Source organism: Pteronotus mesoamericanus, unplaced genomic scaffold (assembly GCF_021234165.1).
Source record: "Pteronotus mesoamericanus isolate MK-2021 breed Mesoamerican mustached bat unplaced genomic scaffold, CSHL_Meso_final scaffold_118, whole genome shotgun sequence".
Lineage (NCBI taxonomy): Eukaryota > Metazoa > Chordata > Mammalia > Chiroptera > Mormoopidae > Pteronotus > Pteronotus mesoamericanus.
In genome coordinates, this window is record NW_026555301.1 from 13,687,003 (window position 1) to 13,756,803 (window position 69,801).

At 39.6% G+C, this 69,801-nt stretch overlaps 1 protein-coding gene and 1 pseudogene across 1 annotated transcript; one reads left to right on the forward strand and one right to left on the reverse strand.

Annotated features, from left to right (window-relative positions):
* Positions 1–28,639: 28,639 nt before the first annotated feature.
* LRRC30 (leucine rich repeat containing 30) lies at positions 28,640–30,418 on the reverse strand. The gene has a single exon (XM_054587438.1). It carries the CDS (start codon positions 30,178–30,180, stop codon positions 29,275–29,277), a length of 906 nt encoding a protein of 301 aa, XP_054443413.1. The 5' UTR covers positions 30,181–30,418; the 3' UTR covers positions 28,640–29,274.
* Positions 30,419–38,486: 8,068 nt separating this feature from the next.
* On the forward strand, positions 38,487–39,361 carry LOC129081769 (ribosome production factor 1-like; annotated as a pseudogene).
* Positions 39,362–69,801: the final 30,440 nt, after the last annotated feature.

Genomic DNA, 69,801 nt, shown 5'->3' on the forward strand with positions numbered 1-69,801 from the left:
TGAATGACATAGAGATGAAAAGAACAATTGAAAGGATCAACCAATCCAGGAGCGGGTTCTTTGAAAAGATAAATAAAATTGACAAGCCTTTAAGCAGACTCATTAAGAAAAAAAGGGAGGGGACCCAAATAAATAATATCAGAAATGAAAGAGGAGAAATAAACTGATACCACAGAAATACAAAGGATTGCCAGAAACTACTATGAACAATTATATGCCAAGAAATTTCAAAACCTCAATGAAATGGACAAATTTCTATAAAAGTATAATCTTCCAACACTGAATGAAGAACCAGAAAATCTGAACAGACCAAAAACAGCCAGTGATATTGAAGCCATCATTAAGGAACTCCCGGCACACAAAAGCCCTGGGCCAGACGGTTTCACAGGAGAATTTTACAAAACATTTAAGGAAGGGCTAACCCCTGTCCTTCTCAGACTATTCCAAAAAATCCAAGAGGAAGGAAGACTCCCAGACTTTTTATGAGACCAGCATCACCCTAATCCCAAAACCAGATAAAGACCCTACAAAGAAGGAAAACTACAGGCCAATATCACTGATGAACATAGACGTTAAAATCCTCAACAAAATATTGGCAAACCGCATGTAACAATACATTAAAAAGATCATCCACCATGATCAAGTGGTATTCATCCAAGGGATGCAGGGATGGTTCAATGTTTGCAAATCAATGAATGTAATACATCACATAAACAAAAGGAAAGACAAATACCACATGATCATCTCAATAGATGCCAAAAAAAAAAAGCATTTGATAAGGTACAACATCCATTTGTGATAAAAACATTCAGAAAAGTAGAAATAAAGGGGACATACCTCAACATAATAAAGGCCATACATGAAAAACCTACAGCCAACATCATACTCAATGGGCAAAAACTAAAATCTTTCCCACTAAGATCAGGAACAAGACAAGGATGTCTACTTTCACCACTTCTATTCAACATAGTATTGGAAGTCCTAGCCACAGCGATGACTCAAGAAAAAGAAATAAAAGGCATCCAAATTGGAAAGGAGAAAGTAAAACTGTCATTGTTTGCAGATGACATGGTAGTGTACATAGAAAACCCTATAGACTCCATCAAACAACTACTTGACCTAATAAGTGAGTTTGGCAAAACAGCAGGATACAAAGCCAATATTCTAAAATTGAAGACATTTTTGTATACCAACAATGAAATAGAAGAAGAAGAAATCAGAAAAAAAATACAATTCAATATAGCAACAAGAAAAATAAAGTACCTAGGAATATATTTAACCAAGGAGTTAAAAGACCTTTCTGCAGAAAACTATACAACACTGAAGAAAGAAACTAATGAAGACACAAATAAATGGAACCATATACTGTGTTCATGGATTGGAATAATTAACATCATCGAAATGCCCATACTACCCAAAGCAATTTATAGATTCAATACAATTCCTATTAAAATACCAGTGACGTATTTCACAGAAATAGAATGGACATTTCAAAAATTTATATGGAACAATAAATGACCCCGAACAGCCGCAGCAATTTTGAGAAAGAAACACAAAGTAGGAGGGATCACAATATCGGACATCAAACTATACTGAAAGCCACTATACTCAAAACAATCTGGTATTGGCACAAGAACAGACCGATAGACCAGTGGAACAGAATAGAAAGCCCAGAAATAAGCCCAGGTCTATATGGGCAACTAATATTTGACAAAGGGGGCAGAAGCGTAAAGTGGAGTAAAAATAGCCTCTTCAACAAATGGTGTTGGGAGAGCTGGACAGCTACATACAAAAAATTGAAATTTAATCATCAGCTGACCCATGCACAAAAATAAACTCAAGATGGATAGAAGACTTAAATATAAGTCGCAACACCATAAACGTCCTAGAGGAGACTTTTGGAGAGCATTGGCAGGGAACTCTCAGATATCCCATGAAGCAATATTTTCACCAATATGTCTTCTAAAGCAAGTGACATAAAGGAAAGAAGAAACAAGTTCAGCTTCATCAAAATAAGAAGCTTCTGCACGGCTAAAGAAAACATCAGCAAAATGAAAAGGGAGCCAACCCTATGGGAAAATATATTCGCTAATGATACATCAGATAGAGGTTTGATCTCCAAAATACATAAAGAACTCACACAAGTCCACTCCAAGAAGACAAATGATCCAATCAAAAAATGGGCAAAGGACCTGGGCAGACACTTTTCCAAGGAGGAGATACAGAGGGTCCAGAGGAATTTGAAAGGATGCTCAGTATCACTAGCCATAAGAGAAATGCCAATTAAAACCACAATGAGATACCACATCACACCAGTCAGAATGGCCATCATAAACAGATCAACAAACAACAGGTGCTGGCGAGGCTCTCGAGAAAAGGGAACACTAGTACACTGTTGGTGGGCATACAGACTGGTGTAGCCATTGTGGAAAGCAGTGTGGAATTTCCTCAGAAAGCTGAAAATGGAACTGCCTTTTGATCCAGTGATTCCCCTGCTGGGACTATACCCTAAGAATACCAAAATGCCAGTTCAAAAGAACCTATGCACCCCAATGTTCATAGCAGCACAATTTACAATAGCCAAGTGTTGGAAGCAGCCTAAATGCCCATCAATAGATGATTGGATCAAAAAATTATGGTATATTGACACAGTGGAATACTATGCAGCAGAAAGAAAAAAAGAACTGCTAAACTTCGCGACAGCATGGATGGAACTCGAGAGCATTATGCTAAGCGAAATAAGCCAGGAGGCGAAAGACTAATACCATATGATCTCACCTATAAGTGGAACCTAACCAACAATACAAAGATGCAAGGAAAATAAGACCAGCAACACTGAAAGAAAAAAGAAACCAACAGAGTCAAGAGGGAAGGAGGGAGAGGTGGGCGGGGGAAAGGAGGGGAAGGGGCAAGCCAAGGAACATATAGCAAGGACTCATGGACACAGCCCAAGTGGGGAAGGACTGAGAGTGGGAGATGGGGGAGGGGGAGGGGGAAGTGGTGGGGAGAAGGCAGAGACAAATATATTTGAACAAAAAAATAAATTTAAGAAAATAAATAAATAAATAAATAAAAGGTGATTTAAAAAATAGTATTAAAAGAGGTTAAGATCTATGGTAGAGTGAGAAAGATATAACAAACACTGAATTGACATTTGAGCAAGTATGGCTACAATTGAAAGAAAAAATCATATAACTGCTGAGAATTTGACAGAACTGAGGAAAAGTATCAACATACAAATTTAAGAAGCTAGTGAATACTAATCAAGTTTGATAAATATGATACACCATAATGGAACTGAAGAACAACAGAAGCAAAGAGGGAAAAAATCATGAAATCAGCCACAGATGAAATATGAGTTGCCTAAAAAGATAACAATTAGACTGACAGCTGATTTTTCAAAAACAGCAATGGAAGACATCACATAGTGGATAAAAGACTTCAAAGTGCTAAAGGAAAATGTCAGCCTAGAGTTGTGTGCCTGGAAAATATTATCAATCGATAAGGTGAGAACAAAACAAAAATATGTTTAGATAGATAAAAACTGATAGCATTTTTCAATAGTATAGTTTAACCAAAAGAAAATGGAACAGATGTACACTGGCTAAAGAAGAAATGTGATTCCCAGGTGGGATGTCTAAGCTAGAAGATAGAATGATAAGATAAAAATGGACTAAATATGTAACAGTGACTGATGTAAAAATAATATACTAATCAGGTGGTAATTATAGAATAAGCTATACTAACAAAATTATAGAAGATTCATGTATTTAAGTTTCCTTGTAAGTACTTTATAAATATCAGCAGTTGCAGCTCCTGATTAACCAAGGAATGACACAGAACACAAGAAATTGGGCAAGCACCAACAACTTGTATCCAAACCAGCAGAAATGCTGCTTGCATGTCCTGTTCCCAGGTATCATCAGTGAAACTGCAGATGGAGCAATGAAAGTACATGATGACACTCACAGGAGATAATATTGAAACACCTAAGAGCAGAGCTGAGAAACTGCACATCACCAGAAATTCCTTAGTTTCCCTTTCCCACTGTTCCCCTATATTAATCAGCCAGGATGCCTGAGATGCTGAGAGGGTCTTTGAGACAAGGGTCCCCCATCTTCCAGGTTGCCTGCACCTGAATAAAACCACTTTCCTTTACATTATCACCAGCCTCTCGAGTATTGGATTTCAAAGCAGCAAGCAGCAGGAACTGTGTTTGGTTACAAATATGTGGGCAAAACTAAACAAACATAAATTGCAGTAAATGATAATAATAATGTCTGTTGTAATTTATTTTTAAAAGAGAACACAGTCACAAAATATAAAATGCATATATGTATTAAATGTGAAAAAAAGTGTCATAACTCTTACCGAAAGAGGTAATTATAATTATTTTAAAGACCTTATATAGGACTGTTGAGACATAGATTAACTTTAGGCTGTGACAAGTATGCAATAGAAAAATATATTGCATAAGTTCCGAACTAGTAGGGGGAAAGGGAAATAAGGAAAATAATAAATCCAAAAGAGACCAAGAAAGGAAAAAATAAACTTAGAGATGGCAGGAAAAATGGGACCAAATAGCACAAAAAAACCCCTCAATTCCATATAGAATTTAGAGCACCAGTTCTGGAACACTATGATTATTAACCTTGGATATGTAGGTAAAAGGAAAAATCAGAAGTTGATTAGCTTCTCTTCTTAAACCACTGCTATGGTAGTTAAAATATCTATCTCTTTGGTACAAACCACTCTTCTTCATGATCACACTATCAACTAAACTCTACTGAAAGAAAGATAACATGCTCTGAATACATTCACAAACACTGAGGAAGCCCTGTGTTCACAAAGGAACAAACCTCAGAATCAATGACACAGTCCAAGGGTCTGTATTCTAAGAAATTTTTTTTTTACACAAACAAGCAGTAAGGCAGATTTGGTGTGCAGACAGTAATTTGCTGATTCTGATTTAGTTTAAAAGAAACAATAAATAGGAGGACATGCTTTACTTCATCTAAAAGTATCATTTCCAGCTTTTAAACAGATTTGGAAAATCCCTCCTGTAATATGGTCTCTGTGACAACTGACCCTGCTGACCACATGTAAGGAACTATTTTGGGCAATAGTGGGGCTGAGCCAGGAGATTCACACATTGCCATATGGCACCCATGATGCCACAAAGCTACTATCACCAACAGAAGGCATGAAAAAGCATGAGATGGTCACTCAATTACTTGCCATCTTTTGACAAGTGTCCCTCATGGGCACATACCTACAATTGCACTTGAGTGATGCTGTGATGTCAGCCCCAGAAATTAGGGATACCCCAGTATAGTAGAGGGATTAGCCTCATCTAAATATATTGATAAACGTAATGGAGGACAGGTGGTCCTATCCTATGACTCTTGAAATGAGAGGCACAGCAAGAGGATAAGAGGCAAGTGACACCAGTCCCCTTCGATCAGTTAACAAGAATGTCAGAACAGCATTTCAAACTTGCAACTTGTGGGGATATATTATCCCAGAACCACATCTCCAGAAGGGGACAAGAGAATCTTATGTGGAGTCCTGATATCAGAGCAGGGCAGTGGCTAACCCGGATCTCAACAATAAAGGTTTCACACAGCAGAATGAAATAACTCCAGAGGAATCTGAATAAAAACCAGAGCCAGAAAGAGAACTAGGAAACACTGCAGTGGGGAAGTGAAACCCTAGAGAAGGAGACTTTTAGGGAACATGAACGCAAGGACTGGCAGAAAAGGGTCCTGAGCTTAAGAAAACTCTGCTGGTGAATGAGACTATTAGGAAACAACAGTAAGGGATAGAGTCAGTCTCTGAGAACGGGGTTGATGCTTGAGGAGTCTGCAGTGGGCCACCCCTGGGCACCCTGGTAGAGCTGTTGACCTCTTCCTTCTTCATTGTTGCTCTCACCCAGTGTGGGACAAACTGCAGAATGGCATGTCTGGACTTGCACCTCTTACCAAGATATCCCAGGGCATGGAGGTCCCCATGGGATGAGACTTAACCTTTGCCATATGTTTAAATTTTTTTCTTTTACTTAAAATACATAGCGCAAAAAGCATGTTCTATGTCACCAGCCAAAGCAACTCATCTGGGATGTGCAAGTATCATCCATCACAGTTGGCATTTTGATCCAGTGTTCCGTCTGAGGCTTGAAATGACAGAACTGCCTCCATATGTGAAATCTGCCTTCGCTCTGCTTACGGTTTCATTTCATCCTTGATTTACCATCACTTTTAGAAGTATTGAACACATTATTGAAGGGCTGAGTTGATGTCTACAACACTTCTTAAACTGTCTTCGATTTTCACAGCTAAATATTTTAACAGAGTTCCTGCAAGTGAAACCAGAGTGTAAAAAACATTTGTATTTGTTTATTGGAAAAGATAATCAGTAAAATATTACTACAAGTCTTGAAGACCTGTTTGAGTCAGAAATCATAGGCTTTAAATCAGAAGACGCTGGCGTGTCTGAAACTCTGGAGCCTGGAATGCAATGGGCTTAATAGGATTAACCACACTGTAGACCAATCTGTTCAACCTGCAGAGATGGGCTTCCAGCCTCAGCCCAAAGAGTCAGAGGAAAGATGCCTGTAGGAGACAGAGAGACATGGAGAGGAATAGTCTGCCTGGTTGGAGGCATCTCAAATGCAAAGTCTGCTCTTCCTGGAGGATTTAACTGCACGTCATCATGACTCTCCTCAAAGGGCCCCTGCCTTAGACAGCACGTCCTGTTCAAGTGGGTTGTGACATTTCCTTATGGCAGTGCCACAGTGCGGTGCCCAGAGATGTGCACACTGCTACCCCTGGCAGACTAGGAGAGGCATCACTCCCTCCTGGCTTGCTGCTCCTGACATGTAACTGTGGGCACCCTTTGTGTTTCACTCTCCGTGATTATGGAAAATAACCAAATAACAGCTCTTGCAGAGATTGATCAGGACATATAAATCACTATACAATTATTCAGTGTAGATCAATTCCTATATGAGGATTCACCAATGCCCATTTTGGGGAAATTGGTAGAAATACCAAAATTTACCATGATCATGATTGAATATTAATGATATTTTTTCTTAAATATACAACTCAGGTGCACAAACTGAATTTAATCATCAATAAACTACATAGCTCTCTTTATTTCAACCTTTTTAAAAATCTTTTTATTTTTATTTATTTATTTAAATTTTATTCTTATTTTTTAATTGTTCAAATACATTAGTCTCCATTTTCCCACCACCACTTTCCCCTGTCCCACCCACCCACACCTCCCACCCTCAATCCTTCCCCACTTTGGCTTTGTCCATGGGTCCTTCATACATGTTCCTTGACTTGACCCTTCCTCTTCTTTTCCTCGTTACCCCCTTCCCTCCTCCCCTCTCATTACTGTCAGTTTGTTTTTTCTTTCAATGTTGCGGGTTATATTTTTCTTGCTTGTTTGTTTTGTTGATTAGGTTCCACTTACAGGTGAGATCATACGGTATTTGCCTTTCACCCCCTGGCTTATTTTGCTTTGCATAATGCTCTCCAGAGTTCTGAGTTAACTCTTTTGTGTGTTATTATGGGGAGATATCTAAGCAAAATGAGGGGGTCCCCTGTAGTCACAATCCCAATGCCCTCACTGGGTAAATCAGGGAAACGCACCTGAGAGACCCCACAGAACAGTGGAATCAGACAGACGTATGGTCAATGCCAAGCTCCTTCCATTACTAAATTGACAAGAACTTTAAGCTCTCCAAGGTTCAGTTTTCCAACCTATAAAATAGAGTAATAATGATATCTCGTAAGAGTGAAATACATCTAACTCAATGTAAGTACTCAATAAATGGTATCTGTATTTGCATTGTTATCATATTTAATCATTATTTTTATTGATTCCACATACCACTAATTAGAAAACATAGTAACTAAATTGCAGCAGCAAGATAATGTCCTCTGCCAAACAATAAATTAGATGATACCGCCAATGGTGAACATTTTGTCCTCAAGCTAATCATTCATTTATTTGACTCATGAACGTGAGTTTAGTTATGTATGCACTGCTAACATGAAAGTTCAGCTAAATAAGCATAATTGCTTTGATATTTTGAGTCTTTATTTCTCAAGTACAGTATAGTTTAATGGAGACAACTTTGTCTTATACTAAAAGGTACTTCGTAATCAGGATTCACATGTATCAGTTGACTGATAGAACAAATTTCAACCATGGCACAACTTCCAAATTAATGATTTTTGAAATTCTTTTTCATTTATTTTTTATTGTTCTATTACAGTTGTCCCAATTTTCCCCCATTGCTCCCCCCTGCCCCACGCACACCTCAGGTCCCACAGTCAGTTCCCATCCTGTTGTCCATGTCCATGGGTCACTTATACCTGTTCCTGGGTTAAGCCTTTCCCCTTCTTTCTCCTCTTTATCTCCTGACCCACCCCCCTCTGGTTACTGTCAGTCTGTTCCTTGTTTCCATGCCTCTGGTTTTGTTTTGCTTATTTGTTTGTTTTGTTCATTAGGTTGCTCTTATAGGTGAGATCATATGGTATTTGTTCTTTACTGCCTGGCCCATTTCACGCAGCACAATACTCTGCAGTTCCATCCATGCCGTCACGAAGAGTAAGAGTTCTTTCTTTCTGCTGTATGGTATTCCATTGTGTAAATGTACTATGGTTTTTTGATCCACTCACTCACCAATGGGCACATAGGCTGCTTTCAGCACTTGGCCATTGTAAATAATGCTGCTGTGAACATAGAGGTGCATAGGATCTTTTGAATTGGTGTTTAATGATTTCTAATAATTAGAAATGAATGCATCTTGTACAATGTATTAAATATTTAATGTGAATCAGAAAAAAAAGTTATATGCAGGGTAATGCAGCACTGAAATAAAGCAGCTGTGCTGTTTACTGTCATGGGTTGGAGAATAGATACTATACAAGTTATTCATCTATATGACTATATGTGTAATTCCATATACACTAATTGTATGTGTACATGAACATATGCACATACGTATAATTTAATTGGTGGAAAGTACTATGAAGGGAAAGTGAAAGGACAGAGAACGTTTTTCTGAGTAAGCATATTTGAACTAAACCTAAAAGGGAGAGTAGGCTCTAAACATGCAAGATCACTCCAGAGAATGGGAGCAGTGTGTTTGAAAGTGCTGAGATAGGACAGTGTTCAGAAAATCTTCAAGAATTAAAGAAGATTGTTATGGGTGCACATTCATGAGAGAACAGAGTGGTGGGCAATGGGTCTGAAGACAGAGAGCTCGAGTTGGCAAAGCCATGTAGAGCACGTTAAGGAGTTTGGATTTTATTGCAAGTATATATTGAGGGACATCAAGCATGGGTCTAACATGATCCAATTTACATTTTTTAAAATCCCACTTTGTGCCTGTATGGAGAATGGATGAAAAGGGCTAGAGGAGGAATTGGGGAGACATAACAGTGGCTTAGACAGGCTGACAGAAGAGATGGAAAGAAGGAGGTAGAGTGTCAGAATTGGGTGACAGATAAGATGAAAGGATTAAGAGAGGGAGGTGGCCAGAATGAGTCCCAGGCTTCTGGCTGGATAGAGGTATCATTTTGAGATGGAAAACAAAGAAGAAATATAATATTTAAGAGAAGATTCTCAAGGATTTAATGGACTGGGATGTTTTTACATTGGTGAACCTCTGTTACAGAAAGCGTTTGAGCATATATATATATATATATATATATATATATATATGGAAATTTAGAATTTTAGATTAGATGAATTTTAAGGTTGCTGCATTCTAATTCTAAAGTTTGCAACCATTGCATGGATGTTAGCCTGATAATATTAAGAAGAAAAATAAGACAAATATTTAGCCATCATTTGACCTATGGAACTGGGTACAGCACATAATTTTTTATTACCTTCAATATTAAATCAATTGTCACTTATCTGCATATATTGTTACATATATGAAAATGTATGTAACAATTTGAAAAGATGTGCTTTGAAAAGATGTGAAATAATGTGGTGACATTATCATAAAACCTCAGTCTTGTACAAAATTCAAAATAATGCCAATCCCTTAAATTAAAAAAAATTAAAAATTGTGACTTCAAAGCTGATAAATCCATGAATTTTGAATTGTGTTTATGTTACTTTGCTACAACTGTATTTCATTTTAGCTGGTAAACAGAAATACTGATCACTCTTTTCTCAAATTAGTTATGAACTATGATAGTTTTGAGTTCAGAAATGCATAGAGGACAGCTAAGGGGGAAGGCTAGGAGGTGGAGGTTTTGAGCAAAAAGGAAAAAGGACTCATGGACATGGACAACAGTGTGGTAGACTATGTGGTAATAGGAAAAATACAATTAAAAAATAGAAAAGAATTTAAAATGTATAGAGGAAAATATACTCACTTGGATTAAGTCTTCCTCCATATAGCAGAGTTATAGGAGTTTAACTTAGAAATTATTCTGTCCAGCCTCCCCAGATGTAGCTTTATACAATGCTACATATCCAGTAGAAATAGTGAATGATCTTTTTCTCCAAGTATTTCACATATATTCTCAAATGTATTATTTTAAGAGGCTCGCTCTTCTCTTTTTCTTTGACTCTCATTTTCCCAAAGTATAGATTTAAAGTTGTTAGCAAGTTTGTAGACAGTTTATAAACTGCAGTGATACGTGGATAGAACAGCAAGTATCAAACTAGATATTATTCCTTACATTTCTATTCCCTCAAGGAGGAAGAACTGCAAGATGGAAAAAAAAGCCTGTCATTATCAAAACACATGTGGAGAAAATAATTTCCCAGTGAGAAGATAAAATTTTTTGAGCTGTCTCTGCATTTTAAGGTAGGAGTATAGAATCTATTCAAAAGCTCTGTATTAGCAAGATATAAATGACAATTGGATTATTTGACCAATATGGGGGACCAATACATACATGTACATGCCAGTAGAACTTTTATTTTGTTTTTCAAAACTATTCAGCATTATGTAACCACTTTCTTTCAGATATTCTGTAGGGGGGAAAAGGAAAAGAAAAAAAAAAGAAGAGAAAAGAAAGAAACAATGGAACACATCCTTCACTGATCCCTAGAAGGGAGACACTTTCCCTGTGACTTGTGTAAAAACACATCATCATGCATAATGTATGGGGCAGTTTCTGGCCCACATGTAAGAATCAGGATGTGAAGCACCACAATTCCTCCTTGTGAATGAGTATATGGGGTTTCCATGCCTGTGGAAAGAATATGAAATGAAGCTGATAATATTTCATTAGAGTTTTGGAAGAGAGCTGTTTGCTTCTTCTTAAACAAGAGAGACATTAGTTATTCAGGCTAAGAAAAAGCGGTAGAATAAATTCATGTACAACAGAGAGAAACAAAGAAGCCTCTGGTCTCCTTGTCTTGTGGATTCATCCAGATGTCACAGGGTGAAGCAGGTATCTATAGTGCATAGTTTGGAGAAACTGCAAAACCAGCTGTTAAACTAATATGTCAAATTTTGTGTTCTCAAATGTATTTATTAGAATATGTTTGAGCCCTGGCTCGTGTAGCTCAGTGAATTGAGTGCCGGCCTGTGAAACAAAGGGTTCACAGTTTGATTCCCAGTCAGGGCACATGCCTGGCTTGCTGGCCAGGTCCCCAGTAGGGGGCACCTGAGGGGCAACCACACGTTGATGTTTCTCTCCCTCTCTTTCTTCTCCCTTCCCCTCTGTCTAAAAATAAATAAATAAAAATCTTTACAAAAATAAAATAAAATAGAATGTTAGGTCTGAGGAAAATTTTCCTTTCCAAAGTTCCAAGAGGAAAACTAATGGAAATATTGATTTTGCTATCCCTCATTCTCATTTGAAATGTAATTTGTGAATGCAATGCTGTTCCTTAAGATCCAAACAAATTAAACCATATAGAAAATAAAATAAAAAGGGAGATGAATGAAGATTTTCTAACTATTTCAGTGTATCTTGATCAATACCAACATATATCTCTGCTGGATGACTGATTAACATCACTTGTCAGTTAGGATAGTGGGGAGGGGTAATTGAACAGACAAAGGCAGGTGAGATATACATGTTCACTTGGAACACTTGCTCTTCTATGTTCTACTTTCTAACTTCTGTGTGACTAGAGGCTGCCTCTCTCCCTATCAACCAATAATTCTGAGGGTTTTCACAAACATAGGTCTGAGACCTAGATAGAGTAATATTCCATCCATCCAGCATCTGGAAAAAGTAAGCATTGTCATATACTGGAATTTTCCAGCCAACTGAGCATAGCACTTTGAATACTAAAATTTAAAGAAAAAAATCACCATTTTTGATTGAGGCCTTTCGCAGTGGAGACATGTCTTCATGACTTCTTCCTATTTTGTTGGTGATTTCCAAATTTATGACTCCAATCAACACCACTCCCCTGAACCCTAGATTCTTTATCCAAATGCCTGTTCAGCTGACCCATTTGAAAATCTATTTATCATCTCAAAGTTAGAGTGGTGATATTTTTTCCTAAACTCTTCCTCTTGCAATATGTGACATCTTTATCCTTCCACTTGCTCTGGTTAAAAGTACTGAAATTATCCTGGATCTCCTCCACTCCAACCAATCTGTCAGCAATTTCTTTTGGAGCTAACATCAAAATATATCTCCGTAATTGGATCACACCCACCATTTCGACCTTGATTGAAGCTACTATCATTCATCACTTGAAATATTGTAGAAAATTCCTAACAAGTCTCATGCTTTTATTTTTACTCCTATTCTCAATCCAGTAATCAAAGTAACTCCTCTAAAATGCAAGTTAGTATGTATTTCTTCTCTAGTGAAAAATTTCCAATGGCTTCTCACCTCACCTAGTGCAAAAGCCAAAATCCTTCCAATGACCTGAAGCCTTGCAATAGGCACCCCAAACAGAAATATGACCTCAGTGCTGTCCCCTGCACCCACTCCATGCCATGGACATGCTGGACACATTTCTGTCTTTCCATATGCTTTCTCTTATGTTCGGAATATTTTCTCCTAAGATACTTTCAGGGCTAGCTCCTTCACTTTCTATAGGTCTCTGTTCCAAAGTTGATTTTCTGGGCAACTTTCCTAACCACCTACAACAAATACCTCTCCAGCCCTATTGCCCCTCACTGCCATATTATTCTCCATGTATTTATCATTGTCTAATATATATGTATATATACATTCATTCATTTATTATCTTTTGAATTAAAGGTCTTACCTATGAATACATGAATAGAACTTAATGACAGTAACTCTGGGATCTCAGCTATATTCTGAGTAACTGAGATTGACATATAAATGACCTTGTAACAGAGTAGCATTATCACACTTAGAAGGAAATTGTGAAATGACTAATATCTTGTCAAAGAGTTGTTTGAGCAGCAAGAACGTCCAAAAGAGACATATGGACTCCCTCTACATTCCTGAACAATGAGTTCATAGGACCAGGGTTTTACCTTTTTTCCAGAGAAGGAAATGGCACAGTAGGCAGTCTCCTCTGGGACTGGTGATGGTCATTCCCATGGCAGATCCATGAATCCAAGGTTTTCTGGTGCTCTGAAGCTGGCTTTCTTAGACAAATCTTAGAATCAAAATAAGACATGCAGGCACCAAAGGAGAATGTTTATTGTGCTCAAGATTTCCCTATACAAAGAGAGAACCATCAAGGAGGTGAGTTCTCTTCCAGAAAGTCACGCTTGCCACATGTGATAAGCATGGAGATGGAATCTGAGGATCTGCAGCTTCTCTTCTCTTGCTTTGTCAATAAACTCTACTTTTTAATCAATGCTTTTGGGAGATCTCCAAGACCACTCTCACGTTCATCGATTTTCTAGACAAAATCACAGAATTCAGAAAATCTATTATACTTGCGGTTACAGTTCATTACAACAAAAGTACACAAGTTAAAATCAGCAAAGGTAAAAGGACTGTACTGAAGAATCCAGGAGAGCCCAGGCACATGTTTTCCATTGTTTTATCTTAATAGAGTTGTTTGATGGTGCTTAATTCTCCCGGCAATGATATGTGACATTGATGAAGTATTGCCAACTAGGGAAGCTCACCTGAGCCTTGGGGGGCAAGGTTTCTATTGGAAGCTGGTCAGATAGGTTCAGAGCGCCCATGTGACCCACCTTAGCTCCTCAGTCTCCAGCCTTTGCAGAAGTCGGACTGACACTGTGCTGCCAAGGCCCCCCTCCGTAAATCACACTGTGAACATAGACAATCTGGTGTGACACAGGTAGACAAAAACACTTATCAGGCAAGACATTGCAAGGGATTAGAGGTCATTTCCCAGGTGAAAAGTGAAATGTGCAGAGTTTGAACACCCCAGGCCTGCTGAGTCAACCTTTTACTGCATACATGCCACGTGATTGTTTTCAAATTCATTCTTGGTTATTGCACAATAGATGAGGACTATGAAGGAACTGACCTTACATAACATAAAAAAGTAACCTGTTCATTCTGATCTATCAGAAACAGAGGTACTTTCCTCCTTCAGCTATAGAAGAGAGTCACCTAAAGTGCTATTTGTGGTAGCAGATTAATAATGAGTCTGGAAATTTCATTTGCAAACTAAGTGAGTAAATTCAATTTTATATAACCAGCATATTGCATAGTCAGATGAACAATTAGATTTTTCTATAGTAAACATACATTTCTGGGAGATTAAACAGAGTTCTAGATTATTTATGAGAGAAGTTTAATCATAACAATTAGAAAGTATAAAAGATTAAGCACAAAGAAGATTTTTCTCCTTCTTGGCTAGATTCTTTATTTCTACTATCCTGTAATTTCCAGAATGAAAATATCCCTTAACCTTCTCTTATACAAGGTCTGTCCAGAAGGTATCAGCCATGTAATATGAAAAATAGAACTATTTATTGAAGAAGATACAAGACTCATTGTACATAGGACAATCACATCTCAGTCCCCTTCAAAGTAGGCACCTTGGGACCTCACATGTTTCTTCCAGCATCTCTTCCACTGTTCAAAATGCTCTGCAAAATCCTCTGCTGGAATCACCATCAGCTGCCCCATCGTATTTTCCTGAATCTCATCCACAGTTTGGAATCTCTTCCCTTTCCAAGATGATTTTAGTTTTTGGAAAAGCCAGAAGTCACAGGGTGCAAAATATGTGATGTAGGGTGGCTGAGTCACCTGGGTGACTTGATGTTTTGCCAAAAAACTCTGCATGAGACATGATGAATGAATGGGCGCATTGATGCATATTGGTTCACTCAGTCATTTTGGTTTTTTAAAATTTTTTTTTATATTTTTAAATTTATTTAAATTTATTTTTTCAAATACATTTGTCTCTGCCTACCCCTCACCACTTTCCCTTGCCCCCTTCCTCCTTCCCTCCCTCAGCTCTTCCCCTTTGGTTTTGTCCATGAGTCCTTGCTATATGTTCCTTGACTTTCCCCTTCCCTTCCTTTTCCCCACCCCCTCTCCCTCCTTTCCTCTTGTCTCTGTTGCTTTCTTTTCCTTTCAGTGTTGCTGGTCTTATTTTCCTTGCATCTTTGTATTGTTGGTTAGGTTCCACTTATAGGTGAGATCATATGGTATTTGTCTTTCGCCTCCTGGCTTATTTCGTTTAGCATAATGCTCTCCAGTTCCATCCATGCTGTCGCGAAGTTTAGCAGTTCTTTTTTTCTTTCTGCTGCACAGTATTCCATTGTGTATATGTACCATTACTTTTTGATCCAATCATCTACTGATGGGCATTTAGGTTGCTTCCAACACTTGGCTATTGTAAATTGTGCTGCGATGAACATTGGGGTGCATAGGTTCTTTTGTATTGACGTTTTGGTATTCTTAGGGTATAGTCCCAGCAGGGGAATCACTGGATCAAAAGGCAGTTCCATTTTCAGCTTTTTGAGGAAATTCCACACTGCTTTCCACAGTGGCTGCACCCGTCTGCATTCCCACCAACACTGTACTAGGTTCTCTTTTCTCCACAGCCTCGCCAGCACCTGTTTGTGGATCTGTTTATGATGGCCATTCTGACTGGTGTGAGGTGGTACCTCATGGTGGTTTTGATCTGCATTTCTCTGATGGCTAGTGATGCAGAGCATCCTGTCAAATGCCTCTGGGTCCTCTGTACCTCCTCCTTGGAAAAGTCTCTGCCCAGGGCCTTTGCCCATTTTTGGATTGGATCATTTGTCTTCTTGGAATAGAGTCGAGTGAGTTCTTTGTATATCTTGGAGATCAAACCTCTATCTGATGTATCATTAGCAAATATATTTTCCCATAGGGTTGGCTCCCTTTTCATTTTGCTGATGTTTTCTTTTGCTGTGCAGAAGCTTCTTATTTTGATGAGGTCCCACTTGTTTCTTCTTTCCTTTATGTCCCTTGCTTTAGGAGACATATCAGTGAAAAAATTGCTGCGTGGGATAAATGAGAGTTTCCTGCCAATGTGCTCCTCTAGGACTTTGATGGTGTTGCGACTTATATTTAAGTCTTTGATCCATCTTGAGTTTATTTTTCTGTATGGTGTCAGCTGATGATCCAATTTCAATTTTTTCCATGTAGCCGTCCAGCTCTCCCAACACCATTTGTTGAAGAGGCTATTATTGCTCCATTTTATGCTTCTGCCCCCTTTGTCAAATATTAGATGCCCATGTAGACCTGGGCTTACTTCTGGGCTTTCTATTCTGTTCCACTGGTCTATGGGTCTGTTCTTGTGCCAGTACCAGATTGTTTAGAGTATAGTGGCTTTGTAGTAGAGTTTGATGTCCGGTATTGTGATCCCTCCTACTTTGTGTTTCTTTCTCAAAATTGCTGAGGCTATTCGGGGTAGTTTATGGTTCCATATAAATTTTTGAAAGGTCTGTTCTATTTCTGTGAAATATGTCATTGGTACCTTAATAGGGATTGCGTTGAATCTATAAATTGCTTTGGGTAGTATGGACATTTTGAGGATATTAATTCTTCCAATCCATGAGCACGGTATATGCTTCCATTTACTTGTGTCTTCCTTAATTTCTTTTTTCAATGTTGTATAGTTTTCTGCATACAGGTCTTTTACGTCTTTCCTTAAATTTATTCCTAGGTACTTTATTTTTCCTCTTGCTATATCGAATGGTTTTTTTTTTTCTGATTTTTTTTCTTCTATTTCATTGCTGGTGTACAAAAATGCCTTTGATTTCTGAATATTGACTTTGTATCCTGCTGTTTTGCCAAATTCACTTTAGGTTGAGGAGTTTTTTGGTAGAGTCTAATGGGTTCTCTATGTACCCTATCATGTCATATGCGAACAATGATAGCTTTACCTCCTCCTTTCCTATTTGGATACCTTTTATCTCTTTCTCTTGTCTGACGGCTGTGGCTAGGACTTCCAATATGGTGTTGAAAAGAAGCAGTGAAAGCAGATATCCTTGTCGTGTTCCCGATCTTAGTGGGAAAGCTTCTGGTTTTGCCCGTTGAGTATGATGTTGGCTGTAGGTTTTTCATATATGGCCTTTATTACGTTGAGGAATGCCCCATTTATTCCCATTTTGCTGAGTGTTTTGATCATAAATGGGTGCTCAACCTTATCGAATGCTTTTTCTGCGTCTATTGAGATGATCATGTGGCTTTTGTCTTTTCTTTTATTTATGTGATGTTTCACGTTTACTGATTTGCGTATATTGAACATTCCCTGCATGCCTGGGATGCATCCCACTTGATCGTGGTGGATAATCTTTTTAACGTATTTCTGGATTGGGTTTGCCAATATTTTGTTGAGGATTTTAGCATCTATGTTCATCAGCGAAATTGGCCTGTAGTTTTCTTTCTTTGTAGGGTCTTTATCTGGTTTTGGGATCAGGGTGATGCTGGCCTCATAGAAGGAGTCTGGGAGGCTTCCCTCTTCTTGGATTTTTTGGAATAGTCTGAGAAGGACAAGGGTTAGCTCTTCCTTAAATGTTTTGTAAAATTCTCCTGTGAAACCGTCCGGCCCAGGGCTTTTGTGTGCCGGGAGTTTCTTGATTACTGCTTTAATTTCCCCAGCTGTTATTGGTCTATTCAAGCTTTCTGTTTCTTCCTCCTTCAGTGTTGGAAGATTATACTTTTCTAAAAATTTGTCCATTTCATCAAGGTTTTCAAATTTCTTGGCATATAATTGTTGATAGTAGTTTCTGATGATCATTTGTATTTGTGTGGTATCAGTTGTTATTTCTCCTCTATTGTTTCTGATATTATTAATTTGGGTCCTCTCCCTTTTTGTCGTGATGAATCTGCTTAAAGGCTTGTCAATTTTATTTATCTTTTCAAAGAACCAGCTTCTGGATTGGTTGATCCTCTGAATTGTTCTTTTCGTCTCTATGTCATTCAGTTCTGCTCTAATCTTGAATATTTCCTTCCTTCTCCTTGCTCTGGGATTTATTTGTTGTTTCTCCAGTTCTTGAAGTTGTAGTGTTAGGTCTTTTATTTGAAATGTTTCTATCTTTTTTAGGTAAGCCTGTATTGCTATGAACTTCCCTCTCAGGACCACCTTTGCTGTGTCCCATAGGTTTTGGACTGTTTTCTGTTCATTTTCATTTGTTTCCAGAAATGTTTTGATTTCTTCTCTTATCTCATTATTGACCCATTCATTGTTTAATAGTCTAGTGTTCAGTCTCCATGAGTTTGCAAGTTTTTGAACTTTCTCTTTGAGGTTGATTTCCAGTTTCAAGCCTTTGTGGTCTGAGAAAAAGTTTGGTATTATTTCAATTTCCCTGAATTTGCTGAGGTTTGCTTTGTGTCCTATCATGTGGTCTATCTTTGAAAAACTGCCATGAGCATTTGAAAAGAATGTGTATTTTTCTTCTTTGGGATGTAAGGTTCTATACATGTCAGTTAAGTCTATTTGATCCAGTGTGTCATTCAGGTGCACGATATCTTTATTAATGTTTTGTTTGGAAGATCTGTCCATTTTTGACAGTGGGGTGTTGAAATCCCCTACTATCAATGTGTTGCTGTCTATATCTTTTTTGAAATCATCCAACAATTTCCTTATAAACTTGGGGGCTCCTATATATTGGGAGCATATAAGTTTGCAATGTTTATGTCTTCTTAATAGATTCTTCATTTAAGTATTATAAAGTGCCCCTCTGGGTCTCTCTTTATGGCCTTTGTTTTGAAATCTACTTTGTCTGATACAACTATGGCAACCCCAGCCTTTTCCTCATAACCATTTGCTTGGAATATTTTTTTCCATCCCTTTACTTTCAATCTGTGTAGGTCTCTTGCTCTGCGGTGCGTCTCTTGTAGGCAGCATATATGTGGGTCATGTTTTCTTATCCATTCAGCTACCCTGTGTCTTTTGATTGGGGTATGTAGTCCATTCACAATGAGAGATATTACTGATAGAAACTTACTCATCTTTTCTTTTTGTACCTGTGTTCCTCTCTCTCTCATTCTTTTCCTTCATCTTCTTAAACCAGTCCCCTTAGCATATCTTGGAGGGCTGGTTTGGTAGAAATGTATTCTTTTAGCTTTCTCTTGTCTGGGAAACTCTGTATTTCCCCTTCTATTTTAATGGAGAGCCTAGCTGGGTAGAGCAGCCTTGGCTGTAGGCCCTTGCTTTTCATGGCTTGGAATATTTGTTGCTATTCCCTTCTGGCTTGTAGTGTTTCTTTTGAGAAATCAGCTCCTAGGCGTATCGGGGCCCCCTTGTATGTTACTTTCTCCTTCTCCCTTGCTGCCTTGAGGATTCTCTCTTTGTCTTTGACATTTGCCATTTTAATGATGATGTGTCTTGGAGTGGACCTCTTTGAGTCCCTCTTGAGTGGGGTCCTCTGTGCCTCCTGGATCCATGAGAGCCTTTCTCTCCTCAAATTAGGGAAATTTTCCATCATTACTTTTTTGAGGAGGTTCTCTATCCCTTGCTCCTCTTCTTCTCCTTCTGGTATCCCTATTATACGGATATTATTGTGTTTCAGGTTGTCCTGCATTTCCCTAAATGCCTCTTCATTCTTTTTGAGTCATTTTTCCATTTCTTGTTCTTTCTGGAAGCTTTTTCTACCTTATCCTCCATCTCACTGATTCGAACCTCGGCTTCATCCAGCCTGCTTTGGATTCCTTCTACTGTGTTCTTCAGTTCAGAAATGGTATTCTTCATATCCTCTTGTGTCTTCTTGATAGTTTCTATGTCCTTTTTCAGGTTGATATAGTTTGTTGTAAGATCCTGATAGTTTCTCTGCAGTTTCTCATAGTTATCTTTGAGCTGGCTGAGCTCATTGAGCTTCCTTAGAACCATTGTTTTGAATTCCATATCTGATAGTTCCCTTGCCTCTAGTTCATTTAGCTCTCTGGGGATTCCCCTTTTCCACTCACTTGGGGGGAACTTCTTTTTCTTCCCATTTTTGTGAGAGTCTGTTAAGTAATTTACTTATTTTTTTAATTTATTTTTGTTTCTGCTTCAATTGGGCTGTCTAGATTTCCTGACTTTGTGGATTAAACTTCTATGGTAGTAGGCAGGTCTTTTTTATTTATTTATTTACTTACTTATTTACTTTTGTCCTTTACTTTTCTTTCTTGGCCTGCCTCTGATGATGTCAGTTGTTGACCCTATATGACCTTGGGTTGTTTGTTTGAGCCTTCCAGGAGTTTACTGTCTGTGTCTGACTCCTGCTTGGGGCAGCTCTGTGACCCCTTCGGTCAGGGCTGTGTTATTTTTTGGGATCACTCTGCGCTCTCACGCGGGCTCCTTGAGTGCAGTCCCCAGCGCGGCAGGATGCCCCACCTTTCTGGGCTCGCATGTGTTTGCCCCAGAACAGGGGGCTTATTCGCGACCTCGCGTACTCATCTGGTCTCCCTGGCACGCGAGCTTCGTGGCACTGGTCAGTTTAGGGTCTTCTATTGTGTGTTTTCCCCGCTTTTGGCTCTTTGTGTGCGTTGCTTGCCCTCCCCAAATGGGGACTACGGAAATGGGAGGAAGTCAGCTCCAGGACTCTCCGGTTAATCCTGTCTCCGGTCTCTCCTCCAGGGACTCTGGCAGCTCTGTGACCCCTTCGGCCGGGGATCTACTAATTTTGTGGGCCGCTCCGCAATCGCCAGGCCGGGAGGGTCAATTTACGCCTTCCCTTGCCCCTCTGTGTACTCCCTCGCAGGCCATATTGGTGCCACTCTTTGGGAGGCCTTGCTGGCCAGTGCAAGCGTTCTCCAGCCCGGGTGGGTCACACACATGCTCACCAACCCTCGCCGGTCACTGGGTGCAAGTGTGCACACCTGCACTGGGTGTTTTTGGAGTGTCTATGTGTGCTTTTTGGCTTTTGGCTCTTTGGGGGTGTGGACTCTTTCCGCGCAATGGAGACTACTGCAAGGAGAAGGAGTCGGGACTCCCCAGTTCCTCCTCCCATTCTTTCCCCAATGCCTCTGTTTCTAGTCTCTCCTCAGGGGTCTCTGGGCAGTTCTGTGACCCCTTCGGCCAAGGATCCACCACCTGTGCTGCCTGCGTTTCAATTGCAGGCAGTCCGGTTCCTGTGCGCCCCTCTTCTGCCTCTTTGGGGGCGCGCCTTCCCAGCCCACAATGGAGACTATGGAGCGGGGAGGGAGTCAGGTCTCCCTGGTTCCTCCTCACGTTCTTTCCCCAATGCCTCTGTCTCCAGTCTCTCCTCAAGGCTCTCCCAGCCAGTCTGCACTCAGCCCCGCAGCTCACAGGCGTACAAGCTGTGTGCGGAGCGCACAAAAGGCAAGTTAATTGATTTCCTTATGCCTGAGCGAGATGGTAGCTGCAGAGTGGGAGGTGCGTTATCACCTGGCCTCCACCGGCTGCCTTGTCAGTTCTCTTCACAAAGTTTTCCTCACCAGTCTTTTCCCAGGCACCAGCCCACCCTGCTGCCCCCTCTACCGAGAGATCAAGGAGTGTGACTGCCCCTGCAACTTTTGCGTTGGCCCTTTAAAGGTCTCTTTGCATCCCCAGGCACCTGTCTCTGGCAGAGAGCGCCCCTAAGCTTTTCGGGGTTGTGTTTTGTCTGTATTTTCTTGGTTTTAGCTGCTGTAGCTTAGAGGTCCCTGTTTATGGTTCAGACCCTGTTCTTCTCACGGGGAAGCTAACTGGCTGTTTCAATGGCCCTCTGGTGCCAGTGCCCGTGGGCACCCAGCCCACCCTCTCGAGCCTCCACCGCACTTCTTACCCGTTGGGATGTGTGAGAGTCGAATCCACTGTCCGCGGCTCCAAGGCTGCTCTCCCACTATCGTTCCATTGTTTTCTGGGTGATTTCTCTACTATTTAGTCGCAATTCCAGTTTGGTCTTGGGAGGAGGTCACGTGACTCCCATTCACTCCTCCGCCATCTTAATCTCTCTCCACTCAGTCATTTTGAATGTGACAGCCACACAGTATACATGCTCACTCAGTGGCATCTAGAGCCCCCACTGACTAATACAGTGAAGTTGTCATTGCTCACACATGTGCATTCCAGACCACTCTCTTTCTCCTTGGCTGCCAGGTTACATCCATTTCTCCTAAACCATTCTAGTTATGTTAACAATGGCTGGACTTTTTCCAGACAGACCTTGTATATTTTTGCTGAAGAGGCTAATACCAGAACTTTATTTTGAGTTCTCAAAGTACTTATGGCAACAAAATTATTCAAGAATTTTTATGAAACACAACTGTAACTTACCAACTTTTATAAAGAAGGTTAGTCAAAATCAAATTAAAGTCATAAATTTCTAATTTTTTCTCATAATGTGGATGTCATCAATTTGTGGCTTTGACTAAAACGGTGGAGGCAGAGAAAGGAGCAATATTAAGACCCAAAGAAACCAAAGGAAGAGCTATTTTGCAGCTTTATGTGTATTAATTTGCATAAGTTGTTTTTGAAAATTTATAGTGAAATTTATGTTTGACTCACATGTGTATGTAGAAGGGAAAGTGCTGTGAAGGAGGCATGAATTTTATTCCAACTCACTCTTTGGCACAGATTATCCTTTTATTTATTTTTTAACAGAATATGCTCTTTTTTTAAAAACAGGAATGATTTCAACTCTCAGTGCCTGAATGTTATTATTGAGTCAAAACCAATGAGGTTTTTTTTTTAATGGAAAACAGATCATTAGTAATTCCTTCTCTTCTAGAAACATAGGAAGGGTTTTAAATCAATCAATCAACAAAGTCAAAGAGAAATATTTCCTCTGAGCCTCCCATCCAATAAAAAGTTGGAGATTGCCTCCAGGCAATTTGGAGGTCTGGAAACTTCTAGACTTACCCTTAATAAATGCTTAGTTCTTTGTATATTTTTGAAAGTCAACCAAAATTAAATTATATTTTTATGGCACTACAAGGAGATATTAAAACACATACTGAACTTGACCCATCTCCTCAATGATTTTTGCTTTTCTTGAGTAATCAGGATAATCATAATAAGCTCGGGTGTTTGTTTACTGAGACATTAGATAAGGGGAAGACAAAACAAAACACACACACACACACACACACACACACACACACAGAGTCTGAATTTCAAACCTGAAAAAAACTTAAAGACAGTTCACTTTAAAGTAAGTTTAATTTATAGAGAACTGAGGTCCAGGAAGGGTAAGTCATCTGTGTAAACTGGTTCATTTTTTCATTCATTTATTCATTCATAGAATATATTATTATTGAATATCTTCCCTATGCTTGATGCAAAGATAAAAGTCAGCAGTACTCAAAGCCTAATACAGAGCTGGTAAGGAAAAGCAGCAGCACAAGATAGCAGCTGAGTCTAGAATACAGTGCTTTATCATTTTCCAGTGGATACACATACAGTGAGCCCAGATTTTCTCCAGTCTGCTTTTTGATAGGAGACACCTGGATTGTTGGTTGGACCTAAGAATGCCAAGCTCTGCCCTAACCTCCTGACTCTCAAAGTGTACCAAAGGGACCTGGGATTCTAAATTTTTAAGAAGTGCCAGATGAATCTAATCACAGGTACTAGCAGACCTTCACCTGTTGGCCAAGTTCAGTGATCACCCACCTTATACTGCTTTCTTTCAGTTGGTAAGCTCCTGACCCAAATGGCTTAAAAGTTTCATGTCTGACTTTCTAGGTAGGAGCCCATATCAGCATTTCTCAGTTCAGAATCAGCAACAGAATTACCTACTGAGCTTTAAAGACAAATTTAAGAAGCTCTGGACTCACTTGGACCAACTAATCAGAACACCTCAAATTGAAAACCAGGGCTTTCTTTTTTTAAGGTCCTACAGGGGATTCTGATGAGCAGCAGCTTTGAGGGCATTGCCAACCTGGGTCCTTTCAGAACGCCCGGGAAAGACCTTCCCATACAATGAGGTAGGGAAGGCTCAGGAGTACCTCTGGAGCCCATGACACACGGTGTCACCATTAACATAACATGCAGTCTTTCCAGTCATGTGCCTGCCTAATATCTTAGATCCAGGCAGAGGGGAAAATTTCACAAAGTTGTTATAAAGCCAACCACTCTGGGAGAGTGAGATTCACAAATTTTCCGAGACAAAGATCAAAGGAACCACTGAATCAATAATTGTCATGTTAGATTGGGTGTTCTCCACACCATTTTAGTCATATCACACCTCTGTCCCTCCTGCCTTCTCAGCCACATACCTTTGTACTCATTTATACACTGTTAATGCAGTTGTTCTCACGGGATCACATTTTGTTTAGCTGAGCCTCATCTTCTCTCTCCATGGACTTGGGACTCCACGGAGGATGGGGAGCTTGTTCCCAAGCTAAGTTCCCAACACCTGCACAGTCTTAGGTGCACAGGTGCTCAGTAAGGCCTATACAATTGACACGGCCAGCTCTCAATCCAGAGCTTTTCCCTACACCCCACAGGGCCTCTTATCTCATGCATGCATATGGAGATGGGCATGACATTCTGGAGACAGAAGAAAATAAACATCCTCAGGTGGTGTGTCCTGGCACATTGACATCTAGGGGACTCAAATCACTCAAGACTAAATAATATGGGTGATTATGTGGTGTTCCACTGGCAGCTCTAACTCATACCATCAAAGCCAACAGTCTTCTAGTTTTCATAATGTATGTTTCTCAAGAGTATCAGGAAATACATTGGTACTTTTCAAATTGACTCCAGTTCACCTCTTATTTTTATTTTCTGACCTGTGCTGAAATAAGGAGTGAGTCTAGAAGCAGTAGAAAATAAGCTGTCTCCTTGCAAGTAGATTCCTATGGCACTACTAAAAAAACTGCATAGCAAGCTCCATGCTAATAGCTTTTAGTTATGCTTGCCTAATGATGCCCAAGCTCTTAGAGATTTGTTATGGGTCCTCTTTGCTTCCCATTTATTACTATGCTATCCTTTCTTGTTGGTAATTAGTAATGCTTTGAATTCAATGTATAACTTGACAGGTAACTTAAACAGTCGTAAAGAGTTTTTTTCTCAATAAGGTCAAGAGTGTTCCGTTATTGTCCATCATAGCTTTGCTGTTTCTCTGTATTTTATTTTGCTTTCTTAAACCATATGATGGGATTGTATTTTGGTGTTCTCGGATGAATTATTACTGGTACTGATACTTAGTTGCATTATCAAGGATACTGGTACTTAGTTGCACATGTAATCTAGGCTGGGTATTTTGTGTTTCTCAAATATATTTACACAGTACTAAAAGTTATTCTTTGGTGGGGTAAGAGAATAGAGCACATGCAGCTACCGAAATAGAAATGGATGGAATAATTGTGTATTTAGTATCTTTATATTGGCTAAACTAACAGCTCATATTTTGGGGTTTTTTTCTCTTTTAAGACAATTTTCTGAACACATTTTCTATTTTTTGCCATTCATAACAGAAGCTCTATGACTCTGCTCAGGCTACCCTTTGCCCATGCTGATACCTTCACAAGTCTTCCAGCGACCAAGCCTACAGTTCTTTAATCTTCCTCTGTTTTTAATGCATAGCTATCAAATCTATATTCACTATGTGCTTTGAGAAATATGAATTTTAAAATGCAATAATCCATTACCAAAATGAAGGAGTTTAGTTTAATGTATCTTTACCAATAAAGACAGAATTCCCTCTTTATCTCTGTTCAGCTCAAACATGACATCATTGTGAAGTACAGGTGCAGAGTTCTGAAGTCACTGTATCTTTGGTTATTAAAGAAAGGCATTTTATTAACTAAAGCCTCAGAATAGAATACATTTCTTCTGCTATCCATTTATTAAGTCAACAAGCTAAGTAATGACTACTTTTTTTTCTAATATGCAGCAGTTTCATGCATTTAGCAGTATTATTCTTGGAACAGATGTGTCTTTTCAAAGTCATCTTTCTTTCCTAAGAACATAGAATTTCTTTTTAATTGTATGCTTGTTAGCTGCAACTGCTTCAAAAGGTGTTTCTGAACACACCACTGAGATTGCTCCATACTGAGAGCCAAGTGACATGAAAACCACAATATCATCAAGAATGTGAGCAGCCAGCTTCCACAACAAGCACTCAATTAGCTCGTATTCTTTGGCTAAATATACTCCACAGGCAATGCAGTCATCCCAGTGCTTTGATTTCATAAGCCTCAGAAATACCTGGGAGTTATCTGAATGTGGCAGTATTAGAACTACAAAAAGATAAGCAGGAAGTATTTCACTTTCAGTCAGCAAACTGTAGAGTTTGACAGCAAAACACTGAAGGCTGTATCAGACTCCCTCCATGTTAATATTTTGGATAACTAAGCACATTAACTAGTATTTTACTCAGCACTTCCCTTTATCAATAAAAAGCATTCACAAAGAATGAGTATCTAAAGCACATTGGGCAGCTACTATTACTTTTATGATTTCCTCAATGCTAAGTGTTAACAAAGAACACCTTGCTACTATACTTTTGAAAGGCACAGATGGATCCTGCAACCAAATTGATACCACTTTTTTTCATATAAAAAGTATAATGTGTTCTAGGGTCACCTTCAAAATATAGTTAGGTTCTTTCCCTGGAATAGATACTTGGGATCAAGTGACTGAAAAAGCATGGAGAGGAAATACAATGATTGCTCAGCAGGAATAACGCAGTGCTGCTGTTGCGGCCCGCCTCTCTGCCCACAGCAAGGTCATGGACATTCAGCATGAGCCCAAGTGGTTTGTCAGCAGCAATGACCGGCATGATCCTGGCACCCGCAGAGCTTGTCTGACAGCTGCATGTGCTTCAGCCAGCACTCAGCAAGTGATCTGCGTGGTTCTGCTCTGCAGAGGAAGGCTCGCTCTGCAATTTCCCACTGAGTCATGAGGTCAAGTAAAAATTCCACTGATGTCTTTAAATAGTCTTGGCTTCAGCAAGCTAACATGGGTGAGGATAGTGGAGTGTGCCTGTGTGTTCCTGGCAGGGAGAGCTGGTCTCAGTTGCTGCTGGAGGGGGAATTTAGGAGAGACTTCAGCTGCTGCCCAGTGATACCGGTAAGATCTGTTCGCAATGGTTTGACTAAGAGAGAGCTCAGGCACAAATGTGCTAATGGAACTATGGTATCTGATGATAACAGTAGGAATTAGCTTTCGTCTTTTATGAGTGGAAAATTGACTGTGAAACCTGCTTGGAAAATCACCTGTCCTATTAATAAATTACATGAACCCCCTTTGAGCAGCTTGTAGAAGGTGGCTACTCCATACAAAAATTGCCCATGCTCAGAACCCACTGCCCCAGCACTTTGTTGTTTTTTCCCACATAGGGTGAAGGGAAGAGGGAGAGGAATTAGGGTGTGATGGCTGCAGTGAATAAGAGTTTGACTGATTTCTCCCAGTCCTGTTCTTTGGTTACTGTTCTTTGTTTATTGAGACATTGGGGCTCCATCTGGTCTACACTGCCCAGTGTGTTACCCTTACTCTAGCCCATCACTTATATTTCTCTCAGGAGAGATCACGACTTGCTGTACATTGTAGGAAACTATGTGGGTTTCTGTCCCTTCACCACATTGTGAACTCCTCAGTGGAAGGACAAGGGCTTTACTCCCCAAGGATTCCAAGCCCAGTGTAATAAAGAGAAGGTACCAACAAATACAAGTTCAACTGAATTAAGCCAAGGATACTAAGAAGGTAGACAAGCCTTGTCAGCAAACCCAAATTCTGTCTTGATATTGCATTGTTAGCTATATTCTGTAGTCAAAAGTACTGAGATACCTGAATAATTGGCTCTCCATTGATCTGTAGATTCTGTAGGTACTGTGCTTTCTTCACTGCTACCTCTTCATTCTAATTCTTTAATTTTCAATAAATAGTAATTTTTAGGGGTTCTTGACAGCAGTAACATCCAATGACCCTTGTGATAGAAACTCTAAAATTGGCACATTTAACTAACAGCTGTTTACTTTTATGATTAAAAAACAAATTTAATATTTTACAGCCTGTGTCCAAAAAGCTTTTAAATGTCACTAAAGTCATTTCTAAAATGTCCATATGTGAAAGCCAAGAGGCAAATATTACTCTTCTCTGAATGTTGGAAAGGTAATTAGTGTTGTGTGTGTGACTTATCTACACTTTACTTCCTCTTTCCTGCCTTTTGGGCATTTCTTTTCTCAGTTATTATCTCATCTCTGAGAGGGCAGATCCAGTAAGGGAGGAGAAGTGAAGTTAGAAAGGATGACAAGCATTGGCTGGCATCTTTAGAAAAGCTCAAGGACATGATCGTGGGTGCAAGACTACTGAGAAAGGAGGTTGAAACAGTACATTACAATTGGTTTTTATTTATTATCTGAAAGCTATCATGCTGTCCCAGTCACTCACCACCACACATAAACATGAGCAGTTTGCTTGTTACTCTACAGTCATTTTAGAGACAAATTTCCTCTGACTGTCCCCCAGAACTCAAGGGAAAAGCTCTGCCTGATTTGGTCATCACCAGGAGAGCACGGCTCCAGTTTGCTCTTTGGTCCCAAGTAATGCTTGCTCGAGGCTGATGCAGGAGCACGTCTTGCTGTTGCTACGTTATTATAGGTTGCAAATTCAAAGGTTGAAACCAGATGTTGCCAATGCCTCTGACCATACTTGGCACATGCTTAGTAAATATTTAACTTCTGAATTCCATTGAATCAGATCTGCTGACCATTATTCTAAGAATTGAATCCCACTGCTCCTCAGGAAAATTAGAGCAATTATTTCTCTTTGGATAAAACCAATTTATGCTTAAAATGAGATCAACATGATATTCTGGGGGTTATTAGGAACATAAAGAGTTAAAAGCAAATATTTGCTTAGAATGGCATTCAACGATAACTTTGCAAATATTAACAAGAGCCTTGACCAACACAGACAGTAAGAGGAGAAAGCATATACTAGAGAAGTACCCAGTTGACAGTCTTGTTGAATTGGCTGCTGTTCCTGCCTCCAGTGGCCCCGTCAGTTGTGTTTTTTGTCCTTCAAGTAGCTAACAAGCATCTCCAGGCCCCCCTCCACCAGCTCAGGCAGAGGCTTGGATAAAGGGTTATAGGAAATATGGAGCCCTTTGTCCATGGGATTCCAAGCAATCCTCACCAGTCTACACAGCAGGTAGAGTTCATCTGGGAGGGTCTGGATATCATTGTTGTTCAGGTTCAGCAGCTCCAGGCTGGTGAGGAGGCAGAGCGACCGTGGAAAGGAGTGGATGTTGTTGTTCTCGGCAATGAAGATCTGCAGGCTGCTCAGACACTGGATGCTCTCAGCGATGTTTTCCAGGCGATTGGAGCCCACATGCAAGAAATCCAGCTCTTTTAGTGCAAACACACAGATGGGGATGTGAGCAAAACAGTTGTTGCTGAGGTTCAGCTTCCGTAGTCTGGAGAGGTCTGCGAAGCTGGCGGGCAGCTGAGAGAGGCGGTTGTGTGACAAACTCAGGACTTCCAGGTTCCCACAGGCACTCAGCTCGGCCGGCACCTCAGCCAGACAGTTCATGTTGATGAACAGCACTTTCAGGCCCTTGAGGAGGCTGATTTCTTGGGGCAGACTCTTCAGGCAGTTCCCACACAAGTTCAGGACCACCAGCCTGGTCAGCCTCCCTACCTCAGGGGGCAGAACTCTGAGCTGGTTGTGAGACAGATTGAGTTTCTGGACCTCGGACAAGCCCCAAAGAAAGTCAGGGATGTCCGTCATTCCCTTGGTGACCAGGCTGAAGCTGATGTGGCACATGCCCCGTTTCAGCAGGGACCGGGGGTCCTTTCCCGAGAGCAGAGCATCATCCCACGGGGAGAACTTCTGCCTCCCCCGCAGGAGTGCCATGCCCCTGGGGTCCTTGTCCTTGGAACAGGCACTTGACTGCCTGGCCCCCATTTGCTATCCTTCCCACCCTCTCTCCCCTGTTGCCCAAAGGTTGGGAGGTATCCTACCCCAGCTGCTAAAAGCCTGGCTGTTCCAGGCAGGGAGTGCAGATGGAGGTGAGAACAGGACGGTGGCCAGGCAGTCCAGAGCGCAGAGGAAGGTCGGGGGGGGTCTGGGTCAGATGTCCAAGACACCCGCCGTGGCTGTGGACAGGCAGGGAGTTTAGGTGGTTTCTCTCTGAGTAGCCGGGCTGTAATGATACGCTTGTCCCTGAGGCTGCAGAACTGAACTGCCTGGATCCTTCTGTTTGCTGCAGGGCAGCTGTCACTGTCATTCTGCCTGGGTTTATCAGGCTGGTGTGTACAAAGAGGTCACCAGGAGGCTTTATCTTACTGTCCCCTCTCAGCTTTTCTTGGGTACCACAGCTGAGCAGGGTGATTAACAAGCCCGCCTCCAGAAAGAAGCAATGCAGAAAATTAAGTAGGCCAGGAAAGTGTCAGTCTACATGGTTGCTGGGACTCTTCCGGACTCCAAAGTGAACCTGGAATAAGTCCTGCTGATTGACAGAGTTTTTGTTTCCAAAGCTAAGGATCGTCAGATGATATGATATGCACTCATTTCAAACTTTGGTGAATTATGCAGTTGTGGAAAATTAACAGAAATAACCTGGACACCTGGAATCCTCCAGGCCAAAGTTTTTTACATGGCGCTTGTAAGAGGTGATTCAGTGAGGAGAGAATGAAGGGGGTCTGGACCTCCACTCTTATTTCAACCAGAGAAGCTCTGGAGTCCTCTGTTTTACAGGGAGTTCTGAGTTTAGTAGGGTGCACTTTAAATGTCTAAACAGTCTCTTAAGTGGTTGCCTTGGAAAGGTAAACACAGGGGCCCACTGTTCTGAAAAAATAATAAAAAGAGACCTCCCTGAGCATACACCTCTCTCTCTTTCCCTCTCTACCTGCCCTACCATTTTGAATTTTAAAAAAAGGCAACTTATACATTAAGTAAATAGAGGTAATTGTTGCTATTATGGGCTGAATTGTGTCTCCCCAAAATATCACATGTTGAAGTCCTAACCCCTAGAACCTCAGAATGTGACTACTTGGAGATTGGGCCCTGTGAAAGCACAGGTCTCAGGAGCAGCCAATCCTGCTGACACCTTGATCTTAGCCTTGTACCTTCCAGGTTTATGAGAAAACAAATTTCTATTCTTTAAGCCACCAAGTCTGTGTTATTTTGTTCCAGCAGTCCTGATACAGCTGGGGAGGAGGCAGACACACAGCATAGGTAAAACCTATAAAAATAGACAGTGATTAAGGGGAGAACCTATGAGTCGATGACCCTGGTTCTAAGAAAAGGGAATGCAGTCTCTAACAAGGGCTGGGCTGGCCAGGAAGCCTGTGGCTTTGCTAGCAGCAGCCTGTGTGCGCAGCCCCCAGCACAGCAGTTGTGTGTCCTGGAGAGCAATGCTGGTCCTATGACCATGGCCTCAGAGCTCTGATCACCGAGCCAGAAGCCTGAGCTGGGCCCTGACTGGGCATGGCCAGCGTCTGGGCAGGAGCAGCGGCAGGAGGTGTAAAGCAGGGCAAGGCCTTTTCTCACTCCACTTGGCATTTGAAAGAGACCTGACCCCTTATGACTGAGTAAGTCCCTGGGAATCTTGGACAAAGGTGCAGACTTTGGAGTTTTTTGTTTGGTTGTTTGTTTTTTAGTGGAATACTTGGGTGTTCTATTAATTGAAGGGAAAAAAGTAATGTAGCTAAATTTGTACAAGAAATTTTTGGAGCAAACCATGGCTTATATATGCATATGAGAGCAGGGTTCTGCTGTTTTATGAAAAGTCAGCTATGCTTCTTCTTTCCCTGTTTTCTTTCATAAGCATAAGAAATTATGCTAGAGTTCCTGAAATGTGGGGAAAAGCAGGAACTAGGACGGTGTGAACAACAATCAACAGCTTTCTTCTTTGTGGCAACTCTCTCTTTTCGTCTTGACACATTTTGTCTAATAAAAACTTTTTGAGCATTTATCAATAGCCAACATCTACTGAATATTTACTGTGGGGAAGGCAATCCACTAGGCACTTTACATGCAGGACAGAAGTACTAAAATTATCTGTATTTCACAGATGTGGAAACAAAGATGGGAAGAGCTCAAGTAACTTACACAAGACCAAGTCATTTGCCCAAGTTAAAGTATCTATCCAGTTAATAGCAGAAACAGAATTCAAACCCAGTTAGTCAGGCTCCACAGCCCACTGAAACCATAGAGGACTCTGGGCTTAGCCCAGAAAATAGAATAACTATGGCTAGATTGTGTATTTTTCTTTTCAAGTTTCTAAGGGCTAGGTCTGGAGAGAATATAGATAAAATGACTGCATAGCTACATGCATAGAAATAACTACATAATTAGGCATTTACCCTGTTTTCTCTACTCCATCACAGCTAGGAAGAGCAAAAGTTAAAATATCCTTCCAGAAGACATTGACGTAATGGATTTAATCCCCTCCAAAAATAGTTCAGTTCTTCTCTAGTGAGGTTCTCATATATCAAATGCATGAGCTGTGTGAATAGCTGACTTTATTTCTTCTAATTTTTTGAAATGTAGACACTGCCCACTTAGGTAACCATGGCTATGCAGTCACAGCATGGGTCACCCAGAGGACAGTCAGTCAGTCGTGGACTCTCAGTTCATGTCATCATCTATGAAACAGGCCCCCTGGGGGGATGATTTCCCAGAGCCCCTGCTCACTCTGCAAGTTGGATTCTCACTACACATGAGAGCACTGTAGGGAAGTCTAAGTCACGTTTAACCTCTTTTCTGGTGAAAGCATTCAAAATCCAAGGCAGCTTTTATTTTGCTTGCAATGATATTCGTCCCTGGGGAATAAAGAGTAACAGGGCTCCCTCCCTCCCTCTCTCCTCCCTTCCCTCCTTTTAATCCTCCCTTCCTTCCCTTCCGTCCTTCCTTCTTTCCTTCCTCCCTCCCTTTTTAAATAAACTTTTTTATTTAAAAGAAAAAAAACAGTAACGGAACACTGCTGCCTTTCGGATTCACTGTGGAGACCACACATCCGACTTTTGCTGAAAGAGACTTTTCAAGACTCTCTGAATGGATTTCAGTTTGGAATAAGTCTCAGAATGAGGCATTGTTGGACAAAGTTTTGAAAATCTAAGGCAAGGTAAGTAATGTGGCTGTTTTGAAAACCTACGGAAGTTATATGATAATTGAAATGTATTCAGTATGCTCAATGTACTCATATTTACTACTTTTTATACAGTCCAACTGAACATATAAAAATTGACATTTGTTATTTTTAATCCTAAATAAAATAAAACTGAAATGATGAGAGTATAAAATAGTAGATTAGGAAAACATCCAAAGCTACTCCTTAATTCACAGTAATGAAATATGTATTGAAAACAATTTTCTTTATCCTCAGGATAGCTTTTCTTTATCCTCAGGATGGCATGTCATGTTTGTTAATTCTGGAAGAAAGAAACATGTATGTTTAAATAATGTATTAAAATAACCATTTTACTGATTTACAATTTTTAGAATAGAGGTTATAGAAAAGTATGAAGAGAGTCAATCCAGTTTACATTTTGCATATGCAAGTCTAGATCATTTTCCTATGTATATCTTCTTCAATGTATTTCCTTTTGCCAAAAAAATTAAAACAAAACAATTTCTTTCATTTGTCATAGCCCAGGTTTTCTCAAAAGCAGAGCCTGAAACAAAAGCTGTGGGGCAAATGTTTTATTAAGGAGAACATCCAGGCAAGCTAAATAAGGGAGCCTGGAAAGTCAGACAAGCGAGGAGAGCAGGCAGGAGCCATGCATTCTGAGCTGGTCTCATCTTTGCATCAAGCACAGCCTGTTGCTAGGTTTCACAGGCATCTGCAGAGAGGCTCTATTAAACCACCATTTCTGAACAGCCCATGGTTAAACATCTGTAAAATGTGTGTAATGATGAAGTCCATAGTATACAACAAAATCCCCTAATTCATGATTTCTGATGGTATATGACCCACAGTGCAGTGATAGGATACACTAAGACCTAATTAAATGATAGTTTTTACATAAATGGTAAGTATTATACATGAATACCCCACACACATACACATGCCCCCGGATTCATTCACTGGACAATCTCTATGTGTTTGATTTTATTTTGTCCTGTTCATAAATTTTACAATCTCTTCAAGGCCAATCAATGTTGTATCTGTGAAGCATCTCGTATTTATCTTTAACTCACCTTAAATTTACAGATTATTTACTCAGTGTCAAGAGATGTTTTAGACACTATTGTATGGTCTATCTGATTTTCATAAGATTTGTGAGGTTGATGTTATTAACTTAATGTTAAATATGATGAAGCTGACCTTCAGTGGTGTTAACTGAAATGTATTCAGTATGCTCAATGTACTCATATTTACTACTTTTTATACAAAACTAGTTACTACTCCAGTTACAAAACTAGTTACTATCAGCATTATCATCAAGACCTAGTGTTCTGATCTATATTCTGTTCTCCTACCATGTCAATACCCAGTATTTCTCTGCACAATTTTTTTTAGTAAACTGCTTTATTGTTACTCTGATTAAAACACACCTTAGGCTTCCAGCTCATAGCAACCGCATTGAATGGCAGCAACACTCTGGCAGTTAATATCACAAACCTGGGTTGCTGTGGCTGGCCATCTTGGGTTTTAATACTGGGTTTACTACTGAAAAGCTGTGTGACCTTGAGCAAGTTGCTTAGCTTGTTTGTATTTCCATTTCTTCATATGTAAAATGGAGATAATCAGAGTATCTTATAAGGTTGCTTTGAGGCATAAGTGACTTAATACACATAAGATGTATAGAACATGTCTCCATAGGTAGCCTCTGAGTGGGTACCTGATGACATACTGGGAAGACAGCCAATTCCACTCCAAAGGCTCAAGTGCGAGGATCTTCATCAGCGCAGGGTGTGCCTGGCTCTTTTCTCTCCTGAAAACTTCCTTGTAGCCAATCAGTGGGCAATCACCTCTTCCTAGGGAAAGACCACTTTCCTAGAGTGAGAAGTTCAAGGGCAAGTTCTAAATTGAACTGCTTCTTTTCTGTAAGTCAAGCTCTTTTTTCCAAAATCCTTTCTCCTCAGGTTTGTTCACTGTCTGACTGTTCATTCAGCTCACATTTGTTTTGATCTCAGTTAGATTTCATGCTCTTTGTCTTCCCTAGAACCCTCAAACAATTCTGAGGACACAGTAGGTGCTTAATAGATGCTCACTAAAATGAACAAACATTTGGGCCCCAAAGGAAGTTCGATGTGAGAAAAGAACAGTGCAGAAGGTACTTGGGCGCTGGACTGGTAGCTCAGTTAGTTAAAGCGTCATCCTGATGTGCCAAGGTTGAGGGTTTGACCCTAAGTCAGGACACATACAAGAAGCAACCAATGAATGTATAAATAGGTAGAACAAAAAAAAATCAATGTTTTTCTCTTTCCCCCTCTTCTTCTCTCTCTAAAAATCAATAAATAAAAATATTTTTTAAAGAAGACACTTGGCTTTCCCATTTGTTTTAAAATTACTTTTCTGTTACTGTATTTTAACATTTGTCTGCTTAATGCATCGCTTCAGAGGACTTTACCCATGTATTGCATGGGCTGATCATAGAATCTCGATTAAATCTCCACAGTAGCCGCCCCCTGAACAGAGCTTTGTCAGACAAGCCAAGTCCGTTTCATCTTTCAGAGGCAGCCTCAGGCACCTGTTCAGGGAAGGTCAGTCTGGCTATCCTGTTGGCTGCATGGCATCGAGCAGGGTCAGGCTCAACCCTGCTACATCCTCATCTGCGAGTGGGATAAATATGCTTCCTCATCATAGACCTGTTGTGAGGATCAAATGGAGCGATCAAAGTAAAGCAAGTAGCATGGCATCTCATGCAGAGGGCCCCCTGCTGCTATCCTAGAGCCCACTGTAATCCAGCCTTGGAACTGTAGCCAGAATATTCTCAAAGTCTGTTCCTACCTACTTGCTGCTTAGGCTGTCCTTGCAGCCAATGGTCATACACTTGCCCACGTCTCAGTTTCATGTCCCACTGTTTCTGTGTAATCCCTAACACACACACACACACCCCTTCCAGTAACAATAAGGTAGCCACTGATTGCCCTGCACACTCCTTGTATTCTTAGGATGCTTTCCCTTTGTTTATGCTGGTCTCTTGTTTCTCATGCTGACATCATTCATGCTTCACACAGGGCACAGTGTCATCTGTCACCTTCTCAAGGAGGTGATGACCCCACCTGACCCCAGGGCTGCCTGGGCATCCTTCCTCACTTCCTAGAGCATCTGGACTTTCCTCTGTCTCACACAGCGCTCACCCCACCCCCCAAAACCCAAACAGCAGCTGTTCTCAACTGAGGCAGTTTTGCCCCTCAGGGGACACTTGGCAAAGTCTGGGGGTGTTTTTTCTTCGGCTGTGAGGGTAGTAGTGGTGCTGCTGACATCTAGTGATCAGAGAAGCCAGAGATGCCGCTAACATCCTACAGGTCACCTTACAGCCCCACAACAAAGAGTGATGTGCCCAAAATATCAATAGTGCTGAGGTTAAGACCCCCTCCATAGGGAATCAGCAGTTTTGGGGCCCATCTCCTCTGTTAGGCTTATACACTTGTCAGGGCTCTGATTGAGCTAAATCATATTCCTCATCGTTTGTTCCCCTAGAGCCTAAAATAGTGGCCATTGCAGACAGAGTGCCCAGTCACTGAACCCTGGCTTCTCCCTCACTGCAGCCTCGCATTTATGAATCTATCCATGCTATTTTGCCTCTCCGCTCCTATGTAACCCATGTAATCAGACACATAAATAAAACCTGTCTTGCTCATTTACTGGTATCAGACTTCTATTTATGCAGAATATGCTGCTAACATTATTCACCCAGGAAAAGAGAACTCAAAACAAGGCCATTTCATTTTCTGGAATCTGAACCTACCTTTGCTGGCCACTGCGTTTCATTCAATCATCACAGATTAAAACTGAGCTTTTCCAAAGGTTGGCTCCAGGAAGACAAAGAACCCCTGGGCTTTTTCACACCTTTTCCTCCTGGGAAACCTCTCTGCTGGGCTAACCTCGTTCTCAGGCTTCAGTCTTGCCTACGTCTCCTGTTTGTCCTCACGTTGCTGAGTAACCAGTGAAGGCTTTTACAGTGTTGCTAATTTGGGTCTGATCACCAAAGTGCACTTCTTTCCCAACAGCAGTGGAGGAAAGAGGAAATTAAAAGATGCTTTGATTAAAAGTTGAGAGAGTAATCAAAAACCAAATCAGCCTTCCACAGGTTAAGTTTACATCAGAAAGCAAGGCGGTGAATTTAAGAGCAGTGAGATTCTATATAATATTCTCAGACCAAAGTAGCAGAGCTTCAATGAAGAGCAAATCTCCTTTTAAGAAGTTTCAAATTATTGTGACATTTTAGAACAATAAATTTTAAAATGTCTAAGTAAATAATAGAAGCAAAGAGTCTAAGTTCAGTCAAGTGAACCGTACAGTGCCTATCTGAGATACATGCCCCTTCAAGGAAGTTTAAAATATACATAGTGTGTACCTACCTAGGGTATTTGATAAATAACTTGGAATCTAATTTGAAAACTCCTCCCAGGACCTATCACTGTTTTAATTTCAGATTTGGCATAAACTGTTGGCGAAAGAAACAGCCTCGCTGTCAAGGTGGCAAGGTGGAGTAGAAAAGGGCAGGAGGCCTGGAGTCTGGGGGGTGATTCCACACCTAGTTTTAAATCCTTGGCGATGAGCCAGGCTCTGCAGTCAGAGAGCTTCAGGTGAATTCAGAGGTTTGTCCCTTTCTTGTTGTGCGACCTGGCGTCAATGACTTGGCCTCTCTAACCCTCAGTTTCCTTCTCTGAGAGATGGAGATAATAATAATTTGGGACTGGTATAAGGAGTAAATGAGATGAAGCAGATGAACTGCTTAACTTGAGTCCCAGCATATCGTAAAGCAATTGGTGAGTAATAGCAATAACAAATACTATTACTGTTACTATTCCACTACTTTTGTGCCTAAAGTAGAATAGTAACAGTAAAGCTATTCTACTATTCTACCAGTTTTGTGACTTTAGGCACAAAAATTACATTTTTAGTCTTGCTGAGTTTGTTCTAGGGATTAGAAATAGAATTTGGGGTGCAGGGCGGGTTGGGCAGCAGAAAGAAAGGCCTGAAATGCAAAGGCGCTACTGAAGAACCTCAGGAGGATGCTGTTGAAGAGGATGGGGCAACAGGTTACAAGGCCCAACCCCTGAAAGCATCTGCCTTTCCTCCAGGTTTCAGCATTTCAGTGACCAAGAACAAATAGTGGCAACATGCAATGTTCACTTGGTGGAAAACAGCAGCCGTGGAAGGAAAAGTTGGCAGCTAAGAAAGAACTGCAAAGGATGAGAGAGGCTCTTGATGATAAGGCTCCACCAAAGCCTGTACCCAAGACCACCGACAAGCAGTGAGTGTACGTTGAAACCACAGTGGACCCTAATGACGAAGAGGTTGCTTATGATGAAGCTACAGATGACTTTGCTTCTTACTTTAACAGATAAACTTCTCCTGAGGTTCTCATTACATCAGAGAGACCTCATGGGAGGACAGCATGAGTCTGTGAACAGCTTTTCACAGTTACGCCAAACTCACACGTTTATTAAAGAAGGTAAAAGATTATTTCACAGTACAGCTCAAGAGATTTCAAAGATCTGATCATTATTAAAAAAGAACGTCAAACACTAAATGGATGAATTCTGAGTCACTTGTCAAATGGACCAACTGCTCACTTAAAATAAATAGTGTTTGTCTGCATAAATTATAATTAAGAGAAGAGGCAAGAACCCCACAAAATACATACCTGGAATAATTCTGAATAATTTTACAATACAGCTGGGTTATTCTGTCGGACAGATGTTTGCATCTCTTTTTTTCCATAATCTTCAGTTTATTGGAAGACAGTTTGCCTCATTCCACAATCGTTGAGATTATACCTTCTTCAGATTTCACAGATACATATTCAAGAGTGAAAAAATGAGAATTCAGGAACTTGGATCACATTTTACCTGAAAATTCAGATCTTTTCAGAAAGGAACCTTTGATTCTAAATCTGGAGAATATGAATGGGTCCATAAGCCCTGGGAAATGGATACAAGTAGAAGAAAATTCCATTTATAAAGGACAGATGGAATAATAGTGGATTTTGCTGAGCAGGACTATCTTGAGTTTGTGACAGAAGACTCTTCAAAATGTCACTTACTGATTCCATAAACCTTATTTTGATTGGACAAATTACCAAGTGCCATGAATTACCACTCACTGTTTCTGTAGGAAATACAAATAAAAGTCATTTTGCTGAGAGTTTTAAAAAAAGAAAAGAAAAAAGAAATAGAATGTGTAATACAATGGCCCAGGGGTGGAGCTCCATTAAGTGACAGTCACCATCATCATCACAGACATCATTGTCTTGGTGGTTACTTGACTTTTAAGTAATTACACTTTAGTTGAAAGACAGCAATTAAGGTTCCTCTATACTTAAAAACATATGTAAATTATTTCAACCACATAAAAATTGCATATGCACATGGGTAAGAGCTGAAAAAAGGCAGAGAATAGAAACTGATTATGGGATTTGTCAGGTGTGTGGTTGCTGTTTTTATTTTTCTTTCTCTTGGATTTCTACTAATGTCATAACTGTGTATAATAATAATTTTTTAAAATTTTGTTATATAAAAGTATAATATATCTCACCTTCACAATTAATAATGCCTCTTTAATCATGAAGAAAAATTCAAGTCAGCACTGTTGCCAATTGTAATAATTTTCACAAAGTGAAGAGGCAATAAAATTGAGCTGGAATAAGCAGGAATACGAAGAGTATGGAATAGAAAATAAAAATGTCTAGCTCAACTGAAAATTTCACTCTGGTTGGTGCAAACAAGTTGGGAGCTAGCCCAGGTGTGTTCACACCACATTGTTCCTTACATTCATTCAACACGCATTTGTGAAGCATTTGCTCTGTACCAGCCCAGGTACAAGGTCCTAGGAATGCAAAGAGAAAGTCACTGGGGAAACAGCAAAATGATTACCAACTCCAAGTCCTTACTGAATTCCTACTTGAAATCTGTCAAAGGATTTCAGAACGTGGTTACAAACACTGTAGTAGAAATGTGTCTGAGCTGCAATAGGAAGAGACAGAGGGAGGGAGAAGGTCTGCAAGTGGTGGGGACAGTGCAGATTCAGGGGAAGCAGGAGCTTGGTTTGGTCATGTGGGGCCTGGGGCTGAGCATGGCAATAGAGGAACTAGCAGGAGTGGTATGTGCCCTGTGCCCAGCAGACCTGCAAGATTTTTGAAAAGACTGGAATAAGGGGTACAAACTGGTGAGAGAAGCTCCCACAAGTGGAGCAGATAAAAGGGAGAAATTGAATATCACAGAAAAGAAATGAAAAGTACACTCCTTCAGCATCACTTTTCTCAGAATAGATAGATCATCTTTAGAGAGTTATTTCACTTGAGTTAATGACTTCTCTGCCTTTAATTGTGATTCAGCTCAACGTAAGTTTGAAGAGGATTTCACTGTTCTGGTGTCGTACATTTGGAAAAATCCATCGTTTTGGTTACAGGTCCCTGAAGGTTTAATGACCCTACCTTTAGGCCTTCACAACAGTTAATTATTTAGTATTGTGATGGATTTTAAATATCTCTTAAAATAATTTAAAAGAATAGAGTCTTGATTAAACATTGAAAAGGTTTAAATTTTTGCAGCTATGTCCAGCTAAGTAAACTTTATTTCCACATTAACACCCATCTTGGAGTCACATATTCCCATCTCTTGTGCCTTCACTAACACCTGCAGGGCTCTTTCTGAAGGGCACCAGATTAGGTCCTACACCAGGACAGTTCCTTGCTTGGAGCTCACATCTTTGCAAATCCTTGTGCATTGCGCGCAGCCCAAGCTAAGTCCTAACGATGGGGCTTGCCTGGATGACTGAGAAGTAAGGGGCTATCCAGCACCCACTTTGGAGGCTGGAAATCATAGAGTGGATTGCCCAACCTCCCGTCCGGTTGCACTGTGAGATGATAAGTCCAACGGATGGCTCAGGACCAACCACTGGGTGAAGAAGGAGAAATTTTAAAATTTGGTTGAGTTTAAACCAAACATTACTACAACATCCCTGACTTTAATTGCATTTATATGGATGGTTTTGTGTAAGTTTTCAGTTTCCAGGAAGCTATAAGAGCTTGAGATAGACTTCAGTTTGGTTATGAGAGAACAAGAAATTTATTTTTTGCACAGCTCAGTTTGGCTGAAAATCATGCATACTCTATCTACAGAGCTTTAAAAAATTCAAAAGCCAAATTAATGAAAACATTATGGGAGAGAAAGCAAAACATGTTTTTTTGAAACAAAAAGAAAAACACCCTTTTCCATGGTTCATAGCTCTGTAAAGATTTGTATATTTGGATTTAATTTGTTCTGCAGTTCAGTAAATTGGAGCAGTTTGTTTTGGCTTTTGGTTCAGTTCACATCCCTGTAAATATATTTGCCCTTTGAGAAGCAAATATGCTCCAAAAGAGTAAGTGTAGAATGGTACCTTATGCCACTTGAAATCTTCTCTATCACTCTGTGAGCATATGAAATATCCAAGTGCAGAGTCAAATTTTCTTTCAGAGACTTCTGGCTCCATGTGGCCTTAGAAGAGCCAGTCTCTGAACTCACTCTGAGGTGTTCTGATCAACTCTCAGGCAGAAATAGATTAACTGCAAAGATGGTGCAGCTTAAATTTGGGCCCCTCACAGGTCACAGATGCTCCCAAAGCACCAGATGAGACCATAGAGATATGTTCATGTTGTGGCATTTAAAAAAATAAAATGTATAAAAGTGAGGCATTTTAGCTATAGTCCATTTCTTCCCCTCCATCATACTGCCTCTTAGTTCAGATGACATCAAAGTATCTAAACACTTTGGGGATTCAGATGAAGAAAATTTGTGTAAGTGACGCATCTTATTTGGGCTTAGAGGAGTATGTTTATATGGTCCTCTGTTACTTCTACGGGTAATTAAATTATTGTTAGCCATCCTGGGGTCAAAATAGCTTCTAGGACAACTCATATCATTCACTGTACATCTCAAATGATGTCATGACATAAAGTTGCAAAACCAGAGGTCATGTTGAGATACCAAAGTGTGCTGTGGCCCTTGGCACCAGAAGCTAATTTGTGAAAAGTTCTTTCAGCTGTTAGACATTGTGGTACATTTTTGCAAAGTTGGCTGTAGTAGTTCTTCCCTCTTTGCCCATTCACTTATACGATGTGTCTTTCCTGCATATTGCATTAAGAGGTAAAGACTATTTCCTAGCACCTTGAATCTGGGCCACTCTGGGATTTAGTTTGACCAACAGAATGTAATGGAAGTGATGAATTCAGTTTTCCGCAGTTCATTAAGTTGTCAAGGTCTGCATTCAGCTTCTACTCTCACCCTGTTTCTACCATGTGAAGAAGCCCAGGCTAGCTCCCTTGAGGATGAGAGTCCACAAGAAAAGAGATACCTAGCAGACCGTCAGCACTAGCCACCAGGTATGTGAGTGAGGCCATCTTAGCCCATCCAGTCCCAGCTGAGCTATCAGATGGCTGCTGCTTTATGAATGTTGCAGGTTGAACTAGCAGAACCACCCAGCTGAACCCAGCCCAACTTGCTGATCCAAAGAATTGTGAGCAAATAAAATAGTCTTTGCTTAAAGCCATTAAGTTTGGGAGTGCTTTGTTATGCAGCAATGAATAACTGATACGTACATGTAAAGTTATACACAATGAATTTGTTTTTTAAACATGCCTAATAAAAATTGTTCTCTTCTGTCAGAAATCTACTCATAAAATACTTTATAAAACTTAAAAAAAGGAAAATTATATGTTTTCCTTTATTCCCTTGCTACTTTCTTTTTTTTTTTCTCATGGGAATAATGATAAAACATGAATAAGCCTTTAGAAATACAATTTGAAAAGATGTTTTAGAAAGTTTTAGTATAACAAGTAAGAAATCAGTGACTCACGATTTGAATGTATTAGAAGAGTATCTTTTATTACCTTTAACTTTATTAGCTAAAAAAAAAGAAACCACAACAAACACCCTGGCTGGTGTGGCTCAGTGGATTGAGTGCCAGCATGCAAACCAAAGGATCATCGGTTTGATTCCCAGTCAGGGCACATGCTTGGGTAGCAGGCTGGGTCCCCAGTTGGGGGGCGTGCGAGAAGCAACCAACCGATTGATGTATCTCTCACACATAGATGTTTCTCCCTCTCTTTTCCCTCCCTTCCCTCTCTCTAAAAATAAATAAAGAAAATCTTTTAAAAATAAAGTAAAATAAAGAGGAAATTCAGGTAAAAAATAAATAAAATAGAAAACCCCAACTGAGCACCCTTCTACAATGAAGTTGGCCTGTACTCTTCAAAAATGTCAAGATCATGAATGTAAAAAAAAACAACAAACAAAAAACAACAACAACTAAGGAATTGTTCCAGACAGAAAGAGCCTAAAGAGAAATGATAACTACATAAAATGTGTGATCCTTAATTAGATCTTGAGCCAGAAAAAATTAATTATTTTTACTACATTAGTAAACTACAAAAAAATGTATTTTTACTACATTTAGAACATTAGTGGAATTCCTTCTTTCTTTCTGCTGTGATTTTCTACCTTTTGTGACAACATGGATGGAACTGGAGATTATTATGCTAAGTGAAATAAGCCAGTCAGTGAAAGAAAAAAAATGATCTCACTTATAAGAGGAATGTAATGGACAAAATAAACTAATGAGCAAAATAGAACCAGAAGTACAGAACCATGGAACAGACTGACAGCTGCCGGAGGAGGGGAGAGACAAGGACTGATCGAAAGAATGTGAGGAGATCAGTCAAAGAACATGTATGAAGGACCCATGGACAAGGAGAACAGTGAGAGGATTGATTACAGAAGTAGGGGGCGGGCTGGATGGAGGATGACAAAGGGAGAAGAGTGGGACAACTGTAAGGGCATAAACAATGAAATATTATAGAAAAATAAATTAAAAAGGACATTAGTGAAACAATTCTGAAATTTGGGTTAGGTTTATGGATTAGATAATAGTATTGCATCAATGTTAATTTTATGCTTTGAAAATCATACTGTCATTATACAACAGAATGTCATTTTTTAAAATAGAAATGCACACTGAAGTATTTATGAGCAAAGGGACATTCTACAACTTACTCTCAAATGGTTAAAAAAATATATATACACACATATATTTATTTAATACTATACATACAAAACAGAGTAATAAAGTAAATAAGGTAAATGTTCTCAATTATAAAGGAGTTGGCACCCATTCTGCAATGCATGTAGAGAAGTGTTTAAGAACATGTATGATAAAGATATTTTTTTAAACCAAAAAAAGAAAAGGAAAGATATAAAAGCCTAGAGAAAAGATTTGAAAAGTAACTCAATAAAACCCAGAAAAAAAAAGAGAAGGAGAATAAAAGGAAGGGTGAAAAAAAGGAAAAGCTTAGAGGGAAGGGGAGGAGAGGAAAGAGAAGGGAAGAGGAGAAAAGGAGAGAGGAAGGAAGAAAGGGACAGAGAGGGAGACAGGAAGATAGCTATTTCAGGAACTTCAAAATGCTGGCCAAGCTTTTCCTTTGTAATTTTGAAGGATTCATTTGCTAAGTGGGGAAACTGTGCTGCTAAGTAGAAAAGCTTAAAGGCAAAATCTCAGGAGGGCTCAGAAGGTGCAGCAGCAGACACACCCACAACCCATCCAGCACCCAGCACTCATGCCATGCCACTCATCTCTTTGGGGAAATGTTACTGACAGCAGGGAAGGGACGCAGGTTAGATTGTTCGAGGGATTTTGTTTCCCAGGACAACAATTTGCATCATTTCACTACTCATGGCCAGGACAAATTGCCACGTGACCTTGTATGAAGCAACCTGGAAGCAGATGTCTCTTACTAAAAGTGAGTTACCATCACTGTGTGAGCTTATTCTCATGTGCCACCTCCTTCTGACCACATTCATCCTCATAGGAGTTGTGTCGACTTTTAGTAAAAATGGTGTGGGAGAGGTGGAAATGGGAGGGCTGAGGGTGATAAGTGGGAGGATATATTTCACATATAACTTTATAGCCTGGGGATTTTACGTTGTTTTTTTTTTTTTCTTGCAGTAGTTTGGGAAGCACATTTCTATTTCTTTTAATGTTTTTTCAAGACCCTGATTCTTTTGAAATGTGTACAAATGCTCCTGTTTTCTACTCTCACCTTTGAGAATTACTTCCCCATAAATTGATTTCTATTTTAAAAAAATACTTCTCTTCAAAAAGAGGGGGAGAGAAGCAGCTTTGCCTTTATGGGATGGGCTCTGCATTCCTAGAGCCTCAGGTCTTTCTCTGCAAATTGGAGAACTGTTGTAAGGATTGGCTGTGACTCAGCACAGTCTGGCTCACAGCACGAGCTCAGTAAATGAAGGCAGCTATCATTTTCATTGTCTTACGTCTCCTTTTCCATATAAAAATACAGAGGTGACTCATCTAAAAGAAATCAAGGCAGGCAAAATGGGAATCAAGAAGTACATTGAGAAAACTAGGAGGTCACCATCAAAGGAATTGAGCTTGTTTGATCTCCTCTTACACTTTCCTTTCCAATCTGTTGGCGTGTATTTACTACACTAAGTACCTAGTGCTCCCATTTTTGTCTCTTCTTCAATCCAGCATCACTGCTTATGTATAAGCCTGGCATCTATATGGAGAGACACCAGGATACGGACACTGCCCTTGAGCAACAACCAGGAAGAATAGCAGATGATAAGGAGAGCCTCAGTTGGAGAGCTGAACACTTTTTGCAGTGTAATGCTTGTTATTAACTAATTGCAAAGCTTAAAATACTCCCAAGAATGGCATTTTGCAGGTTTAACAGATGCAGCAGCCCTACCAACTAGCTAGAATAGCCCCAATGACACAATAAAATGCTTGTGTTTATTGAAAGTCTTTGAGACAATGAGCTCCAGAAATTTTCCAAAAGTGGAATAGACAGTGAAAGTGGATGGAATAGAGAATATATGGAGAATGAGTGAGAGAGAGAAAGAGGTAAGTGGAAAGAAAATAAAGAAAGTATACATAGTAAATGTAAAAGAAATAAGATTTGATGACCACTGAGGGTAAGCCCTGGGAGGGATTTAGGAAGGTGATCATCTTTGAAAGTCATTATAGGAACATGATAGCACTCCTAATTAAGTTGATATAGCATCATATTCCTCTAGAACAGTATTCACAAAAGATTTTGTTTTTAGCAACTTCAACAATAAGAACAGTCAAGTTCTATATAAAGTTGATATAGCATCATCTTTTCCTAAAACAGTATTCATGAAAGATTTTGTTTTCAGAAACTTCAATTAGAAGAACAGTCAAGTTCTATATAAAGTCCTGGCAAAACGTTTCACAACTATCTTTTTATGAGCCAAGCAAATTATTTTTAACCCTTAGACACTAAAGACTCAAATATGTCATCAAACAGAAGTCTGGATTCTTCCACTGTTGATTCTAATCTCATGATTCAAAACAACTGAAGAGTTTAAACATCAACAAAGTACTGCAAGGCATAATGAAAACTGAGCATGCTAAAGCTGGGAAGAATCCCAGGTCTCGGGTTTACTGCCTCTGAATTTGTAGATAATTGAACTGAGACCTGGTGCTGTTGAATGCTGACCCAAATAACTAGACAGCTGATGGCAAAGCCAGGGTTGGACTTGGGTCCTGGTGTCCTCAACACCTAACTGAGCATCATTTCACTGCTACCAGTGCTTTCCTGAAAACACCTTAACATACTATCCTTCTCAATAACATTGTATTTTAAGCAGAATTAAATCTTCAAAATAAAATGAATGAGGCTGTGATTGGTTGACTTTCCAGTCTTTAATCAGTAGGAAGAAATATTCTGTTACCCAGTGTAGTCTACCTGCAACTCCAAGATGCCCCATGAAGAGAATGGTTGCCTCTCTGCTCTTTCTACAATTAAGATGAGCTTTGGGGGGAAAGGGAGAATTTTGGTGGTATGCAGAACGCCGGTGTCAATATGGAGTTTCTGCACTGTCCCTTCCTCACAGGAATATAAAGGAGACACGAGGAAATTTGTCATCAGGATGTCTGGTGCTGAATGGAGCACTCAGTTTGCATGAGGGAGACTTGGCTTTGAGACCCAGCTCTTCCACTGACTGCCTGGGCAACTTGCTTCCTCAGTACACCCTGACTTTTAGGTTCTTTATTATAAAATGGAGACAAAATGCCATTAACAACAGGTCTTGGAAGTGATTCAGTAGGATAACAGATGCCATCATTCCTTATAAACTGTACTCTACAGGTTTAAGTTATTGTTATTGTTGAGCCTTTTTCAAAAATTGGTCACTCTGTTCTTGCCTCTTATTAAGCACATATATAGATGGAGCTATTCAGTTTGGGCTAATATAAAGTAATAGTTAAGAGAAAGGACTTTAGTGTCTCACAAAAGTCTGAGTTTTAATACCGGTTCTATCTTTTTTTTTTCTTATAGTACATTGAGCAACTTATTTACTCTTTCTCAACCTTGATTTGTCAGGTGTGAAATAAAAATGGTAAAACCACCTATCCCTCAGGCTGAGTTAGTACATGCACAGTGCTTAAGACATGACATATGCTTAAGTGCCCTAAACATGTTAACTAAGTTTGTTAGTAAAAGAAATTAAAAAAAAATTTCCCCATGGAACTATGAGATGTAATTTTGTTCCAAAGTCTATAACTATGGCAAGATTAAAGGACTGCTTGGACATGCTTTCTGAGCTACTTTAAAGGTCAAGCAGATGTGAGTTTGTTGCATGTGATACAATGAGCTACTTCCAAGACATCTAGCATAGGATGCTGCTATGGTACATGTTCTGAAAGTTGCAAGATTGGAGACCCAAATTACCTTAAGTCCAGAGTCTCCCCACTCATTCTCAATCAGGGGTTTAGTGGATCCTTGTGCAGTATAATTGAGGAATTCATAAAATGAAGTTAGGGGTATAAATTAAGCTGTATTCATATCACTTATGAGGGGGGACCCAAAATAAACTCGAATTATTTTCTGGATGGTGGGCCTCTTGTAGTACAGGCTTCCCCTGCTAAGTGAGTGTTCCAGGAACCCATCTGTATGATTGTACCAGCTGGTGTTGTTGTAAGAGGCTGTATTTGGGGTCAATGAATTTTTTTGAAAACCTTTTAAACGTGATTGCCCATTTCATGATGGGTGACCTATGAGTGCACCTGCCCACATTGCATTGAGTGTTCAGCAGTTTTTCATCCAAATGGCATGACCCCTCTGCTCCACCATCCCTGTTCACTGGATTTCTTCCTGAGCGACTTTTTTTGTTTGTTTCTTCAGATGAAAAAAGTCCTCAATGGGAAACGTTTTGCCAATGTGGAAGAAGTGAAACAAAAAATGGCCGAAGCACTAAAAGGCATCAAAATCAATGAGTTTAAAAACTGTTTTGAGCAGTGGAAAAACGTCTTGATAGGTGTATTGCAACAAGTGGAGAGTACTTGGAAGGTGAATGAAGCTTAAACATGTAAGAATAAACCCACAATTTTTTAACAAATAAATTCTGGGTTTTTCAGGGGTCCCCCCTCATAATAGAATATATTCTTTAGCTTGGAGATTTATTATATAGTGATTTTAATTTAAATGGAAAGACCTCATTTTTAAAATTACTGTTACAGCATTTTAAGATAAAGCATTATTCAATGATTTTCTGTAGATGTGTGCAATACAAAAGGGGAAAGCCGGGGTGCAGAAGTGGAGTGTTCAATTCTTGCTTATAATCTCAATGTTTTGTTCCAGGATATGAATGGAATTTTTAGAGAACTGAAAGATCTTGCCAGTCAAGGTGGCATCAGTACTCCAATCCTCTCACAACCACATCAAAACTACAGAACAGCCATCATTCAGAAATCTACCTGAATGGAAGTCTTACAACTAGGGATATAAAGAAAAAGCCACACTGAGACTGGTAGGAGAGACAGAGACATTGAAACAGGCTGGTTCACACACCCATGTGTGGTGTATAAAAATTGGGAGGGATATCTCAGCTGCAGAGGTTGCCCTTGAGGAACGAGGTGTTCCGGCCCCACAACAGAACCACAGCCCAGGGTTCCAATGTTGGAAACCAAAGTCCCCATAACTCCTGGCTATAAAAATCGGCAGGGATTGTGGTTGAGTGAAACACAGGCTCCTGGAATCCCAGGCATTTCCTCTTAAGGAGTCCGTGTATGTACTTACGTGGACTTACTCCCTCTGGATTCTGGAGCTGGAACGGTAGCTCTAGGGGTTCAAGGTGCACGAGGGAAGGAACTAGGGTGTTTGACATCAGGGTGAGAGCTGGAAGGGTGAGGTGCTTCCTCAAGGACAGAGGTGCTGGCAGAGGCCACTGTTTCTTTTCTGAGTGCTTCCCCCATGGAGCCAGTAGGCAGGTACTATGTCTGAACCTCCATCAACCTAGCCTTCACCGTTGGCCTCACTCTGGTGATTCCCTGAGATCTCACCCCACCAACTTGCAGGCCCACCCAAGCTGTTTCCAGTGGCTTTTGCATACAAATGGCCAATCTTGGTTCATGCTTCAGACTTTCCTAAAGTCTTTCAAACAAGCAGCATCTGGCCTTAGCATGCTCCATACCTCTCAACACGTGACCCCAACCTGGCACTAGTGACAGCTGGCTTTTGTTTGCAGTTTGACTTGTCCAAGTACAACATAAGTAGCAGCCATCTGCATATTGCTTTATAGCTCATGCTGGGTGGCCCTAGGCAGAACACAGGTTGAAGCTGACCTTGGTCTGCACTTCCGCAGGCTCCAAGGGCCAGCATACCTAGTGGAGAGCAACAAATCACATCAAAGTACCACCCAACCACCTCCACAAGTGACACACTCAAGGGGCAGACTCAGAAAGAAACAGAGCCCCACTGAAGTAAGTTCTTGGGGTGGGCCCCTGCACAACTGATCCTCCATGATGGTTGCTGCCAGTCCTTGCAGCCAATCAATCTGGGGATAAATCCATCCCATAGATGTGCCAATAGCAATCAAGACTCAACTGCTAGAGGAGGGTGTACACAGCCCATGTGGTGGAAGTGGGCATGCCTGGAGTGGCCAGCTCAGGTGAATGGTGAATGAGGAGGTTGCACCACTGGACCCTACAGGACACCTACTACATTAGGTCACTCTACCAAGCCTGGAAGACATAGCAACCCTATCTAATACGTAGAAACAAACACAGGGAAGCAGCAAAAATGAGGAGACAAAGAATCATGTCCCAAATGAAAGAACAAAACAAAACCCCAGAAAAAAGACTATGCAAAATTGAGACTACCAGATAAAGAATTCAAAACCCTGGTTATAAGGATGTTAAATGAACTTAGGGAATGAGTAGATGAACTTAGTGATAACTTTACCAAAGAGATAAGAAACATAAAAATGATCCAGTCAGAAATGAATAAGACATTAACTGAAATGAATAATACATTACAGGGAATCAACAGTAGAACAGTTGAAGCTGAGAATCAAAACAGCAATTTGGAATATGAGAAAACAAAAAGTACCCAATCAGAACAGTAAAAAGAAAAAAGAATCTAAAATATGAGGATAGTGCAAGGGGCCTCTGGGACAACATCAAATATATCAATATTCATACCATGGAGGTGCCAGAAGGAAAAGAGACAGAGAAAGAATTTGAAAACTATTTAAAAATATGACAGAAGACTTCCCTAACCTGGTGAAGGAAATAGACATAAAAGGCCAGGAAGTGCAGAGAGTCATAAACAAGATGAACCCAAAGAGGCCCACACCAAGACACAACATAATTAAAATGCCAAAGGTTGAAGACAAAGAGAGAAACATAAAAGAAGTTAGTTACCAACAAGGAAGCTCCCATAAGAATGTCAGCTGATTCCTCAACAGAAACTTTGCAGACCAGAAGGGATCGGCAAGACATTTTCAAAATGATGAAAAGTAACAATTTACAACCAAGATTCTTTACCCAACAAAGCTATCATTTAGAATTGAAGAACATATAAAGAGCTTCCCAGACAGGAAAAAGTTAAAGGAGTTCATCACAACCAAACCAGTATTACTAAAGATCTTCTTTAAAAAGAAAAAGATAAAAAATATGAACAATATAATGGCATTAAATACATATCTGTCAACAATCGAATCTAAAAAAAAAAACCAAAATAAATAAACAAGCAGAACAGACTCATGAGTGCAGATAGCATTTTGCTGGTTGCCAGATTGGAAGGGGCTGGGGGGTTGGGTAGAAGAGGTGAAGGGATTAGAAGGTACAGACTGGTGGTTGCAGAGTGGTCATGGGGATGTTGAATGCAGCATAGGGAATATAGTCAATGGTATTCTGGCAACTATGCATAGTATCAGATGGGTATCACATTTATGAGGACGATCACTTGGTATGTGGAGCCATGTCTAGTCACTGGGGTGCACATCTGAAACTAGTGTAGTATTATATGTCAACTGTAATAGAACAATAAAAGATGATTTAAAAATTTCAGATCAACTGGCCTCGCCTGTCTGGTTGATGTTTTACATTGAAATGGAGCGGGAGAAGTTTGGTGTCTAGACGCCCCCCCACACCATGCTTTGAATTCACCATGTGCTCATTTCTTTTGCATTCTTGCTTTGCTACTCCAATACTACAGGAAAAAAATAGCCATATTGGTTATATTTATGGCACCCTTAATAAAATATGTGTGTCTCTGTGTGTGTATAAGTAGCTGAGTGTGAATGAGTGTTTGTGAGTATGTGTATATACTTTTACATATTTCATTGTTGCCTTTCTGGCTAACTATAACTTGATTCTCATATGTAATGTGGTTCTGTAATACAGCAGGAGAAGTAAAAAACCTGTTTAACATGTTTTTACTGCAATGATCATTATGCCATGACACACATCCCCGTGTCCATGCATTCTCTCCCATGCGTTCTACCTTAGGTTCCCTCTGGAATGCAGATTTGACATGTTCCTAAATGACTTAGAAATCATCAGAGCCAGTTCACTATGGAGAATGTGATAAGAATATCCAGCTTTTTCTGTCATCTCCTTCTGCCCTGCTTCTACTTAGGAAGACAACATATGAATAGCTTGGAAGTTCAGAAAACAGCTTGAAATGGTCTCCCTTTTCCTCCTCACCCCTTTAGCCTACTCCTGTGTCAAGGTCTAACTTTACTCCTACCTTCACCGTTAGCATTCTCTGGCCATTATACCTCAAAGGAGATCCGTCCTTGAACTTTGAAGTCCGATATAAAGTGATGGAGAAGATTTATTACATCAGAATTCTCTTTGGGAAAATCACTGGCTGTATGTGTTTGAATATAACATTTTGAAAATGCTGTTGGATTAAAAGTCAGATTCAACGGAAATGAATAAGTAACACAACATGGTCACCAATATGCCTTCTAAAGAAGTTGGAGCCTATTACCTGGAGAACTCATAGTCTGGCTGAGCAACAGTGATAAAATAAGTTGGAGTGGGGATCAGTTGTTGGTTCAATGCTGAATTTCTTTCTATTATAGAAGGGGAAGGTATCTGAAGATACCTCTGAGAAGGAGTCTCAGAGTGAGGGGAGTGAAGGGAGCCTGGTGCGGGTTAATGGGAGGATGAGAGGCGACAGTGCAGCCACTCTGTGGCTGAGACATCACTTTGGAGGATACCATGTCTGGGTAGAAATTTTGTGTTGTTTGCTAAGGAGCATGTGATCTAACATACCTCCTACTCTCCACTGCCCAGTGTTCCCTAAAGTTGACAGTGCTTGGTAGTGCTTTCACCTGAACTCAAAGAAGAGCTGAAATGGGTATCTGTCTGGTGTGGTCCAGGAGAGGGAGACAGCATGTGCAGACAGACACCTGGGTTATTCTTGAGCAACACTCTGCCTGTCAGCACTGCTCTGGCACCATTCCAGCCACATAAAGCCACATATCCTACTCTAAAACTCAAAGAGGAGACAGACAATGTACATAAACACACAGAACACAATTAGCCCAGTGTGAACAGATGGAGAAGCGTTTTCTTTTTTGTATCCTTGATCCATGCATTTCCTACTACCTACAGGCTGACAAGTGGTTGTCTCTGCTCCTCTAAACAACTTCTTAAGTTTCCTTTTCACATGGAAAGGCATAGTTGGGCATCATGCCTACCCCATGGGGAATATAGAGCCCTTTCTTTGGCTAAGCTTATATTAAGGAGAAGTTATGATTTGATTTGGTTGGCAATTCAAAAAATAGTCAAAAATCTAAGATTTAGATCAGATTTGGAGTCCTCAGAGATCATCATGTCCAAGTAAAAGCTGGTAGCACCCTCTAACGAAATATTTATTAGGACTGTGGTTTTGCAAATTACAGATCGATTTAAAGTGATGATTTTTTTGGAAGAGAGAGGAGCATCGCTGAGCTTCACACCCATCACACGTTGACATTTCCTTGAACCTCTTAGCTTCAGCCTTTCATTGTGCAGCAAATGTGTCACACAAATGTAGCAGAACATTATGCTCTAACTGGCCTACACAGCAGCCTATGTGCCTGATAGAAATAAAGCATCAGTAAATTGAGGAAAATGGAAAACATAATTGAACAGAGATGAGGATAAGAGTCAGGTTTTGTAAGTTCATCCCTATGTGGATGCAGCTAATGGCCTTATCACTCTTTCTCAAATCAGGGCTGAATTGTTGAGTTGGCAGATTCAGGAAGACTGTAGCCATAAGGGAAGAATCACAAATACATGGATCTTCCAAGCAGCAGACATAGCTGTCTTGTTGGGGAAATACTTTTTTAAGAAAATTGGAAAATAAATGAAGGAAGAAGCAAAGAGCAAAAGAAATTGGGTGTCCTCTCTTTCACAGAGGAATTCTGAAGTCTCCAAAAAGCTGGTTGTTTGTTTTTTGTAATGTACCATAAAGGTAAATGGAATCCAGAAAAAGATATTTTTCTTTAACTTTATTAATTTCTTGTTCCTTCTTTCCTCCAAACTCTGGATTCCCATTTAACATGTCTTGGATTTAATGAGATCTTAACATCTGATTAGAAGTGGAAAAGGCAAGCAGAAAAGATAGAATCATGGAAATCAAAATTGGTATAAGTAGTGAATTTTAGATTTTCATTTGTAGTCAAGGTGGGATCTCTGAAAAACAGGACAAAATACATGAAATGATGAGTTTCAGACATTCAACACCAGAAAAATGATTCCAAAGATAGAAGATACAAACGAAATAGCCCTACGATTGCCTGCTTACTGCCTGTAGAAAAGGGCAGCCAGGAATGGTGGGGCAATCTCCCTGAGTTCAGGAGACAATCTTGGGAGTATGGAGGGACCAAAGATATTGGAGTTTACTGGGCAGAGAACTGGGAAGGTAAGAGTTTCATAAAGAGGAAGCCCTGGAGATCTGCAAAGGGTCCCTCTCCAGTCTGCAGCTGATAGACATCAATGTGTGCATATGATGAAACCATCCAAGGCCAGGAAAAGAACCATCTAAAAATATGATAGAAAATGACAGCTTCAACTCATGGGACCAGCAGTAGTTTGTGTTCCAGAATGGGAAAACCTTGTACTTTATGCTACATCATGTAAAGTGCTCATATGGCATTACCTCAGGAGTGAGACAACATTAAAGTGAGATATGCTTAGGCCCCACCAACAAAGTTTAAAAGCAAATAATAAAAGCATCCAACCCCTTTCAAAGAAATAAATGGCATTCCAGAATAAAATTTAAAAATATTTATAGTAACACAAAATATCCAGACTCTAATAAGGTAAAATTCACAATATTATTATTATCCAATTGGAAAATTCTAGGCAGGCAAAGAAGCAAGAAAATCTATGCCTCTGCTGGAGAATGGAGGGGTCTTCCTTGCAGATCTCCTGAGCTCTCTCCTTATGCAGCACTCACCTCTCTGGTTAACATTCAGCAAACATTTCAGGATGTTTACCAATACCAATAATACCAATTCTTCATAGACTCTTCAATGAAATCATAGAGGAAGGAATAGTTAACCACAAAATCTATGAGGCCAGCATTACTTAGATACCAAAACCAGACAAAACTGTTACAGGAAAGATAACGATAGATCAATATTCCTCAAGAACATAGTTGTAAAAATTCTTAAATTGTAGCAAATTTAATGGAGCAATGTATAAAAAGGATGATACAGCATGTTTATTTCAGAAATGCAAGGTTAATTTAACACTGAAAAATCAATCAGTATAATTCATAATTAACAAACTAAAAATAAAAAACTGTGTAATTATCTCAATAGATACAGAAAAATTATTTGACAAAACTCAACATCCATTCCTGTTAAAAACTCTGTACAAAACTAGAAATAAAAGGAACCTTCTTGACCTGATAAAGAGCATCTACAAAACACTGATAGCTAACATTGCACTCAATAGCTAAAGACTAAATTATGTCCCCTAAGATCAATAAAAAGGAAAAGATATCCACTGTCACCTCTTATATTCAGCATTGGACTAGAGGTCCTAGCCAATGCAATACAAAAAGGAAAAGAAAGAAAAGTCTTCTAGGTCAGAAAGGAAGAAGGGAAACAGTCTTTATTCACAAATGACCTGTAGAAAATTCTACAGAATATATAAACACCAAAAACAACTAATGAATGAGTTTACCAAAGTTCCAGGATACAATGCCAATGTACAAAAATTGGTTTATTTTCGTATCCTTGCAACAAACAATTATACATTTAAATTAAAAGACAACATTTACAAAGCATCAAGAATATGAAATACTTAAGGATAAATTTGATAAAATATGTATAGGAATTGTGCATTAAAAGCACAAAGCCCTCACTGGGTGGTTCAGTTGGTTGGAGTGTTGTCCCCCACACAAAAGGTTGCAGGTTCGATTCCCCCAAAAGGGCACATACCTAGGATGAGTGTTTGATCCAGCAACCTAGGTATAAAAGCAACTGATTGATGTCTCTCTGTCTCTTCCTTCCTTCCTCTCTCTCTCATATCAACAAAGATATCATCAGGTAAGGATTAAAAAACTAAAATACATACATACATACATACATACATACATATCACAAAACATTGCTAAGAGAAAATGATTTTCATGAATTGAAACAGCCAACACTATTAAAATTTCAATTTTCCCCCAAATGATCTATAATTGGATAAATCTTGACAAATATTCCAACAAGTTTTCTTATTGAAATTGACAAGCTAATTCCAAAATCTGTATGAAAATGCAAAGGACAAAAACAATTTTGAAGAAAAGGAATGAAGTTAAAGGATTTATACTAACTGATTTCAAGACATTACAGAGCTACAGTAATCAAAACAGTATAGCCTTGATGTAAAAGTAGACAGAGTCCAGAATTAGTCTTAAATATACACATATATTTATTGATTTTTATTAAAGTGTAATTTAGTGTTGAAAGGATAGTGTTTTCAACAAATGATGCAGAAATAACTGAATATCTACATGCAAAAACAAAAAAGAAAAAGAATAAAGAAAAGGAAAGGAGAGGGGAGGAGAGGAAAGGAAAGAAAAAAGGAAGGAAGGAAGGAAGGAAGGAAGGGAGGGAGGGAGGGAGGGAGGGAGGGAGGGAGGGAGGGAGGAAGGAAGGAAAGAAGGAAGGAAGGGGAGAGAGGAAGAAGAAAGAGAAAAATGAAAGGAAAAAACCCCAAACCTCTATACCTCACACCATAAATAAAAATTCACCTTAGAACCAAATGTAAAATCTGAAGCTATAAAACTAATAGAAAAAAAACCAGGAGAAAATCTTTGTAATTTTGAGTTAGGCAAAGACTTCCTAGATACAACACAATTAATAAAAGGAAAAATTGATAAAATATACTTCATAAAAGTTAAGAAGTTTTATTCTTTGAAAGACACTGCAAAGAATGAAAGACAAACTAGAAACTGGGAGAAAATAATTGCCAATCACATATATGATAAATGAATTATATCCAGATTATATAAAAATGTTCAGAATAGAGTAATAAGAAGATAGATAACCCAAATAAAGATAGATAAAATATTTGGACATATCACTCAAAGATATGTTCATAGTAAATAAGCATGTGAAAATGCATTAAACATAATTAGGCATCAGGGAAATACAAATTAAAACCACAATGAGATACCACTATACAGCCAGTGGAATAGCTAAATTTCAGAAGACTAAACATACCAACTGGTGGTCATAACCCTTGTACACTGCTAGTGAAACTATAAAATGGTACAACCATTGTTGAAAACAGTTTTGCAGTTCCTTAAAAGCTTAAACATACACTTACTGTGGATTCCAATCATTTCACTCTTAGGTATTTATTTTCTCAAGATAAAGGAGTGTTTATATTTACAGAAACTTATACATGATTTCATAAAAGATTTACTCATAATGGCCAAAAACTGGAAATAACCCAAATGTTTATCAACCAGTGAAAGGATAAACAAATTGGAGAATATCCACATAATGGAATAATACTCAGAAATAAAAATAATACTCATCAATAAAAAGAAGCAAAGTATTGATACCCACAACATTGATGAATATGAAAATAATTATGATTAGTGAAAGAAGCCACACACACAAAAGAGTATCTACTTTATGATCCCATTTCTATAATATTCCTGAATGTGCAAAACTATCTATGGTGACAGAAAGCACATCATTGATTATCTGGAGATGTGGAAGGAGGAAGGAGCCAGGGAGATGACCAAGGGATATAAAGATACTTTGAGAGATGTATACATATGTGTGTCTGCATCTATGTATGTGAGTGTGTGTGTGTGTGTGTGTGTGTGTGTGTGTGTGTGTGTGTATGCCAAAATTTTTGAATCCTCATCCAAGGATATGTTTATAGAATTTATTTTATTTTTTTATTGTTCTATTACAGTTGTCCCAGTATTCCCCCATTGCTCTCCCATGCCCTGCCGACCCTCCACTCCCACAGTCAATCCCCACTTTGTTGTTCATGTCTATGGGTCATTTATACTTGTTCTTTAATTAGAATTTTTTCTTTCTTTCCTCCCTTATACCACCCCCCTCCCCTCTGATCCCTGTCAGTCTGTTACTTGTTTCCATGAGTCTGGTTCTATTTTTCTCGTTTGTTTATTTTGTTCATTAGGTTCCACTTATGCTTGTTGATTTTAGAGAGAGAGAAAGGGAGAGAGAGACATCAATCAGTTGTCTCACATACGCACCTCAACCAGGGATCGAACCCACAACCTTTCAATATATGGGACAACACTCCAACCAACTGAGCCAACCGTCCAGAGCTATATACCAAATTTTATCAGATTATATTTTATACATGTACTATTTATTTTACATCCATTTACCTTTATAAAACTGAGGGTAAATTAATATCCTAAGCTGTTTAGTTAAGAAAAATAATACTTATATTTTTTTGTGGAACTTCTTAGCTTTCAAACAAATACTACTTTCATTTCATATTTTCACCAGAATCCTACAGAGTCTGGAGGTGGAGCTGTGATGGTTCCCTTATTTAAAGAAAGATTCTAATCTCAGAGAGATGAAGTGCTTTCTTTAAGTTCCTGTGGCCAAGTGGTGGTAGAACCAAAATTGTAATTCAGGTTTTCTGGCTACTGGAACTGTCACAATGCCTGCTGCTTACATCAAAAGTCTCATGGCAAACACCACAATTGGCCTGTTGGAGATTCTTTTTCTAACAACCTTAATTCAACTCCAAAGCCATTATACTTTAAAGTGTTAACTTGTTTTAGAATAAAATCTAAGTTACAGTGACAGTTTGAGAGGATTTTAAATCACAAAATGCAAAGTACATTGCATTCCAGCCACCCCAGGTGAATTATTGGCCAATTTATTGATCATGTTGGATAATCACTGCTAATCCCTGTAAGCTCTAGGACTGTGTAATGAAGCACGAGTAATTTTCAATAAAAGAAGGAGTCCATAAAAAAGTTTTTCTTTGTGTATAGCACATTTTCCTTTTGACTCTAACATATCTAGCAACAATCTTATTTTTTAATTTTTATTGTTATTCTCTAACAGTTGTCCCAGTTTTCCCCCTTTTGCCATCCTCTGCTCAGCCTACCCCCTGCTCCCACAGTCAATGCCTACACTGTTGTCTATGACCATGGGTTATTTATACATGCTGTTTGCCTAGTCCCTTCCCCTTCTTTCCACCATTATGCCCCTCTTCCCTCCCCTCTGGTCACTGTCAGCCTGTTCCATGTTTCCATGCCTCTTGTTCTATTTTGCTTGTTAGTATTTTGTTCATTAGATTCCTCTTATAGGAGAGATCATATGGTATTTGTCTATCATCAACTGGCTTATTTCACTTAGCATAATATTCTCCAGTTCCATTCATGCTGTCACAAAAGGTAGGAATTTCTTTTTTCTTTCTCCTGAGTAGTATTCCATTGTGCAAATGTACCGCAGTTTTTATCCACTCATTTACTGATGGGCACTTGGCTATTTTTTTAAATTTTATTTTAATTTATTTTTTCAAATATATTTGTCTCTGACTACCCCCCACCACTTTCCCTTGCCCCCTCCCTCCTTCCCTCCCTCAGCTCTTCCCCTTTGGTTTTGTCCATGAGTCCTTGCTATATGTTCCTTGACTTTCCCCTTCCCTTCCTTTTCCCCTCCCCCCCTCCCTCCTTCCCTCTTGTCTCTGTTGATTTCTTTTCCTTTCAGTGTTGCTGGTCTTATTTTCCTTGCATCTTTGTATTGTTGGTTAGGTTCTGCTTATAGGTGAGATCATATGGTATTTGTCTTTCGCCCCCTGGCTTATTTCACTTAGCATAATGTCTCCAGTTCCATCCATGCTGTCGCGAAGTTTAGTAGTTCTTTTTTTCTTTCTGCTGCGTAGTATTCCATTGTGTATATGTACCATAACTTTTTGATCCAATCATCTACTGATGGGCATTTAGGTTGCTTCCAACACTTGGCTATTGTAAATTGTGTTTTAAATAGCGCTGTTATGAACGCTGGGGTGCGTAAGTTCTTTCAAATTGGTGATTCGGAATTCTTAGGGTATATTCCCAGCAGTGGAATCACTGGGTCAAAAGACAGTTCTGTTTTTAATTTTCTGAGAAAATTCCATACTGTTTTCCACAGTGGCTGCACCAGTCTGCATTCCCACCAACGTTGCACTTGGGTTCCCTTTAGTCCACATCCTTGCCAGCACTTTATGGTTGTTGATTCATTTTTTAAATATATTTGATTGATTGTGCTATTACAGTTGTCCCAATAAGCCCCCTTTGCCCCCCTTGCCTGGTATCCCCTTTCCCTCCAGCAATACCCCCTTAGTTCATGTCCATCGGTCATGCTTATAAGTTCTTTGGCTACTCCACTTCCTATACTGTTCTTAACATCCCCCTGTCTATTTTGTACCTACCAATTTGTACTTCTTAATCCCTGCACTTTTTCTCCCATTCTCCCCCTCCCTACCCCCTGGTTGATAACCCTCTAAGTGCTCTTCATATCTATGATTCTTTTCCTGTTTTACTTGTTTGCTTAGTTTGTTTTTATAGATTCAGTTGTTGATAGTTGTGAACTTGTTGGCATTTTAATGTTCATAGTTTTGATCTTCTCTTTCTTATATAATTTCTTTTAACATTTCATATACTAATGGCTTGGTGATAATGAACTCATTTAGTTTTACCTTGTCTGGGAAGCACTTTATCTTCCCTTCAGTTTTAAGTGATAGCTTTGTTGGGTAGAGTAATCTAGGTTGTAGGTCCTTGCTCTTCATCACTTTGAATACTCCTTGCCAGTTCCTTCTTGCCTACAACGTTTCTTTTGAGAAATCAGCTGACAGTCTTTGGGAACTCCTTTGTAGGTAACTCTCTGCTTTTCTCTTGCTGCTTTTAAGATTCTTTATCTTTAATCTTTGGCATTTTAATTATGATGTGTCTTGGAGTGGCTCTCTTTGGGTCCAACTTGTTTGGGATTCTCTGTACTTCCTGGACTTGTGTATCTATTTCTTTCACCAAATTAGAGAAGTTTTCTTTCATTATTTTTTCAAATGAGTTTTCAGTTTCTTGCTCTTCCTCTTCTCTTTCTGGTACCCCATGACTCGGATGTTGGTACATTTGGCGATGTCCCAGAACTTCCTTAATCTATCCTCATTTTTTTAATTCTTTTTTCTTGTTGCTGTTTTGATTGAATGGTTGTTTTTCTTCCTTATGTTACAAATCATTGATTTGACTATCAGATTCATCTCCTCCACTGTTGGTTCTCTGTAGAGTTATCTTTGTTTCACTTAATGTAACCTTCATTTCTTCCTGGGGTTTTTTTATGCTGTTGCAATATCCAATGAGTTCTTCGAGCACCCTGATAACCAGTATTTTGAACTCTGCATCTGATAAGTTGCTTATCTCCATTTAGTTTAATTCTTTTCCTTGAGTTTTGTTGTTCTTTCACTTGGGTCGTATTTCATTGTCTCAATTTGGCAGTCTCCCTGTGTTTATTTCTGTGTATTAGGTAAACTTTCTTTGATTCCCTGTCTTAGTAGTGTGGCCTATTGTAGAAAAGTGCACCTGTAAGTTGTATGGGGCAGAGCCTTAAGTAATCACCAGGGCAAGGAAATCTGTTTCCCAGCTTTGTGGCTCTGTGTGTGGGACAACTCAGGGGACAATGCCGCTACCTGGACTTCAAAGTTTTGCCCCAGAGTAAGCTGTCTCCTGGCACTCACCCTGTTGCCCATCACTTCACTTTCTCCCCATATGCCTCTGGTGCCCTTCCAGCTGTTGCCTTGGTGCTGAATCACAGAGGGAGTGGGTCTGTGTAAGTCCTAAGAGACTTGCAGGCCCTTTAAGAGGGGTGTCCTGAGAATCCTGCAGTTCCTTCCACCACCCCAACACTCACTGGTTTTACAGCTAGAAATTATAAGGACTTATCTACCTGGCACTGAAACCCTGGGTTTGGTGGTCTGGTGCTGGGATCCCTTGCTCTTGAGGTATCCCTCCTGATTTTTATTACCACATGTGAATGTGGGACTGCCTGTTCTACATCTCTGCATTTCTCCACCTCTCCCCATGTGTCTCTGCATTTCTGCGTCTCCTACCCATCTGGATGAATGTGGTTTCTTTAAATCCTTGATTGTTGCACTTCCATACAACTCAATTTTCTGACAAATTTGGGTGATATTTGTTTTGTAGTTGTAATTTTTGCTGTAGTTGTATGAGGAGGCAAAGCGTGTTAACCTACATTTCCATCTTGACCAGAAGTCATTGTTTGTTGATTTATTAATGATGGCCATTCTGAAAGGTGTGAAGTGATAGCCTGTTATGGCTCTAACTTGCATTTCTCTGATGGATAGTGATGTTGAGCATTTTTTCACATGTCTATGAGTCATTTGTACATAGAAGAAAATATAGGCAATAAAATTTCAGATATCTCATATAGCAATATTTTTGCTGACATAGAGATGATCTTGTTACTAGGGATATTTTCCTCTCCATAGGACAGGGCTTGGTCTTGCAGTTCAAAGCTCTACAATGCAAGTTTTTTTCCTCACTAGCCAGCTTTTTTCCTCACTAGCCAGGTAATTGGGGCAAGAATTTCACCTGAGCACCCACTTTCAGATTGTACCTAAGAGTGGCTTGCTTGCTACCTATGGATGTTTAAGAATAGAACAGTACCCTGGATAGTGTGGTTCAGTTAGTTGGAGTGTCATCCCATGAACCAATAGGTGATGGGTTCAATTCCCAGTCAGGAATATGCCTAGGTTGTCAGTTCAGTCCCCTGTCAGAGTGCAACTGATTGATGTTTCTCTCACTCTCTCTCTCTTCCTCTTTCTCTAGAATCAATGGATATATTTTTGGGTGGGGATTAAAATTGAAACAGAGCCCTGGTTGGTGTGGCTCAGTGGATTGAGTGCCAGCCTGTGAACCAAAGTGTTGCTGGTTTGATTCCCAGTCTAGGGCACATGCTTGGGTTGTGGGCCAGGTCCCCAATAGGGGACGCAAGTGAGGCAACCACACATTGAGGTATCTCTCCCTCTCTTTCTCTCTCCCTTCCCCTTTAAAAATAAATAAATAAAACCTTTAAAAATTAAAAAAGAATAGAACAGTGTTGGTCTTCCAATCAGAGGCTTTCTAGAAATGAAGAAATGTGAATAAATTATCACTCACAATTAGTGCTCTTATTTTAAATTTCCTACCTTAAACTGTCATATTCAATTGTGAACTAGACAAAAACATTCATCCCTTCTTTGTGTTTTCAGCTGGAACCCTGTCTGAAATGACTATTCTGTCCTCTGTTCTCTACTAGTCTCAGCCCCTGACCCATCCAGTGCTCTCCTCACTAAGACTCAGAATCATCAGATCCCAAGGCATGAACTCTTCCTACAAGCTCCATTTCCAATGCCACCCCTTTTGCAAGTCTTCTCCTACCACTTAATGAGCCCCATTTAGCTCTCTGTCCTTCCTTTTTATGTTACTTGATGTGCAAGATTTCAATTTGCTTTTCAGTCTCTGCTTTGTAGTATAATCATGTAAGGACACATCTATTTCATTCACTAGTACATAAGCACCTTGAAGGCAATATTGTCCTTAATTCATCTTTCTATATCACAGAAAACCTACTACCTGGGTAATTCAACGATACTGAACAGACACAAAGATGTATAAGGGAAAAAAATATGGATACAACTCACAATTGTGTGCTCACAGCTGAGATTAAGATATGACACATTACCATGACCTTGGAAGCTTCACAGGTGTCCCTCACCAGTCCTATTGCCTTCCATCTTCACTTAGAGAAAACCATTATTTTACATTTTAGCTGATTAGTCTCATACTTTTCTACATAGTTTTGCTATATATGTTCACATTCCTAAATGTCATTTATATAAAATGAATTTTCATAATATATATCATGTACCTATATTATATAAAATGTTTTTAAACTTTATGTGAAATGGAATCATACTGCACATATTTGGTTGTGACTCCCTTTTGTGTTCAAAATTGCATCCTTGAGAATAATGCATATTGCTGCTTTTGTCACAGAGATAAGCAGGGGTCCCATTGGCACTTTGGCCTCTTGTGCCCAGCAATAACTTGCCAGAAACAAGAGGAATCACCTGATTGCTTGGAGGAACTAGTGCGACAGGAAAGAAACTGTGTGGAACTCACATGATCCATGTGGGTGTCTCTGTGATCTGTCTTTCTTTGGAAGTGTGAATGAAAAGTGCAGGAACCCCAAACGAAGAAGGGGTGACTGCCAAGAGTGAGTTCTCCTTGGGAGTGAAGTTGGGTTTACATTACCAGATAAACCACCAGGTAAAATGAGGTGACAGCTAAGGGTGGAAGGAATATAGAATGGACAATAAAGGTGGAGAAGATGAGTGCCTGAGTGGCCTCAGGTTGAACTGCCCTCCAGGAAGCTCTACCAGTTCTAAGTTTTCCATTGGGAAGAGGGGCCTGGAGGAACCATGGGATACAGTTGCTGCACTTATGTGGACGAGTGTGTCTGTGCTGCATAAGGAGTGGGCCAAACAGGCCATGAGAAGACACCCCTCTGGTGTCCGGGCACAGGGACTGAACTGGCCAGCAGGTCACCAGTTACACTCAGAATTCCATTGTTGCATTCACACCCAGATCATGCTTCCTGTGTGCTGTTCTCTGTCAATAATGGAGGTTGGCAGGGATACTGAAGCAATTACACTCCTGTAAGAAAGGGATGTGAGAGTTAATTTTGTGTGTCAACTTAGACCCTGTAGCTAGGCCACGGTGCTTAGATACTTGGTCAACATGTCTGGATGTTGCAAGTGAAGAAATTTTTTAGGTAAGATTAACATTCAAATTAGTGGACTTCAAGGAAAGTAGATTACCCTCCATAATATGGGTGGGCCTCATCTAATCATTTGAAGCCTTTAAGAAGAAAGCCTGAGGTTCCCCAAGGGAAAAAAAAATTTGCCTCTAGATTGTTGTTGGACTCGAGAATTCAAGAGCTCTTCCTTCAATTCTCAGTCTGATGGTCTCCCCTACAGATTATAGACTTGCCAGCCTTTTGTGAGAGCCAAGTCCTTAAATCAAATCAAATCAATCTCCCTGTCTCTCTCTCTCTGTATCTATATGTTATCTATCTATCTAGCTTGCTAGCTAGCTATCATCTGTCTATCTATATCTATTATCTCTCTTTCATTCTATTCTATTCTATTCTATTCTATTCTATTCTATTCTATTCTATTCTATTCCATTTTGTTCTTATCCATTCCGTTCCATTCCATTCAATTCTATTTGTTCTGTTTCTCTGGAGAACTAACCCTAATACAGGGGAGGCCTACAATGACTAGCTTTGGCTTAGAAACTCCTCAGTTGCCTTCAACTTTCACTAAAACTGAACTGTAGTTTTCTGCCTCAACTTCCTTCCTTCTCTGGTTTTATCAGTTGCAGTCAGACCTGTGCCCTGTGCAGCTCTCCCAGCCTCTCCTAACCTCCATCCCATCTTCTTTCACAGAGTGAGAATGTTCTTGTACATCTAATCCCACCCTGGCATCTGATTATCAGAGGACCCAGGCAAATATAAACCTCTTTCCATTCCACACTTGGGGGGATTTTTGTATGTTTACTCTTTCAGATTCATTAAATATATTAGTCTGTCAAAGAATTAGTATTTAACTTTGTTGATCCTTTCAGTTATAGATTGGTTCTATCTCATAATTTTTGGTCTTATGTTTTTTAGTTCCTTTCTTTTACTTTTTACAGTTGATATTGCTATTCTTTTTCTATTCTCCTAAAATGGACGTCTAGTTCATTAAATTTTACTCTTCCTTCCCAATATATCTCTTTCAAACTATAAATATCCCTTTATGAGTTGCCCTAACTGTATTCTGCAAATATTAATTTGTAATTTTCTTTTTTCTGTAGTTCAAAATATTTTCTAACTTTTATTATGATTTCTTCCATACCTGTGTTATTTAGGAACAATGAAAGATTTTTCAGTTACCATTTTGTAATTGATTTTTAACAAAATCACATTATAGTCATATAATATGTTTTATACAGTTTCAATCCTTGAAAATATGGAGACTTGCTTTATGGCCCAGCATAGAGTTAATTTTTGTACATGTCCTTGTATACTTGAAAATCATGTATTATATATTTGGTTAAGTTTATGAATTGTATCATGTTCAAGTCTTCTTTGTGTCGTTATCAATTTTTTCTGCTTATTTTGTCATCTCCCAAGAAAAGTATGTATTCTTAGTTATATTAACTTTTAAAAATATATTTGCAGCTATATTACTAGGTGCATAAATGTTTTAAAGTGTTATATCTTCTTAGTTAACTGAAATTTTAATCAATAAAAAATACTCTTCCTTTCCATTAGTTAGGCTTTTGCCATAAAATCTATTTTGCCTGCTCTTCTTAGGTCACCAGATTTCTTCTGATTAGTACTTGGAGGGTTTGTCTTTATTTTTCCCCCATCTTTTTACTTTCAGATGTCCTGTATCTTTCTGTATCCTATATATTTTAGATCCTTTTTTAAAGAAATAGCTTGTAATTATTTTTATTTTGATTTTTTTTCCTCTATATTCATTGTCCTTTAACTGGAACATTTAGCCAATTAATATGAATTGTAATTGATGTTTTACCTGGGTTTATTTCTACCATCTTATTTCTGCTTTCTCTTTGTTCACCTTGATTTTTATTTATTTGTCTCTCATTTATTGCCTTCTAGGTATTGATTGAAACCTTTTTTCATTCTATTTATTTTTGGAAACTATGCATTATATTTCTTTTTGGAACTATGCATTATATTTTGGCAACTATGCATTATATTTCTTTTTCTTGGTTTATTTATTTAAAATTTAACATTGAGAACCAAGTATATGCCAGGCACTGTTATAGGTGCCTGGGAAAACACAAACACAGGTATAAAAGATTCCTATTCTTCTGAATCATATATTTTGGGGGGAGTGTGCCAGAGAGAGAAAGAAGAAGGGAGGAAGAGAGAGATAGTAGATAGTGGATGCAATCAATAAGTAAAGTAAATAAGCATGCTAGAAAGTGATAACTACAAGGGAAAAGAGAAATATGTAGTAGGGTAATGAGTTTGAGTGCAGATGACAGGAGTGGGGAACAAGTTACAATGTTAAATAGGGAGAATCTCAAATAGAAAGTGACATATGAGAGAGGACTTCAAGATGGCAGAGGAGTGAGTGGAAGTCACAGTGACCTCCTCCCAGGACCAAACTGAAATTGCAACTAAATTCTGGAGAAATCACCTGGAAAACAATGGAACAATAACAAGAGAGGAGCCTTAAAACCTTTGACAGACAGAGGAATTGGCTTTAGCACAACCTAAGTGGTAAGGAGTGCAGTAGAGGCTCGAGAAGGCAGGCTGGGCACCCATGGGTGGCAGTGCCAGAGGAATATTGAAATGGCCAGTTGGATTTACCTGAGAAGAGCTGGGTCTAATCATAAGAAGGGATCTCCAGCTTACAGCACAGAGCCCAAAAAGCACACAGACAACAGCCACCTGCAAAAAGCATAGGGGTGCTCTCTGTGGGAGACAGGTGACTTGAGACACAAAAAGCCATTTAAAGGGCAAACACAAACATTTATAGTGGCAGCCACTTACCCTGGGCTCTGGCAAAGGTTGGGGAAGAGGTGCCTGAGGAGAGACTGAGGAGGGAGGCTTTGGGAACAGAACTGAGAAAGTGGCCGGCAGGGTCCCAGTACTGACTTGCCATGCATTCTACAGCTGCCATCTTGCTCTGGTAGACCAGTCCCCTGAGTGGGATAATATTGTGTCCCAGAAAGGACACAATAGGCCTGTCCCCAGGAGGCGCTGACCCAGCCTGTTGTTGCACAAGCTTGGGTGCAGAGTACAGAGCAGTAGTCACAGATAGTAGATCCCTGGCTAAAGGGGGTGCAGAGTGGTCTAGAATGCATGAAGAGAGTTTGGAGGCGAAGGCATTGGGGGGAGAACTGAGGGAGTAGGCCGGGAGATCCTGGTGCTGTCTCTTCTCCCATATGGCAGCAGCCATCTTACTCAGGCAGACCACTCCCCTGAGTGGCAGCAGCATGAAAGGACACAATAACACCACCCACAGGAAGGATTCTGCCCCACCCTGTGGTGCCTAAGCCTGAATGTGAGAGCAGAGTGACTAGATTAAAAATGGGAAGAGACAGACACAGACAGTAGATTCCTGGAAGTTTCTTAAAAACTGCCTAAGGTCAGACGGGGTCAACAGCTGACATCATAAGAGGCACATCCAGAAGAAAAGACAACGGTCTCCTACCATAGAAGTTCACACCACAAAGTCAGGAAGTCAAGACAGATCAACTTAAGAAGCAGAAGCAAAAAAGAACAGTCTCACAAATAATGGGAAGAAAAAGAAACACCCCCACCAATTGAAGGGAAAGGAGGAATCCCCAGAAAGAGAACTAAATGAAATAGAGGCAAGTCAGCTCTCAGATATTAAGTTGAAAACAATGGTTCTAAGGAAGCTCAATGAGCTCAGTCAGCTCAGAGAGAACTACCAAAAACTATAGGAAAACTATGAGAAACTTACTGCAAAACTATATCAGCATGAAAAAGGACATAGAAACTATCAATAAGAGACAAGAGAAAATGAAGAATACAATTTCTGAATTAAAGAACACAGTAGAAAAAAATCAAAAGCAGGCTAGATGAAACCAAGGATCGAATCAGCGAGCTGGAAGATAAGGTAGAAAAAAAGCTCCCAGAAAGAACAAAAAAATGAAAAAAGGACTCAAAAAGAATGAAGAGACATTTAGGGAAATGCAGGGCAACCTGAAACATAAAAATATCCATATAATAGGGATACCGGAAGAAGAAGAAGAGCAAAAGATAGAGAAGCTGTTTGAAATTTGAAAGTAATGATGGCAAACTTCCCTAATTGGAGGAGATAAAAAGTCACACAAGTCCAGGAAGCACAGAGTCCCATTCAAGAGGAGCCCAATGAGACCCACTCCAAGACACATCATCATGAAAATGGCAAATATCAAAGACAAACAGAGAATCCTAAAGGTAACAAGGGAGAACATATAAGGGAGCCCCGATACATCTAGCAGCTGACTTCTCAACAGAAACACTACGAGTGAAAAGGGAATGGCAGGAAATATTTCAAGTCATGAAAAGCAATGGCCTGCAACCAAGATTGCTCTACACAGCAAGGTTCTCAGTTAAAATGGAAGGTGAAATAAGGAGTTTCCAAGAGGAAAGAAGACTAAAAGAATACACCTCCACCAAACCAGCATTGCAAAATATGCTAAAGGGACTGCTTTTTGAACATGAAGAAAAACAGTGGAAAAGAGAGAAACACAGGTACAAAGGGGGGAAAAATGAATAAGTTTCTATCAGTAAAAACTCTCAGTGTAAATGGACTAAATGCCCCAATCAAAAGACCCAGGAAAGCTGAATGGATAATAAAATATGAGCCTCACATATGCTACCTACAACAGACCCACTTCAGAACAAAGGACCTACACAGGCTAAAAGTAAAGGGATGGAAAAAAATATTCCAAGCAAATGGACAAGAAAAAAAACTGGGGTAGAAATACTAATATCAGGCAAAATAGATTTCAAAACAAAGCC

Excerpts from the sequence above, each read along its gene's own strand:
- LRRC30 (XM_054587438.1), bottom strand. The coding sequence starts at position 30,180 with ATGGGGGCCAGGCAGTCAAGTGCCTGTTCCAAGGACAAGGACCCCAGG.